At 43.3% G+C, this 72089-nt stretch overlaps 1 protein-coding gene across 9 annotated transcripts; it reads right to left on the bottom strand.

The window, feature by feature from the left end:
* Positions 1–19822: 19822 nt before the first annotated feature.
* Positions 19823–71744, bottom strand: akap7 (A-kinase anchoring protein 7). Of its 9 annotated transcripts, none has more exons than XR_014392704.1 (10): positions 70595–71322; positions 69463–69603; positions 68863–69008; positions 65877–66013; positions 65058–65218; positions 64338–64450; positions 63173–63320; positions 20861–21730; positions 20516–20742; positions 19823–19990 (listed from the first exon to the last, which is right to left on the bottom strand). XR_014392704.1 is itself a non-coding variant. In XM_014205097.3 (10 exons), exons 3-10 carry the CDS (start codon positions 70755–70757, stop codon positions 21519–21521), a joined length of 1221 nt encoding a protein of 406 aa, XP_014060572.1. In that variant the 5' UTR covers positions 70758–70777; positions 71008–71068; positions 71614–71744; the 3' UTR covers positions 19823–21518. The 9 variants fall into 9 exon arrangements, 6 of the variants coding, with proteins under 6 accessions (XP_014060572.1, XP_014060571.1, XP_014060569.1 ...); XM_014205097.3 differs by adding an exon at positions 71614–71744 and having other exon boundaries at positions 19823–21730; positions 70595–70777; positions 71008–71068; XM_014205096.3 differs by having other exon boundaries at positions 19823–21730; positions 70595–70777; positions 71008–71068; positions 71188–71322.
* Between the last annotated feature and the right edge of the window lie 345 nt (positions 71745–72089).

The raw sequence follows: 72089 nt of genomic DNA, 5'->3' as shown, positions 1-72089 counted from the left end.
TTAAAGACAAACAAAATATCACTAAATATACTTACATTTTAAATCAACCAGAGCTTGAAACCCTATTCTTATTGTATTGTCTATTTTTTCTGTTCTGGGTTGAATTGAAACAATAGCTGTTGATGACTTTGCAAATGCTATATAGGCCTAAATAGCATCATTGATGTTACTGTATATGAGTGATAAAGTATGGTCACTTTTCATTTTCTCTGTTAAACCTACTCTTTGGAATGAGTCCGACTGCAAGTAAATCGATTTATTTTGTTTTTAGGTGGTTTTGTCAACAATCATTCTCACGATAGCTATTTTCTGATAGTGTATATACTGTAATGTTGAAGATCTGACGTTTGCTTTAATGGTACAAATTCAACATATTTTATACAAGGTTTTTCTATGTTGAAATTAGGTTACCATGATGACATAATCCTGTGGTTGAAATTTCACCCTTAAAACAACAGTTTACATCAATTACTTTTTTCAATTCCAATATATTTTCTACGTAGATTCCACATCGCAATACGTTGACAAATTACGCTGAAACAACATTGATTCAACCAGTTTGTGCTCAGTGCGGCAGTTTAATTCAATTCAATAGATCTTTATTGTTCCCGAAAGACAATTCTTGATATTTCTTCCCATTGTAATTAAAGGTTAAATAAAATAATTGTCATTTTTTCACAATTGAATAGACATCGGGTAATTAGGTGGGCCAGCCACTCGGGCAGGTCTGGAGGGTTTGTAAGGGAATTAAATTGAGGTTGAGAGGAGTTTTGGGGGAGCGTTCGAGATGACAAACCCTCATTTCGGTCATCACACTTGATGAATAGAGCCCAGTCTACCCACCCACATCTAATCAAGACAGAGAGGCAGCGAAGGCAAGGCTGTTGGAAAGGCACTTGCATCTCTCATGGACAAAACAGAACAGTCCTGGACAAAACAGAACAGTCCTGGGGAAATAGGTGGATCCGGGATCCGTGTGCTTGATTCCAACTACAACTGAAGGTTGCTTTTTTTTACATTGAAAGTGATGCTTTTCCAGATGAATATACATCCATGCAACAGTATATGGTGCTAAGCTTTCTGTTCATTGCAATCCCTCAGATTGGGTTTGGCATTGCCTCGGGGGGAAGCTGAAAACTTGGCCCTGTCTCCCACAGTAGCCAAGTCAAGACATTCTCTGCAGATGAAGACATTTTGTTCTGCCATCCTGGTTGTTGGGGAGAAAGTAAACTCTGCTACTTGGAGGCCAGAGCAAATCGAGACCAAGTCAAGCCCAAGACTGCGAGGGGGGCGTGGGGTCCAAGACCGAGACCAAAAAAATCCACTTCAAGACCATGATTGTAATTGTGTCAAATCGTCACCATAATAAGAGTTCAAAATATATGGATTGGTTAGATCAGGGATATATGGATTGTTTAGATCAGGGATGGGCAACATTGATGGGGGGGCACAAAACATCTGAACTCATCATGGGGTGCCACAGTGGCTTGCGGGTCTGCGTACCCACATCCTTAACCACACATGCAGTCAGAGCCAACCCTAGCCTGTTGGCGGCCATAAGCTCAATTTTGTTGATGTTACGATTAAAGTAGGAAGCCCAGGTTTCAATTTTATTTTATTTATTTATTTAACCTTTATTTAACTAGGCAAGTCAGTTAAGAATAAATTCTTATGTACAATGATGGCCTACCCCGGCCAAACCCTAACCAGGACGACGCTTGGCCAATTGTGCGCTGCCCTATGGGACTCCCAATCACGGCCGGTTGTGATACAGCCTGGAATCGAACCAGGGTCTGTAGTGACACCTCTAGCACTGAGATGCAGTGCCTTAGACTGCTGCCCCACTCTCAATAGGCAATAAGATATTTATGTGTCATGAAAGGAGTGTAGATATTTGGCCTGGCGAAGCGGTTTTATACACTGACTGAATAGAAGGTGACAATTATGAGTTGTTTTACTCTGCTGCTCTTGGGAAGAAATGATGAGTCCTCACTGTCCGAGACCAAGTCAAGACCGAGTACAAATGTATCCGACACAGAGACAAGTCCAAGACAATATGTGGTCAAGACTGGACTCGAGTACTACAACAATGCTTTATGTAATTATTTATTAGACAAGTAACCCCATCTTTATATCGATAAAGTCTAACGATAAATTATATTTTCATGAGCTTGATTAATCATGAACAAAAATTGTATTTTATTTGTAAACCTACAGTGTCTTCACTAGCGGTTCTGGGGGGTGGGGGGCAAGTGCCCCTGTGACAACAATTTTGGACCCCCTTGTGACCCCCCTAAATGTGGAGTATGAAATAATTTTTACATAACAAATTTTTGCTATCGTTCTTTTTTTACATCCGTTATTAGACAGTGGCAATGATGATGATTATGAACATGGTATTTTGCCTGCTAATGCCTGCAATGCAGTGAAGAAAACAATATGACAACAATAACGTCTAATGTAACTGGCCCCTCTAACAGTACAACTGGCCCCAGCTTGGCCCCCCCAGTTGAAATGGTCTAGAACCGCCACTGAGTGTCTTGCGAAAGTATTCACCCCCCTTGGCATTTTTCCTATTTTGTTGCCTTACAACCTGGAATTAAAATAGATTTTTTGGGGGGGTTTGTTTCATTTCATTTACACAACATGCCTACCACTTTGAAAATGCTAAATATTATTGACACAAACACAAAAAAACAGAAAACTTGAGTGTGCATAACTATTCACCCTCCCCAAAGTCAATACTTTGTAGAGCCACCTTTTGCAGCAATCACAGCTGCAAGTCTCTTGGGGTATGTCTCTATAAGCTTGGCACATCTAGCCACTGGGATTTTTCCCCATTCTTCAAGGAAAAACTGCTCCAGCTCCTTCAAGTTGGATGGGTTTCGCTGGTGTACAGCAATCTGTACATCATACCACAGATTCTCAATTGGATTGAGGTCTGAGCTTTGACTAGGCCATTCCAAGACATTTACATTTTTCCCTTTAAACCACTCGAGTGTTGCTTTAGCAGTATGCTTAGGGTCCTGCTGGAAGGTGAACTTCCGTCCCGGTCTCAAATCTCTTGAAGACTGAAACAGGTTTCCCTCAAGAATTTCCCTGTATTTAGCGCCATCCATCATTCCTTCAATTCTGACCAGTTTCCCAGTCCCTGCTGATGAAAAACATACCCACAGCGTGATGCTGCCACTACCATGCTTCACTGTGGGGATGGTATTCTCGGAGTGATGAGAGGTGCTGGGTTTGCACCAGACATAGTACTTTCCTTGATGGCCTCAATTTTAGTCTCATCTAATCAGAGTACCTTCTTCCATATCTTTGGGGAGTCTCCCACATGCCTTTTGGCGAACACCAAACGTGTTTGCTTATTTTCTTCTTTAAGCAATGGCTTTTTTTCTGGCCACTCTTCCATAAAGCCCAGCTCTGTGGAGTGTACTGCTTAAAGTGGTCCTATGGACAGATACTCCAATCTCCACTGTGGAGCTTTGCAGCTCCTTCAGGGTTATCTTTGGTCTCTTTGTTGCCTCTCTGATTAATGCTCTCCTTGCCTGGTCCGTGAGTTTTGGTGAGCGGCCCTCTCTTGGCAGGTTTGTTGTGGTGCCATATTCTTTCCATTTTTTTTATAATGGATTTAATGGTGCTCTGTGGGATGTTCAAAGTTTCAGATATCTTTTTATAACCCAACCCTGATCTGTACTTCTCCACAACTTTGTCCCTGACCTGTTTGGAGAGCTCCATGGTCTTCATATTGCCGCTTGCTTGGTGGTGCCCAGACTCAGTGTGCCCAGACTGCCCAGACTCAGACTCAGCCCAGTGTTGCAGACTCTGAGGCCTTTCAGAACAGGTGTATACAGTGGGGGAAAAAAGTATTTGATCCCCTGCTGATTTTGTACGTTTGCCCACTTACAAAGAAATGATCAGTCTATAATTTTAATGGTAGGTTTATATGAACAGTGAGAGACAGAATAACAACAAAAAAATCCAGTAATACGCATGTCAAAAATGTTATAAAATGATTTGCATTTTAATGAGGGAAATAAGTATTTGACCCCCTCTGCAAAACATGACTTAGTACTTGGTGGCAAAAGCCTTGTTGGCAATCACAGAGGTCAGACGTTTCTTGTAGTTGGCCACCAGGTTTGCACACATCTCAGGAGGGATTTTGTCCCACTCCTCTTTGCAGATCTTCTCCAAGTCATTAAGGTTTCAAGGCTGACGTTTGGCAACTTGAACCTTCAGCTCCCTCCACAGATTTTCTATGGGATTGAGGTCTGGAGACTGGCTAGGCCACTCCAGGATCTTAATGTGCTTCTTCTTGAGCCACTCCTTTGTTGCCTTGGCTGTGTGTTTTGGGTCATTGTCATGCTGGAATACCCATCCACGACCCATTTTCAATGCCCTGGCTGAGGGAAGGAGGTTCTCACCCAAGATTTGACAGTGCATGGCCCCGTCAAATGATGCGGTGAAGTTGTCCTGTCCCCTTAGCAGAAAAACACCCCCAAAGCATGTTTCCACCTCCATGTTTGATGGTGGAGATGGTGTTCTTGGGGTCATAGGCAGCATTCCTCTTCCTCCAAACACGTCGAGTTGAATTGATGCCAAAGAGCTCCATTTTGGTCTCATCTGACCCCAACAATTTCACCAGTTGTCCTCTGAAGCATTCAGATGTTCATTGGCAAACTTCAGACGGGCATGTATATGTATTCTTGAGCAGGGGGACCTTGCGGGCGCTGCAAGATTTCAGTCCTTCTCAGCGTAGTGTGTTACCAATTGTTTTCTTGGTGACTATGGTCCCAGCTGCCTTGAGATCATTGATAAGATCCTCCCGTGTAGTTCTGGGCTGATTCCTCACCGTTCTCATGATCATTGCAACTCCACAAGGTGAGATCTTGCATGGAGCCCCAGGCCGAGGGATATTGACAGTTCTTTTGTGTTTCTTCCATTTGCGAATAATCGCACCAAATGTTGTCACCTTCTCACCAAGCTGCTTGGCGATGGTCTTGTAGCCCATTCCAGCCTTGTGTAGGTCTACAATCTTGTCCCTGACATCCTTGGAGAGCTCTTTGGTCTTGGCCATGGTGGAGAGTTTGGAATCTGATTGATTGATTGCTTCTGTGGACAGGTGTCTTTTATACAGGTAACAAGCTGCGGTTAGGAGCACTCCCTTTAAGAGTGTGCTCCTAATCTCAGCTCATTACCTGTATAAAAGACACCTGGGAGCCAGAAATCTTTCTGATTGAGAGGGGGTCAAATACTTATTTCCCTCATTAAAATGCAAATCAATTTCTAACATTTTTAACATGCGTTTTTCTCAATATTTTTGTTGTTATTCTGTCTCTCACTGTTCAAATAAACCTAACATTAAAATTATAGACTGATAATTTTTTTGTCAGTGGGCAAACATACAAAATCAGCAGGGGATCAAATACTTTTTTCCCCCACTGTATATACTGAGATCATGTGACAGATCATGTGACACTTAGATTGCACACAGGTGCACTTCATTTATAACTAATTATCTAACTTCTGAAGGTAATTGGTTGCACCAGATCTTATTTAGGGGCTTCATAGCAAAGGGGGTGAATACATATGCACCCACCACTTTTCCTTTTTAATATTTTTTTTTTAAAGAAGTTATTATTTTTGTGTTTCACTTCACCAATTTGGACTATTTTGTGTAGGTCCATTACATGAAATCCAATAAAAATCTATTTAAATTACAGGTTGTAATGCAACAAAATAGGAAAAATGCCAAGGGGGTGAGTACTTTTGGAAGGCACTGTATGTGTCATCATGATGGCTTTGTGTCTCCTCACAGCTTTAAGGATAAGTGTCTGAGCTGTAATTTGGGAGGCAATGTCACGTGGATATCACAGCTCCTGCAGGAGTAGCACAATCCCACAGGAACAGCACTGACTCAAATTATAATGGCATAGGTTATAGGGTGCACTGAGCTACTGAATAGATACCGCTCCCACATTCACACCTACACACACAGTGAAACACCACACTATGCTCATCTGCAGCACACCATGCCTGGTAGATATCTGGCTGCCTGTGTTGTGTCACCCTGTTGGAGCGATGCTATGCTGTGGGATGATATAAGACTCATCTCTAGGCAGTTTGACGAGGCATATGAGACTAGTGCATGTATTACTTGAGCCTGCGGTGTGTCGGAGCAACAGTGGAGGGAGGCAAGCTTGCTAGAGTCGTGTGGGCCTCAAATGCTCTCCTCAACATCATTATTCTAAAGAGAAATAGAACAGTCTCCCTCCTCCCTCTCTCACAACATCCCTCCTTTCATTATAATGTGGACAGCTGGACTCCCAGCTAACAATTCTAGGGAGAGAGAAAGTTTTTGTAATGTTATCCGTAATGTTCCCCAGATGTTTGAGTGTCCAGTTTTCCGTTAGTTTGGGGAACTTTCTATGTATGTTAGCAAAAACCTCCTGAGAACCTATTAAGCATGTTTTGTCATTAGAGTTTGGGGAACATTCCCTAAATGTCAAACAGAACTTACCCAGAACGTGGTTGCCATGTTCTCATACTATCTAATATTAATGTTTGAGACACGCTTCATGGGAATGTTGCAAGAACATTCCTGTGTCCAGTTTTCTGAAGGTTAGGAGAATATTCCATCAATGTCCCACCAAACACACACACACACAGAACATGGTTGACATGTTCTCAGAATACAAGATATTAATGTTCTAGACACTATTCATGGGAACATTACAGGAACATTTCTGTATATCTGTTGTCAGGATGTCACCTGATGGTCCCAAAGAAACATTCCCCCCTCCCCCATAAATATTTTCCCTTACACATCACGCCTTATTACTGAGCCCATCAAGGCCCTGATTGGTGAACCACTAATCCATTCACAGCTCTTTGTCTGTTGGCAAGGTTAGGGACACACACACAGTCCATTTAACATAGTGTTTTCAATTGACATATTTGACATACTTTGACATGATAATGTTGTGCATGTTCAATTAAACAGTAATTATTTTTCATCATGTCCTCACCTGGAATTTGAACTCATAACCTCTTGGTTTATGGCATTCCGATCTTACTGCTACGCCAACATGTCTGTGTCAGTCATCAATTAATCTGACTTTTCTCTCATCATTGATTTGATTTACTAATTTCAGCAATTTTAGGGCGTTCTGTATAGTGATCTAATGTTGGTGGGGCATTTTACCCTGTTTTAATGTTACTCCTGAATCACTATATAAAATAGTTTTTCTTGATTGTACTTTTAACAGAGCTGAGATTTACTTCGAAGTGCATTCACCCTATTGCTTACACCTATACAGTTGGTTCAGATTTACACAAGTGCATAGGGGGAAGAGGTTAGGGTTTGCTTCTGGACAGGGCCTAACTATGCTGGCCCTGTCCTGTGGTGGATGAGTGACTCAGGCATCCACCGTCAGAAAGAGCAGGCGGTTCACCACCGCAGTGAGGCTCCCATGTTCCATCCTGGTGATTGCGTCTGGCTCTCCACCAGGAACCTCCGCTCCGCCTGCCCTGGAAGAAGCTGAGTCCCCGGTTTGTGGGGCCGTTCAAGGTCCTCCAGAGGGTCAACGACAATTCCCCACTAACTACCGGATCTCACCATCTTTCATGTTTCTCTCCTCAGGCCGGTGGTTCCTGGTCCCCTGGCTGATGCAGTCCCACACGACACCCCTCCGCCTCCCTTGGGCATTGAGGGGAGCCCCGCCTATGCCGTTAGATCTCTCCTGGACTCCCGACGTTGTGGGGGTCAACTCCAGTACCTGGTGGTACGGTCCAGAGGAGGAGGAGCGGTGCTGGGTTCCGTTGGACGACATTCTAGATCCCAACATCATCTGATAATTCCCCCTTTGCCGTCCGGACCGACCCGCTCCTCACCCTCGGGGCCATCCTCCTGGCCGGCGTCGTGCTCCTGGCCGGTGTCGTCCTGCGGCTGGAGCCCCGCGTCAGGAAGGGGGACTGTCACATCTACTCTCGCTCCCCCTCTCTACAGTGCTCAACAACGCCAGTCTATTAACCACCGGTCCTGGCAACCCTCATTACGCACACCTGCGCCCCATCATGAAGCTCACCTGGACTCCATCACTACCCTGATTACTCCCCCTTTATCTAGCATCACTCTTCAGGCAATATTGGTTATGTTTCCTTGTCAGACGTTTCTCTTGTTTTGTATTGCTCTACGTTCATTATTATTAAACTCACGAACTGCACCTGCTTCCTGACTCCCGGCGTCGACGTTACAGACGTTGATGGAATATTCTCCTAACCCTCAGAAAACTGGGCACATCAATATTCTTGCAACATTCCCATGAAACTTGTCTAGAACGTTAATATCATATTCTGAGAACATGGCAAGTATGTTCTATATTTGTTTGGTGTGACCTGGATGGAATATTGCCCTACCCTTAGAAACTGGACACGGGAATGTTCTTGCAACGTTCCCATGAAATGTGTCTAGAACAGTAATATTCAATATTCTGAGAACATAGTAACCATGTTCTGGGTAAGTTCTGACATTAAGGGAATGGTCTCTTGGAAACAGTCATTGCACGTCACTGGGGCATTCCTATGAAAACTTTAGGTAAGGACCTAATGAGACTCTTCAGGAAACGTTCTCTAAAGTTGTGGGAACGTTTGTTGTTAACGGGAGACAAAGGGCTGTGAGACATGGGTTTGACTCTGGACACATGAAAGGTGGGATGTATACGAAGGGTACGGGGCAACAGAAGATGAAGAGCAAAGGGGTTAATGATCTTGGAGATGGGGAACGGGCCGATAAACCAGGGGGAGAGTTTACGGAGGGGCAGACCCGGAGGGGCAGATCCTGGGTGGATAGCCATACCTTCTGCCCAAGACAATACCAGGGAGCTGGGGCCCGATGGCGATCCGCTTGTCGTCGATACCTGGAGATGTTCTTGAAGAGGGCCGACCGGGCTCTCCTCCAGGTACAACGATAGCGGCGGACAAACATCTAGGCAGAAGGTATGCCGACCTCCTCTTCCTGCTCAGGGAAGAGCGGGGGCTGATACCCCAGAGAACACTCAAACGGTGATAGGCACGTGGCAGAGCAGGGAAGGGTGTTGCGGGTGTATTCCACCCACACCAGCTGCTGGCTCCAGGTGGTGGGGTTGGCGGAGACCAGGCAGCGCTGGGTGGTCTCAAGGTCCTGGTTGGCTCGCTCCGACTGGCTGTTAACTGGGGCTGGAAACCGGAGGACAGGCTGGCCGACGACCCAATGAGGGTGCAGAATCCCTTCCAGAACCGGAACAAGAACTGAGGGCCGTGGTCGGAGACCATGTCCACGGGCAGTCCATGGATCCGGAAGATATGCTGCACCATGAGCTGGGCCGTCTCCTTGGCAGAGGGTAACTTGGGGAGTAAAATGAAGTGGGCGGCCTTGGAAAAGCGATCCGCCATGGTCAGGATGGTGGTGTTGCCATCAGACGAGGGGAGAACCGTGACAAAGTCCAGGGAGATGTGAGACCAGGGGCGATGAGGGACGGGCAGAGGTTGGAGGCGGCCAAAGGGCATGACGAGATATTCTTAGTGGCTGCTGACCGTGTTGAAGGCGGTCTTCCACTCGTCCCCCTCTTGTATCCGCACCAGGTGGTAGACATTACATAGATCCAGCTTGGAGAACACAGTGACCCCCTGGAGCGGCTCGAAGGCTGAGGAAATGAGTGGTAGCGGATAACGGTTCTTTACAGTGATGTCATTGAGTCCCCGGTAGTCAATGCACGGGCCAGCGGGAGAGGAAGAGGGACGGATAAATACAGTAGCTACAGTGAGGGAAAAAAGTATTTGATCCTCTGCTGATTTTGTACGTTTGCCCACTGACAAAGAAATTATCAGTCTATAATTTTAATGGTAGGTTTATTTGAACAGTGAGAGACAGAATAACAACAAAAAAATCCAGAAAAACCCATGTCAAAAATATTATAATATGTAAGTATTTGACCCCTCTGCAAAACATGACTTAGTACTTGGTGGCAAAACCCTTGTTGGCAATCACAGAGGTCAGACGTTTCTTGTAGTTGGCCACCAGGTTTGCACACATCTCAGGAGGGATTTTGTCCCACTCCTCTTTGCAGATCTTTTCCAAGTCATTAAGGTTTCGAGGCTGACGTTTGGCAACTCGAACCTTCAGCTCCCTCCACAGATTTTCTCTGGGATTAAGGTCTGGAGACTGGCTAGGCCACTCCAGGACCTTAATGTGCTTCTTTCTTGAGCCACTCCTTTGTTTCCTTGGCCATGTGTTTTGGGTCATTGTCATGCTGGAATACCCATCCACGACCCATTTTCAATGCCCTGGCTGAGGGAAGGAGGTTCTCACCCAAGATTTGACGGTACATGGCCCCGTCCATTGTCCCTTTGATGCGGTGAAGTTGTCCTGTCCCCTTAGCAGAAAAACACCCCCAAAGCATAATGTTTCCACCTCCATGTTTGATGGTGGGGGTGGTGTTCTTGGAGTCATAGGCAGCATTCCTCCTCCTCCAAACACGGCGAGTTGAGTTGATGCCAAAGAGCTCCATTTTGGTCTCATCTGCCCACAGTACTTTCACCCAGTTGTCCTCTGAATCATTCAGATGTTCATTGGCAAACTTCAGACGGGCATGTATATGTGCTTTCTTGAGCAGGGGGACCTTGCAGGCGCTGCAGGATTTCAGTCCTTTACGGCGTAGTGTGTTACCAATTGTTTTCTTGGTGACTATGGTCCCAGCTGCCTTGAGATCATTGGCAAGATCCTCCCGAGTAGTTCTGGGCTGATTCCTCACCATTCTCATGATCGTTGCAATTCCACGAGGTGAGATCTTGCATGGAGCCCCAGGCCGAGGGAGATTGACAGTTCTTTTGTGTTTCTTCCATTTGCGAATAATCACACCAAATGTTGTCACCTTCTCACCAAGCTGCTTGGCGATGGTCTTGTAGCCCATTGCAGCCTTGTGTAGGTCTACAATCTTGTCCCTGACATCCTTGGAGAGCTCTTTGGTCTTGGCCATGGTGGAGAGTTTGGAATCTGATTGATTGATTGCTTCTGTGGACAGGTGTCTTTTATACAGGTAACAAGCTGAGGTTAGGAGCACTCCCTTTAAGAGTGTGCTCCTAATCTCAGCTCGTTACCTGTATAAAAGACACCTGGGAGCCAGAAATCTTTCTGATTGAGAGGGGGTCAAATACTTATTTCCCTCATTAAAATGCAAATCAATTTATAACATTTTTGACATGCGTTTTTCTGGATATTTTTATTGTTATTCTGTCTCTCCTCAGTGTTCAAATAAACCTACCATTAAAATTATAGACTGATAATTTCTTTGTCAGTGGGCAAACGTACAAAATCAGCAGCGGATCAAATACTTTTTTCTCTCACTGTAGGGAGTCCCCAATGTAGTCCTCCATAGCCTTGGTTTCAGGTCCCAACAGTGAGTACAGACGCACCCGGGCCGGTTTTGACCTTGGGAGAAGGTCAATCTTGCAGTCATAGGGGCGGTGAGGCGGAAGGGAAGTGGCCCTGGACTTGCTGAACACCTCCTGAAGATCCTGGTACTCCACGGGAATGGCGGAGAGATCCGGAACCACCTCAGAGTACCCAGGAAGACGTCCCAGGGCAGGTTGCGCCGACTTCAGACAATGGACGTGGCAGAATGGATTCCAGCCCATGATGGCACCCGTAGACCAGTTGATAAGGGTTGTGTCGCTGGAGCCAGGAGAATCCCAAAACCACGGGGATCTGGGGGGACTTGATGAGCAAGAACTGAATGGTCTCGCTGTGATTCCCTGACACATGTAGGTTGATGGGAGTGGTGTTATGGGTGACCCGACCTATAGAGCTCCCGTCCAACGCTCTAACATCTATGGGAATGGAGAGGGGCTGAGTGGGGATGTTCAGCTCGGAAGCCAGTGTGGCGTCCAAAAAGCTCTCATCAGCCCCAGAGTCAATGAGGACCCGGAGAGATTTGGACTGGTTTCCCCACAGCAGAATGACATGAAAAGGGGTGCGAGTAAGGGAAGCAGAAAAGTTCCCCATATGGCCCACCAGAGTACTCGGTCCTACCAGTGAGCCTGGTCTTTTACCGGGCACGAGGACACAAAATGACCAAAATACCTGCAATACAGACAGCTCCTTGTTAAGATCCGGTGTTGCCGGTCCACTGGCGACAGCACAGCCCTGCCTAGTTGCATGGGCTCGGGAAACAGTGCCTCGGCCTCTCGTCAGTGACTCTCGAGGAAGGTTGGGAAATCTCGGGTGCTCTCGGCCACGGGACTGTCGGGGACTTCCGGGATGACTCGGAGGCGAGATGGAATCCCTGGACGTGCGAGTGAAATTGAATTTCCTCTCCATCCATCATTCCCGCAATCGCCCATCGATGCGGATGGCCAAAGCAATGAGGGAGTCAAAATCTGTGGGTAACTCCCGAGCCGCAAGCTCGTCCTTAACCTCCTCCGAGATGGTGTACAGGAACATGTCGAACAGTGCTTCAGGTTTCCAAGCACTCTCCGCTGCCAACGTACGGAAATCCACCGCATAGTTGGCCACAGTGTGGGCATAGATTAGCTTCCGGGCAGCTTCTCTCCCAGAGAACGGGGTATCAAAGACCTTCCTCACCTCTCCCACGAACCCCTCCAGGCTCGCGCATATGGCCAGCTGCTGCTCTCATACGGCGGTAGCCCAGGTGAGAGCCCTTCCAGACATCAGCTGATGAGGTAGGCTATTTTGGAGTAATCCGAGGGGAAGGAGGAGGGCTGAAGCTCGAAAATGAGGGCACACTGAGCTAGATACACCTGACAGGTGCTCGGCTCTCCATTAAAGCGTTCCGGAGGGCTCCGGGAAGGTGGAGTGGCAGGTGAGTGGCGCTGCTAACCGCCAAGTTGCTGAGGAGCGGTGGGGTTACCACCATTACAGGCTGCCCCTCAGACAACCTGCTGAATTGCTCCAGCAGCACGACCAAGGCCCGGTCATGGTAGTCAGCCAACGTTTGGACCCCCTCCATCAACCCACGAAGCAATTCCTCGTGCCTACCAATGGAGGCTCCTTGGGAGGAGATGGCATTGCGCAGTTGGTCCGGGTCTGCTGGGTCATTCATGGCCAGTTCGTACTATCAGGTATAAAGGTAAGACCCAGATGCAGACCATGTCAAATAAACAATAGTTTAATATTCCAACAAGGGCAGGCAATAGACAGGTCAAGGCAGGCAGGGGTCAGTAAACCAGAGGTGGGGCAACGGTTCCAGGCGCAGGCAGGCTCCGGGTCAGGGTAAGGCAGAGGTCGGAAAATCCAGAGGGGGGCAAAGGTGCAGTTAGGCAAGCAGGCTCAGGATCAGGGACAGGCAGAGTGGTCAGGCAGGCGGGCTCGGAGTCAGGACAGGCAAAGGTCAAAACCAGGAGGGAGAGAAAAGACAGACTGGAAAAAGCAGGAGCTGAGACACAAAATGCTGGTTAACTTGAACAAACAAGACGAACTGTCAACAGACAAACAGAGAACACAGGTATAAATACACAGGGGATGATGGGGAAGATGGGCGACACCTGGAGGGGGGTGGAGACAATCACAAAGACAGGTGAAACAGAACAGGGTGTGACACTATCATAATTCTGACACTCTGACTAGGGGTCAATGTTCCCTCAAATTCTTTCGCGCTGAGCAAATTTCAGGTCCACTAAGTGCAAACTAGAACATTACTGTGAACACTGAAGCTGTACCCGCTTGAAGTTACAGTTAAAAAAAAAAAAAATTAACATTTATTTAACTAGGCAAGTCAGTTAAGAACAAATTCTTATTTACAATGATGGCCTACCCCGGCCAAACCCTAACCCGGATGATGCTGGGCCAATTGTGCGCCTGTCACACCCTGATCTGTTTCACCTGTCCTTGTTATTGTCTCCACCCCCTCCAGGTGTCACTTGTTTTCCCCAGTGTATTTATCCCTGTGTTTCCTGTCTCTCTGTGCCAGTTTGTCTTGTATGTCCAAGTCAACCAGCGTTTTTTCCTGTTCTCCTGCTTTTGCTATTTCTCCTTTTTCTAGTCGTCCCAGTTTTGACCCTTGCCTGTTTCTGGACTCTGTACCCACCTGCCTGACCATTCTGCCTGCCTTGACCTCAAGCCTGCCTGCCACTCTGTACCCTGATCTGGTTTTGACCTTTTGCCTGCCCACGACCATTCTCTTGCCTACTCCTTTTTGGATTATTAAACATGTAAGACTCCAACCTTGCCTCCTGTGTCTGCATCTAGGTCTCGCCTTGAGTTATGATAGCGCCGCCCTATGGGACTCCCAATCACTGTCGGTTGTGATACAGCCTGGAATCGAACCAGGGTCTGTAGTGACGCCTCTAGCACTGAGATGAGGTGCCTTAGACCGCTTCGCCACTCGGGAGCCCACTGACAGTGGCCATGTAGGCTACTATGGGTATTTGATCATAATGTAAGCCTACCAATGGAGAAAATGCATCCCATAATATTTTAACATGGAAATAGCTGTTCTATCATTCAGACTACAGTAGCAGCCAATGTGTGGTGTTCAATGTAGGCCTACATTTCATGATACTTTTGAAAAAAACATGCAGGGCTTGACATTAACCTGTTTATGCACTTGTCCTTCAGACAAGGAAGTGACGGAAAATGTTGTTGTGTTGTTTGATGCAAGAAACCACTTTACAAAATAAAATGCATTATTATTCCCATACCATTATTACAGAGAATCAGACAAATTATGCTATCTTCTGCGTATTGGCTACTTAGCTTATTCAAGCATGTCTAAAAATACAATACTGCCCCTTTAAGACAAAAAAAGCTTTTTACCTGACACACTTTTCAAAGATCCCTAGAAATGTACACGTTTTGAGCTCTTGTTGGAAGCAACCACTCCCCTATTGCTAACTACAAATGATCTATAACTGGGATAATTACTCACAAACTAGAAAAGGATATGAACAAAATGTGCACATGTGGCTACATGCATCTCTTGCTTTAATCTCAAAACAAGAGAATCTACTCATGACCGCTCATGTTGTAAACACAGTCCAGTTCAAAGTAAACGGCACAGATCCATATATGGCAATGGTCTATTTGCATTATAGACCTACTGCAGCACTGATTGGTTATGACGCACTGGTCTGTGTAGAGAACGGGCTGAGTAGTGTGTGCGTCAATATAATAGAACCTACAATAAAATCTCTTGCATAGTTTTTTTGTTTCAGTATGTTGCATTGAAAGTGGCTAATATTGCGTTGATTCAATCAAAATTGCCACAGTAAACGGAAACGTTGATAGTGTTAACAGGGAAAACTCTAGAACAGTGGTCACCAACCTTTTCTGAGTCAAGACCACTTTCTGAGTCAAAATGCAAGCGCTCAGTTTTTTTTTAACATGACTTAAAAAAACGTAAGCTTATGCAACATTAACCAATTAAAAACAGTACTGTAGCAATGAGATTTGTGCAGTAAGCTATAGGCCCAATACATTATCACAGCATATTGGCTTTGCTTGAATTCCCCTGCCAATGCATTGTTGTTCGGGCCATTTCTTCGCAATTATATAAAACAATTTGAAGTAGGCTACATGATCACACTGGTAATAGATTCATTCTATTACTTGTGAGGCACAGCTGAGTGAGTATACATTTAAATAATTTGCTTTTTATTTTACTGGGCTGATGATGCCTGCATCTGATGGTCAGTCTTAGCGGAGGGAGAGAGAAGCAGAGTGAGGGTCCGCTTATCAACATCCCTCCGCTCTCCCTTTCCTCCGCTGACACTGACCAAAAAGGGACATGGTCTTCCAGCTGATGGGGAAACTCGAGTCACAATGCATTATTTTTGCCTCATGGGCAAATTCATGTTGTTACTCCTATGAACAGAGAAAGTGAAATATTCCTCGATATAAAAAAAAAATACACAAGCCGCTAATACAGGCACGGCGCTACACTGGGGCTGGGGGGGCTATAGCCACGTCACAAATCTGCGTAGCCCCAGTTAAGTCCCCTCAAGCATTTTAGTATTTTTAAATAAATAAAAATGTAAAAGTTAATAACCAGTCATTCTGTTCCCAATCCGATCCCTGGCTGCGTGCTCGTGCCGCGTGTGTACACAATGAGGTGTGTGTGTGTGTGGTGGGGGTGACCTCGTGTCCCAGAGCAAGGCTGAAGGCCTGGGCATTCAATTGCAACTGACTAGGTATCCCCTTTCCCTATCTCCTGTGAGTCTCCATCATGTCTGTTCAGATCTCAGTGGGAATGGGCCCATGTCCTGTACCCCCCGGAGATAAACAGATGCATAAGGTGATGTTTGAATAAATTAATTCCGATGAGGCACTCTCTTAATCATGTTATCGGGTTGCCGTGGAAACAGGAGCCATACCAACTGCTAGCTTAGATCACAGGGATATGTCAGTCTGCTGTGGCATGGCTGCTGCCTCTATCCCTCCTCATTACTGGACTGGGTAGAGATAAGAGGGAGCGGGAGGGTTCAGTGTTGCTCTATCTTCTCAGGGTCGTCAGGCTGTGGAGGCAGTGGCTGGTGACACAAGGCTAATGGCCATGTTGGAGCAGTGGTAACGTGGGAAAACAGTGGCTTTTCTTTTCTTTCTCATCCACCACTACAGCCAAAGGACATACGCCACAGGTCAGAATCGATGGGTGGAACAGTGAAGTGTTCCCAGAGATGTGAGAGGTCAGGATCAAACAGGGGGTGCATGTATTTATCCTGATTCACACTATACGTGTGTGGTGTGAAATGGAAAATGTTTTTTTTTGCATATCTCACTCCCCCTGAGACACCCTCGGAGAGTGGAGTCACAGCCAGGGATCAGCCATTATTGATGGCAACCCTGGAGTAATTTGGTGCCTTGCTTAAGGGTAGATCAACAGATTTTTCACCTAGTCGGTTATTGGCCCAACACTTTCACCGCTTGGCTACTTGCCGGGGGCTTTCATTGTGTATTAGCCTAATTTTGGGGTTCCCATGAGAGCTTTGTGAGAGAGAGGGAGAGGGTGTACTACGATGCCTGCGAGAGTAATGTAGCATATATCAGACCTCTTCAAGTGTTGAAGGGGAAGAATTCACACATACATGAAATTAAACATTTTTTATAATTTCGCTACCATCAGGCATGGTGTTTCAAGGCCATCATACAGAACACTATTTCATGGACCTAGGCACTTCAACACAACATTGTTTGAGCCATTATTCAGCCTGATGTGTGCAAGCTGCAACTAACTGACAATAATCCTTCTCTCTGTGGTCAGAAAGCATCAACAAAAGGACAGACAAAAATGTGAGGAATGTGGGGAATAAAAAGAAAGGCAGAAAACTTGCTGTTCATGATACATTTATTTCTGAGGATTGGGTGGTGTGTGTGTGTGTGTGTGTGTGTGTGTGTGTGTGTGTGTGTGTGTGTTTCTCGAGTCCTGAGGTTGACACATGGCATTGAGGCAGATGTATGCACAGCCTGGCGGGGATATGACTGGAACAGGGAAAAATACACAAACACAATGCTAACAAGAGACCACAAGCTTTTATCTTTCTAATGAAAGAGAAGAAAAAGTTGAAAACATACGGATAGAAAATGTGATAGTTGTACTTCATGTATTGGCAAAATCATTAGTAGTAATAGGAAATTGATGGAGGTAGAAAAATAACAGCTCTGCCCTCATTTAATACAATTCAAACAGCCTCATGCAGGGTTATTATTCAACGTCTATATTTATGTTCTGTTTTCTTGAGAGAAAATTAACTCTGCACAATCAATTTATCAATTTTGTCGTTGTTGTGAAAACAGCAGTATTAAAAAAAATGTACAGCTGGGAAGTGGAAATGCCTTCATTATCTATGGGGGACGGGAGAGTTTCCCAGTGCCACTATGGCTTCCTTATCCATGCCATGGAAAGACAAACACTACATTACTTTATGCACACCTAATGAGGCATGATGATTCTGGGGCTATCGGTCGACCATCACAGAAAAACCAAAAGCTCTAACTCTAATCTCTTCCTCATTTAGGTCCATTAGTCCAGAATAGATTTGACATCATTCCTTGGTTTAATAATTAACTGTTTATGAAATGTTATGACATTGGTGATCTATGAGCCAAAGTTTAATAATGCTCCAAATAGCAGAAAAGATTCACATTGCAGTACCTCACCTACCTCCCAGTGAAAACAATAGTAAAATATTAAAGCTGCTTTCTGTTAGGAGAGTGAACCTGCATGCTGTGATTGTCTATGAATACATGTCAGGATTTGTCATGAACAATTAAAATCATTCAAGGGATTTATGGTGACATGGTCATGGAAACACAAGTAAATATGGGATACAAAGTACCGTACATTGAAAACAGGTGATTCCACACAGGTGTGGATCCAGAGTTAATTAAGAAATTAACATCCCATCATGCTTAGGGTAAAACGTATAAAAACGCCCAGTTGCTCATTATTTTGGCCACCATGGTTAGAAGAAGAGATCTCAGTGACTTTGAAAGAGGGGTCTCAAAGGAGCATAGGGGGGTTTAAAGGGTGTGTGTATGTGTCTCAGTCACCAGATCTCAACCCAATTGAACACTTATGGGAGATTCTAGAGCCGCGCAGCGTTGTCCACCACCATCAACAAAACACCAAACGATGGAACTTCTCGTGGAAGAATCGTGTGGCATCCCTCCAACAGAGTTCCAGACACTTGTAAAATCTATGCCAAGGCACATTGAAGCTGTTCTGGTGGTATCGTGGTGGCCTAATGCTCTATTAACACACTTTACACGGGTGTTTCCTTTATTAGGGCAGTTACCTATATATCTTTAATTATGTTGTCACTCACATCTGCATTTGACATTACACATTAATTTCCTGCAAACCACATTGACTTTCATCAGTAGTTTCAGAGTCTGATAACTATAGAGATATGATAGAGGTGAGGGATAGAGGTGATTTTCCAAGCATGGAAATGAAGGAGTTTTTGGACACATGATTGACAGTTCACATGGCACACAGGTGTAGACGCACATGGTCTCTTCCACACAGCCAGCTAGTGCGTCATACAACACAATCTTGGAGAGGCGAGGTCGAGAGTAAAGAGCAAAGGTCTGCTATATCATTTATATGACCCCAGTATCGACTTCTCCAAGCAGACAGTGGAATTTAGTCACCGGATGATGAACAATGAAATACGCAACTCTGACATCAGTCAACCATTGATTACGAATATACTGAAAGAGATTGCTCTGGGACTGATATCATGACACATTTAACCTTTGTGTGACTGTTATGCCTTCACTATGACAGATGGTGGCTTCAATGCAGTGGTCATATACAGAGAGCCATTGAGTAGATGGGAGTTATTAGTCTGTCTATACTATAGCAGATTATGTTACAGACTGGTGTGAAGAGAAGACTGGTGGCTCCGGCAGGGAGCGCGTATCGATCGGAGCAGGCAGCTCCGTGATAAGTATAGTTTCAGCCCACGACCGCCAATCCTGCTTCGATCTCTGGGCAGCGTCCACTCCCCCTTTCTCTTTGTTTCCCCCCCCCTCTGCTTGGCCAGATGGTGCCAGGGCTCAGGCGAACGGGAGCTTTTGAGGGCCAAGATCCAAAAATAGATGAGAAAACATGGAGAAGTATATGAGTAAAACAACTGCTTGAGGCAGATGCTTTTAAAATACAGGAACTACCCACTGACCCATCTGTTGTGAGGAAATTCCAATGAGGGTGCATCACAAAAAGCTCTAGATCTTTGCCTTGAACCATCCCCCAAGATAGACACCATAGATCATCCCAAAACACCCTCAAGGCATCAGTCAACCTGACAGGAAACAAAGTCTGTTCGATCGATTTTCATATCCTTATTTTTTTATTTTTTTTTATTGTTCATTGTGGCTAGACATGACACACAAAACTGTCGTTGACATCTAGCAGACCTGGTACATAGAACAACCTTTAGACTGTGGAGACCATAAGCAAGGCAGCAGACAACGCTGTGGCATCCCACGATACATCTGTGACACAAAGCATATGTTAAGGTTCTGGTGAATTTATGCAAAAGCTGAACACAGACATAAACAAAACACAAGCCTCCAAGAGCAAGGTAATAATAAATCAAGGTTTACTTCAATTCAGTCATTATTAAGGCCAGCTCGGATGTGGTAATTTAAGCATCTCCTTCGCTAACAGCATGTAAAATAAAAAACTGAAATTCATCAGTTGTCCTTTTTTCAGCCAACAATTTTTTTTCTACTCATTTCAAAATTACAAACATCTTTTTTTTTTAATGTAAATAATATTACCATACAGAAAACCTTCCACTATGACAACTGGATGCACTTTCTGTTGTGTTTGTACTGTGGTGTCTCTCTCCTGTGTGGTACAGTAACCTACTCTTACAGTACGTGTTACAGTAACCTACTCTTACAGTACGTGTTACAGTAACCTACTCTTACAGTACGTGTTACAGTAACCTACTCTTACAGTACGTGTTACAGTAACCTACTCTTACAGTACGTGTTACAGTAACCTACTCTTACAGTATGTGACGTTCCTTGGTGCTGTCTCCGCCCTGGAGGCGGGCACTGGTAGTGTTCAGTCAGTCAGATGCAGATGGACTCTGTCCGCCAGAGATCTTCCGGCGGATGCTAGCCTGGACAGCTGGCTGGGATAAAAGCTCCTTTATGTCCTGTAGTTTCTGAGACGGACACTGGTTCTGTGTGTGAAGGTGCTTCCCAACCAGGCCTGCTGCATCAACCAGCCTCTTCTACAGGGGACAAACAAAACACACAAACAAACTAACAGACACCCAATGTGATCCTCATCGTCGGTAGGTCAACCTTTTTGGCTGTGTTTTCATTAGATTTTAAAAAGCAGATTTTTACCATAGGTAGGACATGGGACCCACTCTTCATTTACCCTTCACGTTTTAACCACATACAGCACAGATGAGACAGGATCACGTAAACATAGTTCCCAGCATATTTTCTAACTGCATAGTCCAGCTCAATTCCCTTGGTCTCAAGTTTTTGAGTTGCAGTTAATTTTGTAGTGATGTTTTAGCTTTAGTAGAAAGACGGTGATTGTCTTTGCACTGACCGCACCTTGCAGAGGGCCGAGGTTTAGCCCAACCTAACCTCAGGTCCCAGATCAGTCTGTAGTGTGTGTCGTGACACGTCAGCTCCACTCTGAATGTTGGGGCGACCTTTGGCAGCCAATAAATCAGAACAGCAATTTCCTTCAAAAGGGAAACACTTTACAGGAGGAAAGAATGAAGGTCCAAACTAGTCAGACAGTTGGACAGACAGACACGACAGGGGCTTGTGTGGAGGGAGACTGCTGAGAGTAGTGGGTGACAGAGTTAAAGATACACAAAAAGCTGCATAGGGATTCCACAATCAATTCAGTGTCCTGCTCCAAAAAAACTCCTTCCTTGTCTAGTAAAACCACTCAACTGCCTATTGGCTCCTGGGCTGGTTGACTGCCTGAGTTCCTGCCTGGGCTGGTTAGTGTCCAGTGCTGGCTGGGGGAAATTGTCTGTGGTCACTTGCTGCTGGCGCTGGTGTCAGTGGTGGTAGTGTTGACAGTGTTACTGTTGAGGTTGTCTGAGGGCCGCGCCAGGTCAGATGACGCGGCCCCGTTGTGCTGAGTCTCATCCATGAACTGCTGCACGGCCCGCAGCACGGCGTCCTCCACCAGCCTCTTACTCAGACTCACCAGCTCCTCATCGTCAGGCTCCGGACCCCTCTTCACACCTACACAACCAACGACACCACAACAGCTAGCATCACTACTACACCCTGTCACCACTCACACCATGCAGCCTAGCAACTCTGAGCTACATGACCTTTACCCTATTCCAGCTCAGTGTCATGTTCTGTCAACACAACAAGAGCCCCTTGGTTAAAGGCTCTTCAAGGCTCAAAGTTCAGTGATGGTAAGCTCATACAGTGTCAATTAAGCACATTCCCAGAGGAGTACAATTCACATTTTGAGCACTTAAGTGATTAAGGTAAGCTATGAATTTACTGTGGCTATAGTTTTAGGAGAAATATGCTGTGCCTGCAGTACAGTTCTCTTGTTAGCTACTGTATCAGTGACAGTCTGCCAGTATTAAAGTATGTTCGAGTTGGAGGGTGCATTAGAGTGACAGGGGATTTGGCATTGACAGTGAGAACACTGAGAAGCGGAGGCTAAAACAGGACAAACACTGGTGTCATCCTTCCACGCTCTCGCTCCAGTATGGTTTAGAGTCAAACCGTCTGCTAGTTACACAAGAACATGTCAAAAGGAGGAAGTCCGGGAGAGTACAGTGCTTTTAAATGAAATGGTGCTTTGGGACTCAGAGAGCCCACTGAGAGACAGAGACACACGTACTTGTCCGAGCAGCCCGAGGCCCACTCTGAAAAAGATCTGCAAGACAAACAATAGCCGTTTAGCAATAGAACAGTACTTCAACACAAATCAGACTCCATTTCCCACAATCAGGGGAGGTTGTGTGGCGATTAGCCTATTCTTTATTTTGATTGGCCATACACATTTTGATTGATTGAGAGCATACCTTGAATGCAGTACTGAATGATAGGTTTGGTGAATTTCAACACTCAGTGATTTAGGAATCTCACACATTTGATTTCTGTGGTGTTTTATGGTCTTGTACTCAGAGGACCACTGTGTTACAGAATCAAGTAATCTGATTAAGAAAGGTTCATAAGTGTATTTCTCTCAGAGATGAGTCTGTCTCCAAAGACATTTAATGAATACTTACAGCAGAGGGGGAGAAATAAATAGCTTTCTTTACATGGCAAAGTAATGCCCTTTATTCTACCTTACAGTATGTAGATTAGAATAAAGCGTGGGCTGCTTTACGAGTAACACACGGAGAAGTGGATTTCAAAAGTGTGATGAAAAACATAACTCAATCAAGGCAGGAGTGCACTTTGTACCACGGAAGTCCACAGAACACAATGTGAGAGAGTATGCAGTACATAGAAGGGCGTGCATACATCCACAGAACTAGATACTAGCAATTCTATGTCTGCATTTGCCACGTGAAGAGGGGGGAAACTCACAGAAAAGACAGACGCCTTATGGGTTGACAGACACCAAACCTGAACATCGTAGACTAGAGAGACTCTCTCGCTCTCCCACTCCAACGACAACAGTGAGCAGCGTGAAGGTAAACTCTATTCCATTAGTTAGTGCTGTGGCTCAGAGAGAACTTTACGAGAGCACTAAACGCTACATCCACACCTATAATAATACAGGAGAGATCAGGCTGACAGATTAAGAGCTGGCCAGCAGGGTGTACCTGAGAGACAACGCGAAGTGGTTCACCTTTTGTATTGGACTGAGAAAAAAGGGAAGCCAAAACCCAGACTAGCATGGGTAGTAGTCATGGTGATAGCATTAGAATGATTTTGAGAGTATTAAACTATGCAAGTATCGAACAGCAGTCTCTCTCTCTCTCCGTGTCTACTCCACTCGTGGCCAGACATTTCATCAGACGTGTTATCAAACGGGGCGGTAGGTAGCTGGTTCTAATCCCCGAGCCGACCAGGGGGAAAAAACTATGTCGATGTGCCCTTGAGCAAGGCACTTAAACCTAATTGCTCCTGTAAGTCGCTCTGGATAAGAGCGTCTGCTAAGTGACTAAAATGTAAACGTGGGTGGTTTTCCTCCATCCCTGGAAGGGGGAGTGGTGCGGTGGAGTCTGCTTGGAGGTATTTCCTGAGGAAACGGCAGCTCCATTAGGGAGATCCTGAGAGAACTCCTAAACCACCAGGTCATCTGAGGGAAATGAGGCGAGGGAGGATCTTTTTTAGCTCTGCTCGCTCTCTGCTGTGCGCACACACACACACACACACACACACACACACACACACACACACACACACACACACACACACACACACACACACACACACACACACACACACACACACACACACACACACACACAGCACCTCGTCAACCAGCACACTAGACTGAATCTCATGGATAATGGATAAGCCACATTCCAAAACAAAAATGAGTATTCACAACACAGCAACTAGGATATCCTCCAACAAGATAAAGTGATGCATCAAATGAGCCCATACAGTGTGTGTGTGTGTGTGTGTGTGTGTGAGTGTGAGTGAGTGAAAGTCATTGCATGCTGAGCCTAGCGCTTCTGGACCTTCTGCAGTCCTACATCACAGGGCGCGTGTCTCTCCGTCACCATAGGGACCTGGTGCTGGTGGCATGACAAGGTTGCCATTGGGTCCCAGCTCCAATCTGTCCTTGGACGGGGTTAGAATAGGCCGTGCGTATGTGTTTTTCCATGACTGCGTGTGTGTGTGTGTGTCTGTGTGCATGCACATGTGGCTGCATAAAAGCAGACCGACAGGAGTGCAGACAGGCAGCAACAACACAGCACGCTCTGCCAGTCATGCATCTTACTCATCAGACACACAAGCAGGAATGTGCTGCACACCTCAGGCTGACATGATGCCATAGCAAGAGAACAATCAAGTGTTCTCTTCCAATTGTGGATACAGATCACAATGAAGCCTCTGCTTGAATCACTAAAACTAACTAGCACTGTATGTGTCTGAGTGTGTTCTGAGGCCCTCGTCCTGTCTTTTATAACGACACTGGGAATACCAGGCAGACAGATCAGCTTTAGCTGGTTACAACTACCAGCCCTCCCCTCCCCCCTCCACCCCACCATGCTGCCTTTTAAAATTACAAAGCTATTATTTAGCACTGTTGGGGTTGTCAGATGCTCAGGGCTCACAGTTTGTGCCCGTGGAAGAACAGACGGTCTCCCTTTTCCGTGGAAAACACAGACACCCTTTCACAGTATTCACACAGCCAGCCAGCAGCCAAACAAGGACACGCTCCTCGCGCCCAGCTGTGCTCACGAGGCGTGGTGACAACACAATCACATCGCCCAACAAGCATCTGACCTCTCATGACAAACCTCTTCACCCTTCTCTCTTTCTTCCCCTCCCTCCCTATCCCTCTAGTTTCCCTCTCACTCCTACTCGCTCTCTCTCTCCCCCCACCTAGCTAGAATTAAAAGTAGGGCAAACATGCTCTCAGAAAAAGGCAGCTCTCTGATTGCAGTGTTTCAACAGAGAAAAGGCCCCCATCGAGTTGGAGACAGAGAAACAATGCAGAGAGAAAATCCTGCCAAATTAAAAAAGACTAGCTCTGCCAGACTGGCAAGAGCTTTGGACGGATTTATAATAGAGAAATGAAAAATAAATTTTTTGGCAGCATGGGAGCTTCCAGTGCTGAGTGTGCTGCATTGCCAATTGTTGGAGAGGCTGTTGGCACATAGCAGCTCCAGAAAAAGACACGGGCACTTTGACAGACAGCCCCAAGTTCAGATATCAGTACACTGGTGACAGAGACAGGAGCACGCACGTTTATGGCATGTGCACGTCGTTTATAGTGGACTATAAACTCTTCCGCAATGCTAAGATAAGACCCAAGGTGCAAATACAAGTACACACACAAAAGCACATACTTACCCACACACACACGATACAAACACAATAATGGACACTCGGATACAAACACACATTCTCACAGAGACATACACTAAAATGATGAGCCCCTTTATCCCATAGATCTGAGTCCCAGCCACAAGCAAACCAGAAGACAGAAAGACCACCCACACCCAAAGACTTACGGATCTTCTCCTCTGCTCGGGAGAAGGGAAAGCAACACAACTGCCCCATAGCCGCACCGCTCCTCTGCCCCCCGTCTCTCTCTGTCTTTACCCCCTCTCTCTATCGCTCTCTGCTCTACCCCGCTGCAAACAGATGAGTAGTAAAATCCAGCACGGCTTCCACACTGCCTGAGACGGAGTGAGTGAACGAGGGAGTCAACTGAGAGGGTGAAGGCTGCGTTCACTCTGTGACAAAAAGGGGAGGGGTGTGTGAGTGTGTGGAAAGGGAGGGGGTTACTCAAGCTCCCCCCTCTTCCCTTTCGCTGCCTTGGATAACTGCTTTGGAATGGCCGGCAGCTGACTGCCACAGCTGTGTGTGTGTATGTATATGTGCGTGGTCTCCGAAAGAGGTGCCAGTTTTGACTATAGGTACAACTGTCCCAGCTCCCCGGTTAGACAACGTAGGATGACCAGCGGGAGACAGATTTTCATCTTAATACCACGCTCAAGACAGACAGCATTGAAACAGGAAGTAATGGTGGAAGTGGTTGTATCGTCAGCGATGCGCTATCACACAGTTGGGAAGTCCAGGTTGGAGGATTGTCCTTGTAGGAAGGCTCCTCCAGTGGTGAGTTGTGTTGAAGTGGTGCAAAGTTCTTCTGACCGGTTGTCTCTCTGCATCTCCTTGTTCAACTAAAGCACTGACTGTGTTGGGGGTTTGAGATCCTCACCAAGTACAGCCTGTGATTGGGATGACCAGGTCAGATGACTCTAGCCAGGGAAGAGTGTTCTGGAAGGACCCATGGCAACCCCCTAGCTATGGAGTAGCCCGGACCAGAGGTGTCCAAAAGTTTGTGTCTAACTCCCAGGACCAGAGAGAGGGTTTTCTACAAGACCATGGTTATTCATCTTGCCAGCTACTCGACATTCCACACAAAGATGAGCGATCATAAGGAACTAAATGAGAGGCTAATAATACAAAGCTGTGCAAGCTCTATGACTTTCCCTCACAGCTGGCAACTACTGTTACCATTTAATGAGTTAACCTACAGGTCAAAAAGATACATTAAAAAGCAATCAGATCTGAGATCAAAATGTCAACGTGCAACAGAATGCAGTAAGTGAAAATCCAATCATCCTTTTCTACAATTCAATATTTGAACAATTGTAATTGCTTTTAGAGAGTAGCTTTCTACTAAGAATAGAAAAAAATGATGTCAGGCAGAGAGCCAGCGCATACAGGGCCATTGGATTTCTTCACATTTTATTGTATTACAAAGTGACATTAAAAAGGATTTGTCATTTTTTTGTCAACGAACCACACAAAATAGTATGTCATATCAAAGTGGAAGAAAAGTTATTATTTTTTTAAAGATAAATGAAAAATAAAACACTTTAGATAAGTATTCACCTCCCTGAGTTAATATATGTTGGAAACAACTTTGGCAGCGATTACAACTGTGAGTCTTTTTGGGTAAGTCTCATAAGACCGTTGCACACCTGTATTGGGCAATATTTTCCCAGTCACAACTGGTACTTGGTCACTCAGGAACATTCACTGTCTTCTTGCTAAGAAACTCCAGTGTAGATTTGGCTTTGTGTTGTAGGTCATTGTCCTGCTGAAAAGGTGAATTCCTCTTCCAGAGTCCGGTGTAAAGCAGGCTGAAGCAGGTTTTCCTCTAGGATTTTGCCTGTGCTTAGCTCCATCCCCTTTCTTCTCATCATGAAAAACTCCCCAGTCTTTGCCAATGTCAAGCATACCCATACCATGATGCAGCCACCACCATGCCTGAAAATAAGGAGGCAGTTATTTCAGTGATGTGTTGTGTTTGGATTTGTACCAAACATAAGGCTTTGCATTTAGGCCAAAAAGTGTCTTCCTTTGCCATGTTTTTTTTCTTCAGTATTACTTTAGTGCCTTGTTGCATACATATGCATGTTATGGAATATTCTGCATATTTGTATTCTTCTTTTCACAATTCGGTCATTATTGTAGAGTCACTACAATGTTGATCCATCCTCAGTTCTCTCCAATCACAGCCATTGAACTCTAAAGCTGTTTTAAAATCACCGATGGCCTCATGGTGACATCCCTGAGCAGTTTCCTTCCTGTCCTGCAGCTCAGTTCAGAAGGACGACTGCATCTTTGATGTGTCTAGGTGGTTTAATACATCATCCACAGCATAATTATTAACTTGACCATGCTTGAAGATATTCAATGTCTGATTTGTTATTGTTACCCATCTACCAAACACATACCTTCTTTATGAGGCTTTCAAAAAGCTCCTAGGTCTTTGTAGTTGAATCTGTCCTTGAAATTCAATATTTGACTGAGGGACCTTACAGATGTTGTATGTATGGGGGACAGAGGAAGGGGTAGTCATTCAAAATTAATGTCAACCCCTATTATTTCACACAGAGTGAGTCCATAAAACTTGTGATTTGTTAAACCAAGTTTTACTTCTGAACTAATTTAGGCTTGCCTAAACAAAATGGGGTGAATACTTAAAGCACTGTATAGGCCTAGCTAGAGTTAATGATATGAATAAACACCATCTCCGATGACCACTTCACTATTAAGTAGTGGAAAAATGTGTAGAGTGAGTCAACGCAGTCTAAAAGCCGAACTGCCAGAGAAACTCCGACTACTAGTGATGCGCGGGTTGACTTATAACCCCACAGCCCCCACAGTTATATCCACGGGGCGGGCGGGTTTAGGGTCATGACATATTGAGTGGATGAAGGGTGGGTGGGCGGATTAAATAAAGAGAAAACAATACATTTTTAAAAAATCCATAAGTGTATCATTCTTGTGCAATTTATATCTATAGGCTACATTGAGGTTTTTCCTTTCATTATTTTTAGGCTATCTGCCATGAGTGCGTAAGCCTAAGCTTTAGGGCCTAACTGTACGTGCGCCAAATAGCCGACATGCCAATCGCCAAATGCTTTTGTGGACAATGTCGGAGTTTAATTCAATAAGAGAAAAGCTGTGAAAAGCAGAGTTGAAAATAAAAGGGAAGATCCAGAAAAGCCATGTTTGGGAAAGATTTGGTGAAGTGGTAAAAGAGGATGATAGCAGTGCGATGATTGTGAGGCACTATAGAAATTCAACAGGCGCAAGACAGGGAGGGGACGTCAAATAGGCTGTAGCCTACTGTTAACATGGGTTAAATGGAAACTCTGGACACTGACTGTAGGTCTATAACCTCTCAAGTAGCCTTAATATTAACTCCTGCAGAATGAATCATTTCTTGCAGTAAAATGATACACCAAATATACATTTTGACCAGGGAACAGGGGGAGAAATATGATTTTAAATAAAAAGAATATGTTATTGGTCACATGCGCCGAATACAACTGGTGTAGACTTCACCATGAAATGCTTACTTACGAGCCCATTCCCAACAATGCAGAGTTCAAAAGTAAGAACAATATTTTCTAAATAAAAAAAGAAAATAGTAACACAATAAAATAACAATGAGGCTGTATACAAAGAGAACCAGTAACGAGTCAACGTGCAGGGGTACCAGGTGAGGTAATGCAGTATGTACATGTTAGAAGTGACTAGGCAATCAGGATATACTGTATACTTGTCTGTCTGTGTGTGTGTGTGTGTGTGTGTGTGTGTGTGTGTGTGTGTGTGTGTGTGTGTGTGTGTGTGTGTGTGTGGCATCAATATGCATGTGTGTGAGCATGTATGTAGGAGTGTGTGTGTGTGTGGGAGTGCCAGTGTAGTATGTGTGAGTTTGCATAGAGTTTCTTTCTTTGAGAGGATCTTGAGAGAATGAGAATGTGCAATTAGGTGCTATATTTATCAGCATCTTTAAAGCTGATTTTATTTCAACCACATAAAATATGCATTCAAGCCAAACTGAAATCTTAACATTTTGGGTCGTTTTTACAGCTTTCTATTTTCTTACAACTGGCCAAACTGATGTCATTTAGAACATTTTTACAGAAAATGTTTCCTGTTTAAAAAAACAAAACAATTATTACATTTTCTCAATGGTCCCTAAATGTCTTTGCTCCGCGAAAGAAGCAGAGATGACAGAGAAAAATGTACCGATGTCAACTACAGTAGATAGAAGCATTCATTCTATCGATTTATGACATTCTGGTGAGAAAGGGTTTTATTTAGCCTCCTAATGACAAAAGAGAAGCTGAATGTATCTAATTATAGAAAAGTTGACTAACAAATAGCTGATGAAAATGTTGGATATTCTAGGCAGAAACCGATCTAAATCAGGACCCTTGTAGCAGTCCACTCGTAAGGACAAAGATTCAGCAGGAGGCAGGTAGGTCGAGCTGTAAATGGTGGTTGAATTTATTTACACAGTGATGAATTTACAAATACAATATTCACATCCCTATTAAAATTTAGTCAATAAGTATTCATCCACTTTTTTTATGGCAAGCCTTAATAAGTTGCATGGATTCATTCTGTGTTCAATAGCGGTTAACATTATTTTTTTAATGATTACCCCATCTCTGTACCCCCACACATATGATCTGTAAGGTCCCTCAATCGAGTAGTGAATATCAAGCACAAATTCACCACAAAGACCAGGGAGGTTTTTCAATGCCTCGCAAATGTTCTAAATTATACATTTAACCTTTATTTAACTGGGCAAGTCAGTTAAGAACAAATTCTTATTTACAATGATGGCCTACACCGGCCAAACCCGAACGACGCTAGGGCCAATTGTACGCCGCCCTATGGGACTCCCAATCACGGCTGGTTGTGATACTGGCTGGAATAAAACCAGGGTGTCTGTAGTGACGCCTCTAGCACTGAGATGCAGTGCCTTAGACCACTGCACCACTCGGGAGCCCCAAAGGGCACTGATTGGTATTTAAAAAGCATACGCTGAATATCCCTTTGAGCATGGTGAAGTTATTAACTAGGCTTTGGATGGTGTATCAATACACCCAGTCACTAAAGAGCTATTGACGTCCTTCCTAACGCAGTTGCCAGAGAGGAAGGAAACTGCTCAGGGATTTCATCATGAGGCCAAGACAGTTACAGAGTTTAATGGATGTGATAGGAGAAAAATTAGGATGGATCACCTTTGCCGAGTCATGTGAAATCCATAGATTAGGGACTAATTTATTTATTTCAACAGGCTTCAAATCTATGGCAAGATCTGAAAATGGCTTTCTAGCAATGATCAACAACCAACTTCACAGAACTTGAAGAATTAAAAAAATAATACAAATTTGCAAATATTGTACAATCCAGGTGTGCAAAGCTATATAATCAAGATACACAGAGTGTACAAAACATTAAGAACTCATGCTCTTTCCATGACAGACTGGACAGATGAATTCAGGTGAAAGCTATGATCCCTTATTAATGTCACTTGTTAAATCCACCTCAATCAGTGTAGATGAAGGGGAGGAAACAGGTTAAAGAAGGATTTTTACCTTGAGACATGGATTGTGTGTGTGCCATTCAGAGGGTGAATTGGCAAGACAAAAGATTTAAGTGCCTTTGAATTAAGTATGGTAGTAGGTTCAGGTGCACCGGGTTGTCAAGAACTGCAATGTTGCTGGGTTTTTCACTCAACAGTTTCCCGTGTGCATCAAGAATGGTCCACCACCTAAAGAACATCCAGCCAACTTCACACAACTGTGGGAAGCATTGAAGTCAATGTGGGCCAGCATCCCAGTGGAACGCTTTCGACACCTTGTAGAGTCATACCTCCGAAGAATTGAGACTGTTCTGAGGGGGGGGGGGGGGGGGGTTGCAACTCAATATTAGGAAGGTGTTCTTAATGTTTTGTACACTCTGTGTATATTTAGACAGGGAATTGATCCAGAATGACAAACAACGAGCAAACAATTAATAGCCTGTGCAAAGTGTTCCGTTACAGCCATATTCTAAAATGGATTAAATAGTTTTTTTCCCCGATCACTCTACACACAATACCCCATAATTTCAAAGCAAAAATAGGTATAATATTTTTGTAAATTAATATCCTGTTTCAATTGATCATTCTTGAGATGTTTCTACAACTTGATTGGAGTCCACCTGAGGTAAATTCAATTGATTGGACTTGATTTGGAATGGCACACACACCTATCTATATAAAGGTCCCACAGTTGACAGTGCATGTCAGAGCAAAAACCAAGCCATGAGGTCAAAGGAATTGTCCGTAGAGCTCTGAAACAGGATTGTGTCGAGGCACAGATCTGGGGAAGGGTACCAAAAAATGTCTACAGCATTGAAGTTCTCCAAGACACAGTGGCCTCCACCATTCTTGAATGTAAGACGTTTGGAACCACAAAGACTCTTGGTCAGGGAGGTAACCAAGAATCCGATGGTCACTCTGACAGAGTTCCTCTGTGGAGACGGGAGAACCTTCCAGAAGGCCAACCATCTCTTCAGCACTCTACCAATCAGCCCTTTATGGTGGAGTGGCCAGATGGAAGCAAATCCTCAGTAAAAGGCACATGACAGCTCGCTTGGAGTTTGCCAAAAGGCACTTAAAGGACTCTCAGACCATGAGAAACAAGATTCTCTGGTCTGATGAAACAAAGATTGAACTCTGGCCTGAATGCCAAGCATCACGTCTGGAGGAAACATGGCACCATCCCTAAGGTGAAGCATGGTGGTGGCAGCATCATGCTGTGGGGATGTTTTTCAGCGGCAGGGACTGGGAGACTAGTCAGGATCGAGGGAAAGATGAACGCAGCAAAGTACAGAGAGATCCTTGAGGAACACCTGCTCCAGAGCGCTCAGAACCTCAGACTGGGGCGAAGGTTCACCATCAGGACAACGACCCAATGCACACAGCCAAAACAACGCAGGAGTGGCTTTCGGGACAAGTCTCTGAATGTCCTTGGGTGGCCGAGCCAGAGCCTGGACTTGAACCCGATCAAACATCTCTGGAAGGACCAGCTGTGAAGCTAAACTCCCCATCCAACCTGAAAGAGCTTGAGAGGATCTGCAGAGAAGAATGGGAGAAACTCCCCCAAATACAGGTGTTTCATGCTTGTAACGTCATACCCAAGAAGACTTGAGGCTGTCATCGCTGCCAAAGGTGCTTCCACAAAAAGTATTGACTAAAGGGTCTGAATACTTATGTAAATGTGATATCAGTTTAAAAAAAATGTGTTTTGGCTTTGTCATTATGGGGTATTGTCTGTAGATTGATGAGGATTTTTTAAAATTAAATCAACTTTAGAATAAATCGCTGTAACGTAAAAAGTCAAGGGGTCTTAATACTTTCCGAATGCACTGTGTGTCTGTCTGTCTATATATATAATTTTTATTTTATTTATTTATTTTTTCATGGACCCCTGCAGTACCTCCGTGGACCACTTGGTGAAATCCCCTGGGTTAGCTACAGTAGAAGTAATAGCATGACTACATTTTGTAAACAATCTCATCAACGATGACCACTCATTATTAGTTTGGCTGCTACGCAAAAAAATGTGACGACAACATTAAAAATGCTCAATAAAGAAGTGAAATATGGAGCCAAACTGCCAGAGAACTGACTACATCTCCATGTTAAAGCAGTAGAGTGTAAAGACAGCCAGGAGCATTCAGATGAAGTAAGGGTTGACAGAGCATGTTTATGTTATGACCCAGTTGGCACACACTGCTCTGCTCTGACCCCACTGGCCCAGGTCCTCCTCTCACCCACCATCCAAGGCACACCAGACAGCAGCGCTTGTGAAATACTATGTCAGGGTGACTACCGTCCTCTCCTCGCTTCTACTTAACCCTCGAAATACGAGATTCAATTAGCAGCTAACTCTGGGCTGATGCTATTCAAAGCTGCTGTGGCAGTCTTTGGCCAGACTGGATGGATTGGTAGAGCATGAACGTACGCATGCACACATCTCGGTGTGCAGAAAGACTATGAACTAGATGTACCAGGCAACATTCCTGTTGCTCTCCTAGCCTTGGCCATGACAGCGTGACGCCTGCTTAGATCTCAATGACATAGAACTGCTCTCTGGACGTCAGCACTGTTAGATGTCAGAAAGACAGACCGACATAACGTTATCCGTCTGTCTGTCTATGGACCTTGTCTAGATGACTGTGCTGATATCAGACACAGCTCTGTTATTGTTTTTCAGGTAATAAACATTGATAACATCAGAGCTATTTTAGAGCTCTGTCAGCGTGACCATCGGGTTCTTGGTCAACTCCCTGACCAAGGCCCTTCTCCCCCGACTGCTCAGTTTGGATGGTCGGCCAGCTCTAGGAAGAGCCTTGGTGATTCCAAACTTCTTCCATTTAAGAATGATGGAGGCCACTGTGTTCTTTGGGACCTTCAATGCTGCAGACATTTTTTGGTACCCTTCCCCAGATCTGTGCCTAAACACAATCCTGTCTCGAAGCTCTACAGACAATTCCTTCAACCTCAGTTTTTGCTCTGACATGCACTGTCAACTGTGGGACCTTATATAGACACAGGTGTGTGCGCCTTTCTGAATCATGTCCAATCAATTGCATTTATCATAGGTGGACTCAATCAAGTTGTAGAAACATCAAGTATGATCATTGGAAACAGGATGCATCCGAGTCTCAATTTCAGGTCTCACAGCAAAGGGTCTGAATACTTAAATAAGGTGTTTTTTATTTTTAATAAATAGATACAATTTCGAAAAACCTGTTTTCACTTTGTCATTATGGGGTATTGTGTGTTTTTTTTATTTAACATTTTAAAATAAGGCTGTAATGTAACAAAATGTGGGAAAAAGGAAGGGGCCTGTATACTTTCCGAATGCACTGTATGTTTTTACAGTTGAAGCCGGAAGTTTACATACACTTAGGTTGGAGTAATTAAAACTCGTTTTTCAATCACTCCACAAATTTCTTGTTAACAAACTATAGTTTTGGCAAGTTGGTTAGGACATCTACTTTGTGCATGACAAGTAATTTTTCCAACAATTGTTTACCGACAGATTTTTTCAGATTATTTCACTTATCTCACTGTATCACAATTCCAGTGGGTCACAAGTTTACATACAACGCCTGAAGGTACCACGTTCATCTGTACAAACAATAGTACGCAACACCATGGGACCACGCAGCCGTCATACCGCTCAGGAAGAAGACGCGTTCTGTCTCCTAGAGATTAATGCACTTTGGTGCAAAAAGTGCAAATCAATCCCAGAACAACAGCAAAGGACCTTGTGAAGATGCTGGAGGAAACAGGTACAAAAGTATCTATATCCACAGTAAAACGAGTCCTATATCAACATAACCTGAAAAGCTGCTCAGCAAGGAAGAAGCCACGGCTCGAAAACCGCCATAAAAAAGCCAGACTACGGTTTGCAACTGCACATGGGGACAAAGATCGTACTTTTTGGAGAAATGTCCTCTGGTCTGATGAAACAAAAATAGAACTGTTTGGCCATAATGACCATCGTTATGTTTGGAGGAAAAAGGGGGAGGCTTGCAAGCCAAAGAACAGCATCCCAACCGTGAAGCACGGGGGTGGCAGCATCATGTTGTGGGGTTGCTTTTCTGCAGGAGGGACTGGTGCAATTCACAAAATAGATGGCATCATGAGGTAGGAAAATTATGTGGATATATTGAAGCAACATCTCAAGACATCAGTCAGGTAGTTAAAGCTTGGTCGCAAATGGGTCTTCCAAATGGACAATGACCCCAAGCATACTTCCAAAATTGTGGCAAAATGGCATAAGAACAACAAAGTCAAGGTATTGGAGTGGCCATCACAAAACCCTGACCTCAATCCTATTTGTGGGCAGAACTGAAAAAGCGTGTGCGAGCGAGGAGGCCTACAAACCTGACTCAGTTACACCAGCTCTGTCAGGAGGAATGGGCCAAAATTCACCCAATTTATCGTGGGAAGCTTGTGGAAGGCTACCCGAAACGTTTGACCAAAGTTAAACAATTTAAAGGCAATGCTACCAAATACTAATTGAGTGTATGTAAAGTTCTGACCCACTGTGAATGTGATGATAGAAATAAAAGCTGATTTGAATCCTTCTCTCTACTATTATTCTGACATTTCACATTCTTAAAATAAAGTGGTGATCCTAACTGACCTAAGACTGGGAATTTTACTAGGATTAAATGTCAGGAATTGTGAAAAATGGAGTTTAAATGTATTTGGCTAGGGTGCATGTAAACTTCCGACTTCAACTGTATCTCTCTCTATACAGTATATTATATCTACCTATATTCACACTACCGGTGAAAAGTTTTAAACCCTTCAATGAGTATTCTTTCTTTATTTTTACTATTTTCTAAGTATGAAACTATGAAATAACACATAGAATCGTGTAGTTTTTTTATTTGTAATAAATGTGCCAAAAAAAAACAACAAAACTGTTTTGCTTTGTCATTAAGTGGTATTGTGTGTAGATTGTTGAGATCTTATTATTTTGTTTACATACATTTTAGAATAAGGCTGTAACATAACAAAATGTGGAAAAAGTCAAGGGGTCTGAATACTTTCCGAAGGCACTGTATACCAAAGCATGTGGACACCCCTTCACATCCGTTGCTGACAGGTGTATGAAAATCGAGCACCGCCATGCAATCTCCATAGACAAACACCAACAGTAGAATACCCTTACTGGAGAGCTCAGTGACTTTCAACATGGCACAGTCATAGGATGCCACCTTTCCAACAAGTCAGTTTGTGAAATTTCTGTCCTGCTAGAGCTGCTGTTTCCATGGCCGAGCAGCCACACACAAGCCTAAGATCACCATGCGCAATGCCAAGTGCCGGTGGAGTGGTGTAAAGCTTGCTGCCATTGGACTCTGGAGCATTGGAAACGCATTCTCTGAAGTGATGAATCACGCTTTACCATCTGGTAGTTCGACACTCAAATCTGGGTTTGGCGGATGCCAGGAGAACCCTACCTGCCCCAATGCATAGTGCCACCTGTAAAGTTTGGTGGAGGAGTAATAATGGTCTGGGGCTATTTTTCATGGTTCGGGCTAGGCCTCAGTTCCAGTGAAGGGAAATCTTAACGTTAAAGCATACAATGACATTCTAGATGATTCTCTGCTTCCAACTTTGTGGCAACAGTTTGGGGAAGGCCCTTTCCTGTTTTAGCATGACAATGCCCCTGTGCACAAAGCGAGGCCCATACAGAAATGTTTTGTCGAGATTGGTGTGGAAGAACTTGACTGGCCTGCACAGAGTCCTGACCTCAACCCCATTGAAAACCTTTGGGATGATTTGGAACGCAGTCTGCGAGCCAGGCCTACTTGGCCAACATCAGTTCCCGACCTCACTAATGCTCATGGCTGAATGGAAGCAAGTCCCCGCAGCAATGTTCCAACATCTAAAGCCTCCCAGAAGAGTAGATTCTGTTTTAGCAGTAAAGAGGGGACCAACTCCATACTAATGCCTATGATTTTGGAATGAGATGTTCGATGAGCAGGTGTCCACATACTTTTGGTCATGTAGCGTATCTATTGGCGTGTCTTGAAATCCAAACGCACCTGGGCGGGCATTACTTTTGATTTTAGACAGCTTGAATATAACAGATACTAAATTCATAAAGAGAGACTTGTTGTTGTGCAAGAAACAAATACATTTATTAATTCTGACTGTGCAGACTACTGAGACTTAGATCAGAAATGTGTCTGCTTGCATTAAATAACAATTAATTATATTAGCTACATATTTCATATCGATTTAGCCTAAAACAGAATGAATTCCATTACCATTAAACCCTCTCGAACCCTTTAGCCTCAATGAAGCCTTTAGCTTAGCCACTGAAGAGCACTCTATTGGATCGTTATCTAAACACTGTATGTTATATCCAAGAGGATAGCCCATCACCATCAGATTAAAAAGCAAGAGCAAATGACTACAGCCTGATTTACTACAGATTCCCTCCTTGTGTGTGAGAAGAGCATCAAGGCCATTAAAGGTGTCTGAACAGCAGCTGGCGACATCCACAGAATTAATAATCCAACAACAAACAGCATCAAATCAATAGAACAGCATGTTTGTTATCTACAGTCTCAGAGAACAGGCAGGGTGAGGCTATTGAGTGACACTCCATAGCAGGGGGGGAGTTATGGTGACCATTGTGGAGCCGACTCGCCTGCAATCCCATCTTTCATCCACTACTTACTAGGGATGCACAATATATCGGTAAGCATATCGGAGTCGGCCAATATTAGCTAAAAAGCCCAACATGGGTATCGGCCCGATGTCTAGTTTAACGCCGATGTGCAAAACCCATGTCAAAGCTGACGTGCATACCTATATAACGTAGGTAGATGCTTTAAAGACGTCACAAAAAATATATAGTGCTAAACATGCAACACAGCATTTCTAACCTAGCCCACAATGTCTGCTGTGTGGATCAAACAGTCAACAAGTCGAGCAGTCATTTGAAAGAGTAATACAATTTCAGTGAGACAACACAAAGACCAAATCCATTAACGGCAAGATAATGGGATTCATTGCCCTTGACAATCAACCGTTCTGTCGTGGATGATGTTGGCTTTCGCCGACTGGTCGAGCACCGGTACACACTACCAAGTGGGCGCTATTTTTCAGATGTTGCCCTTAGCTTCAAGACTGACATTTGGACCAGCGATGAAAGACCTGTGAACATTGAGTCTGACAGCACAGTGGGTCGACGAGGATTTCCTACTGCGGAAAGCCGAATTGCATGCTCAAGAATGTGCAGGTTCTCATACCGCTACTGCCATTTCAATGGCATTTGAGAAAATGTTTGAAACTTAGAACAATGAACACTCCTAGCTCAATTCGAACAACTGACTCGAGAAATAAGCTCAACTGCGTCTGCAGCAGACGTGATACCCTGTCATGGCATTGAAACGCCTGCTCAACAAAAATGCCAACAGACCGTCTGGTCAACTTGGAAAAGTACTCTACTAGAGGCTGTGAACAAGCGATTCGGTGGCATTCTCTCTGAGCCTCTACTGTGTCGCCACCATGCTCGATGCTAGGTACAAGGACTGTTACTTCGACGCAGACAAGAAACAGGGTAGGGTTTACGTGAAATGTTACACAGCTGGAAACGGACACAGTGACAGTGCACACCGAGGAAGAGAGGCCACGGACAGACAGAGCTGAAACTTCCCTGCTTGACATGTATGATGAAATCCTGGTTGAGACTGAATAAACAAACAACGAAACAGCACAGCAAGTCAGTGAAAGGTTTTGATTATGTTTTACTGGTAATGGGGACATAAGTAAATGCCAACAAAATAACGTTTTGGTCAGTGTGTGTGTATGTGCGCGCGCACGCGTTTCAACTAAACTCAGCAAAAAAAGAAACATCCTCTCACTGTCAACTGCCTTTATTTTCAGCAAACTTAACATGTGTAAACATTTGTATGAACATAACAAGATTCAACAACTGAGACAAACGGACATGTGACTAACAGAAATTGAATAATGTTGAACAGGGGGGGGGGGGGTCAAAATCAAAAGTAACAGTCAGTATCTGGTGTGGCCACCAGCTGCATTAAGTACTGCAGTGAATCTCCTCCTCATGGACTGCACCAGATTTGCCAGTTCTTGCTGTGAGATGTTACCCCACTCTTCCACCAAGGCACCTGCAAGTTCCCGGACATTTCAGGGGGGGGGGGGGGGGGGAATGGTCCTAGCCCTCACCCTCCGATCAAACAGGTCGCAGATGTTCTCAATGGGATTGAGATCCGGGCTTTTCGCTGGCCATGGCAGAACACTGACATTCCTGTCTTGCAGGAAATCACACACACAGAACGAGCTGTATGGCTGGTGGCATTGTCATGCTGGAGGGTCATGTCAGGATGAGCCTGCAGGAAGGTTACCACATGAGGGAGAATGTCTTCCATGTAACGCACAGCGTTGAGATTGCCTGCAATGACAACAAGCTCAATCCGATGATGCTGTGACACACTGCCCCAGACCATGACGGACCCTCCACCTCCAAATCGATCCCGCTCCAGAGTACAGGCCTTGGTGTAACGCTCATTCCTTCGACGATAAACGCGAATCCGACCATCACTCCTGGTGAGACAAAACCACGACTCGTCAGTGAATAGCACTTTTTGCCAGTCCTGTCTGGTCCAGCGACGGTGGGTTTGTGCCCATAGGCGGCGTTGTTGCCGGTGATGTCTGGTGAGGACCTGCCTTACAACAAGCCTACAAGCCCTCAGTCCAGCCTCTCTCGGCCTATTGCGGACAGTCTGAGCACTGATGGCGGGATTGTGCGTTCCTGGTGTAACTCGGGCAGTTGTTGTTGCCATCCTGTACCTGTCCCGCAGGTGTGATGTTCAGATGTACCGATCCTGTGCAGGTGTTGTTACACGTGGTCTGCCACTGCGAGGACAATCAGCTGTCCGTCCTGTCTCCCTGTAGTGCCGTCTTAGGCGTCTCATAGTACGGACATTGCAATTTATTGCCCTAGCCACATCTGCAGTCCTCATGCCTCCTTGCAGCATGCCTAAGGCAAGTTCACGCAGATGAGCAGGGACCCTGGGCATCTTTCTTTTGGTGTTCTTCAGAGTCCGTAGAAAGGCCTCTTTAGTGTCCTAAGTTTTCATAACTGTGACAGTGTCTTAACGACCGTTCCACAGGTGCATGTTCATTAATTGTTTATGGTTCAGCATGGGAAAAAGTGTTTAAACCCTTTACAATGAAGATCTGTGAAGTTATTTGGATTTTTACGACTTATTCTTGAAAGACAGGGTCCTGAAAAATGACATTTCTTTTTTTGCTGAGTTAATTTAACTGTACTAGAATGCTTAAAAAGGCCGCAAAATGTTTAAATATCGGTATCGGCCAAAAATGTCATATCGGTGCATCCCTACTGCTTACCAATACGGGCCCCTACTACTACAACATCACAGCATTACTATTGACTGTCCTGCCACATCCAGACCAGTGGTGGAAAAAGTACCCAATTGTCATACTTGAGTAAAAGTAAAAATATCTTAATAGAAAATGACTCAAGTAAAAAAGTCACCTAGTAAAATCCTACTTCAGTAAAAGTCTAAAAGTATCTGGTTTTAAATATACTTAAGTATCAAAAGTAAATGAAATTGCTAAAATATAATTGAGTATCAAAAATAAAAGTATACAGTACCAGTCAAAAGTTCACACACCTACTCATTACAGGTTTTTCTTTATTTTTACTATTTTCTACATTGTAGAATAATAGCGAAGACGTCAAAACTACGAAAAAACACATATGGAATCATGTAGTAACCAAAAAAGTCTTAAACAAATCAAAAGATTCTTCAAAGTAGCCACCCTTTGCCTTGATGACAGCTTTGCACACTCTTGGCATTCTGTCAACCAGCTTCATGAGGTAGTCACCTGGAATAAATTTCAATTAACAGGTGTGCCTTGTTAAAAGTCCATTTTTGGAATTTCTTTCATAATGCGTTTTAGGGATTCAGTTGTGTTGTAACAAGGTAAGGTTGGTATACAGAAGATAATCCTATTTAGTAAAAGACCAAGTCGCTATTATGGCAAGAACAGCTCAAATAAGCAAAGAGAAACAACAGTCCATCATTACTTTAAGACATGAAGGTCAGTCAATCTGTAAATGTTGCAAAAACCATCAAGCGCTATGATGAAACTGGCTCTCATGAGGACCGCCTGGAGGAAACCTGGCACCATCCCTACAGTGAAGCATGGTGGTGGCAGCATCATGCTGTTGGGATATTTTTCAGCGGCAGGGACTGGGAGACTAGTCAGGATAGAGGGAAAGATGAACGGAGCAAAGCACAGAAAGATCCTTGATGAATACCTGCTCCAGAGAGCTCAGGACCTCAGACTGGGGAAAAGGTTCACCTTCCAACAGGACAATGACCCTAAGACAACACAGGAGTGGCTTTGGGACAAGTCCCTGAATGTCCTTGAGTGGCCCAGCCAGAGCTCGGACTTGAACCCGATCGAACATCTCTGGAGAGACCTAAAAAAAGCTGTTCAGCGACACTCCCCATCCAACCTGACAGAACTTGAGAGGATCTGCAGAGAAGAATGGGAGAAACTCCTCAAATACAGGTGTGCCAAGCTTGTAGCGTCATACCCAAGAAGACTCGAGGCTGTAATCACTGCCAAAGTTGCTTCAACAAAAGTACTGAGTAAAGGGTCTGAATACTTATGTAAATGTGATTTCAGTTATTTGTAATTTTTTTATATATTTTCCAAAATGTCGAAAAACCTGTTTATGCTTTGTCATTATGGGGTATTGTGTGTAGATTGATGAGGAACAAAAACAATTTCATCCATTTTAGAATAAGGCTGTAACGTAGCAAAATGTGGAAAAAGAAAGTGAATACTTTCAGAATGCAAGCATTTGCACGCATATATAGATTACTTGTTAGATATTACTGCATGGTTGGAACTAGAAGCACAAGCATTTCGCTACAATCGCATTAACATCTGCTAACCATGTGTATGTGACAAATACAATTTGATAGATAGATCTCGTGAATCGCCCATAAGTTAGGAAAAATAGAGATATGACTTTTAGGCCATATCGCCCAGCCCTAGTTGGAAAGGAACTTTTTCTGGAAGCTGTGCTGCGCCATTTCCCCCCCACATCGCTAGCACCCTAGCAATTCACGTTGTAGACAATGAGCTTCAGCCCCTCGCCATTTGATTGACAGCTAGCAAGATTCACACACAGCAGTGTGATAGAGAGAGCAATGACGTGGTGCACATATCTGCGACGTAGTACACCATTTTCAGGGAACACTTTTGGCTCGTGAGCGCTAATTATATAACTACTGGCTAAAAAGTACACAAAAGTACTGAAGAATAAAAAATAAATAAAATGATACTTGGCATCACAGTATCAATATAAAATAGGAAAACATTATATTGCAATACACTACTGTATGATTTTTCCCCCATCCACATTTCTTTTTGGTTTTGAAGATGAAAGTACCAATACTATCCCTCCCCTAGCTCATCATGAACATCCAATCATGTGTTTTTGTACTCTGTAATTTTTGTCAATTTCCATTGGAGGCACGGCAATTGGCACGTTCTAGCACCAAAAATTGGGATTGGGAGGATTATAGCAGCAGTCAGTTTAACAGTGTGAACATTGGGGTCTGTGTCCACAAGTGTGTGTGTGTGTGTGTGTGTGTGTGTGTGTGTGTGTGTGTGTGTGTGTGCCTATCTGTGCCTGCACGTGTGTGTTTTTTAGAGTAGCAGCTGTGTGAGTACCACTGCTAATGGGGGCTGGAGACTGTTGGCCCTCTTACACAGCTTAGGACAAATGTTGCTGTGTGTGGTCCTTCAATGGCCTGTTACAATGCCATCACACATCCCTAACGGCCTGAATGGGGTTTCATACAGCCTTAGAAGGATAGGTCACAACTCATCACAATTTTGAGCCAATCAGTTGTGTTGTGACAAGATAGTGGGGGTATACAGAAGATAGCCCTATTTGGTAAAAGACCATGTCCATATTATGGCAATGAAGGTCAGTCAATACGAAAAATTTCAAGAACTCTGAATGTTTCTTCAAGTGCAGTCGCTAAAACCATCAAGTGCTATGATGAAACTGGCTCTCATGAGGACCGCCACAGAAATGGAAGACCCAGAGATACCTCTGCTGCAGAGGATAAGTTCATTAGAGTTACCAGCCTCAGAAATTTTAGCCCAAATAAATGCTTCATAGAGTTCAAGAAACAGACACATCTCAACATCAACTGATCAGAGGAGACTGTGTGAATCAGGCCTTAAAATGGTCAAATTGCTGCAAAGAAACCACAACTAAAGGACACCAATAAGATAAAGAGACTTGCTTGGGCCAAGAAACACGAGCAATGGACATTGGACCGGTGGAAATCTGTCCTTTGGTCTGATGAGTCCAAATTTGAGATTTTTGGTTCCAACCGCCTTGTCTTTGTGAGACGCGGTATGGGTGAACGGATGATCTCCGTATGTGTATTTCCCACTGTAAAGCATGGAGAAAGAGGTTATGGTGTGGGGGTGCTTTGCTGGTGACACCATCTGTGATTTATTTAGAATTAAAAGGCAAATTTAACCAGCATGGCTACTACAGCATTCTGCAGCGATACGCCATCCCATCTGGTTTGGGCTTAGTGGGACTATCATTTGTTTTTCCAACAGGACAATGACCCAACACACCTCCAGGCTGTGTAAGGGCTATTTAACCAAGAAGGAGAGTGATGGAGTGCTGCATCAGATGACCTGGCCTCCACAATCACCCGACCTCAACCCAATTGAGATGGTTTTGGATGAGTCAGACCGCAGAGTGAAGGAAAAGCAGCCAACAAGTGCACAGCATATGTGGGAACTCCTTCAAGACTGTTGGAAAAGCATTCCATGTGAAGCTGGTTGAGAGAATGCAAAGAGTATGCACATTTTTTTTGTTGCCAGAACCATGCATATCCACTAATAATGAACAAACTTCTGGTAGCAGGCATTATAGAACATTAACACAGGTCTTATAAACAATCTTTCAAGCACAAGCCCACGTGTCAGTGAGTAGCTAGGTAACCTTTATATTTGAAGTCTAGCCAACTTGGATCTATTTGCTCACTTGCTTGCTAACAAGGTAGAAAGAACCGTTGAACTGTTATGAAACATCCGTCTCCAACTGCTTGAACAACATAGCCTATTCACTTTGTTTAGATATTGAAACCAAGTGGCCTACCTGGATAATTATTTCTCAGAATGAGAACGGCTTGCCAATTCGTAATATAAATGCGTATTTTTATGCTCATTGCACATTTATAAAACACAGACTTGACAGCTAGCACATGGTGGTCTGTGGCTAAAATGCTGCAAGCGGTACGGCAATGCTGCGTGCGACATAAACTGATCATTATTTTTCAATCATGTTCATTGATACTCTTGTTTTAGTAGGGTCTGCTCTGTTCAAACTTTTGGGAGCTGAGACATAAAAAGGTTATCATTAGAAAAGGCTAAGCTCTAGTCTATTACAGTAAAATAATGTCTCTAAGCGTTTGTGTCCATATTACAGATTATGTTGGACCAAACCTCAAATTGAGGTAAGACAGTAATTCTGCTCATAGACTATGGATGTACGAACTACACATTGACACGTCTAGCCCCATGCGGGAGGTTTAAAAAAAAATACATAGTAATCGCCAAAGTTCCGGGAACATGTCTTTAAGAGTGAGGCAGCTGCAAGACATGAACAGTGGCATCGCTCAAAAATAAGATTGCTCAGCCATGTTGAGAGTTGTCTTAAATAGAGTTGCAAAATTCCAGGATTGGAGGATTCCAGATATCCTGCTTATTCCCTCCTGATTCCGTGAATCCTCCAACCGGGATTTTGGGAAAACCAGGGAATTGATTGAAAGTTGAAGAAATTTTGCGACCATATTTTTTTTTAAATATCGGATTGCCTCCGATCGATACCGCTGCCTCCACGGTCCACACCAGCAACACACAATCTGAGTAAACTTAAAAAGGAACAAAAAGGTCAATATTGGTTTTCAGACTCTTTTGATGAACACAGACTGAGCCTCTAGTGACTCAGACAGCGGGCCCTACGCAGTACCTTGGACTTGGGGATTACTTTATATTTGTATGAAGGTCAGCTTTGCTCACCATGAAGCAGTAAAAGTGGTCACGAAGGCAGGTCAGCACACAGATAAGCAGCTGCACACTAAAGATAACAAGGCCTTTCCCCATCACCCTTCTGGATATGACTGGTGTTAATGATCGCTGCCATCACTCACTACACAAGATGTATGTTTCCAGTTGCTACCCAAGACGTAAATCATCCAAAAGGTAAAATATCAGCAGGCCAAGCCTAGCAGATATACCACACAAACTGTTGTTACACCCTCTCAAAGTCAAGGCCATTATCATTTCAACACACTTTGGAATATATAAACCTCACCGTGTATAACAAAATCTGTTTGAAATGCCAGGCATAGGATTTAGGTAGCACAATTCATAATATTACGACAATATATCAATACACACAGTGAGTGCTAATTTGTACAAAGACAATGTAATGATGCCTCCAACTTCATGAGTAAGAGGACTGTCCAATAGGCCTAAGGTAAGTGGTGAAATTGTTCTGTATCTCCTAGACATAGTTCAGCAGGACAGCTCAAATGCTTTTCCCTCTCTTTTGATAAATGAGGCCTGAACGAATTCAGCACGTGTAAACCCAACTGTTGATCCTCTTACATACACAAAAAAACAACAACACTGGGTTTCTCTACAACACCAACGTGCTCCAGAAATGTCCAGCTCACAAATTCCTTGTAAATGTGTTCTGCAGCTGCAGGTAGAGGAGACAGAACATCTTTAGAACCCACCAGTAGAATGCCCCTATCTCCACGCTCAACCACACTACCTACCTCCCTACTGCTAGTCTGCTGACAGAACAGAGAAGTAGACTAGCTACCGCATGTCCATTTTCCATTAGCTCAACCCAACATGGCATGCTGAGATTAAATCTAAAGAGAAAAACATACCCTGCTGCACATTCTTATGGCAAAGGCCATCTATAATATGACCCATAGAGGAAAACAAAAAAAAAAACATTTGAGGATTATCCCAAGTTCCCAACTCTATATTTGAGCAGTGATGTCAGCCAGGATAATGTAAAACGGTCTCCTCCAGGATTAAATGTCAACTTTTTTATCCAGTTGGGGAAGAAAAATAGGTCCAGAAATAGGTCCCTTCTGAGTGTGACTGTGACCTAGTTTTAACGGTGATGTGGCGAGTTACAGGGACACTAGTCGGTCTGAGAGCATTGTCACCATTTTAAACACGCCAAAGCTCGATAAAAAAAGGACACGTAAGATTATTATTAATCTACTGCTACACTGTTGAACAAATAAAATAATCAAACATTTGTCAGAGTGACCTTTGGCTGAGGGTAGCATTGAGAAAGTGAAAATCCATTGAGGATTACGTGACGTTACTTGCTTATCCTGCTCTTCCCAGCTGCCACAGAGGAGTTGGTGAATTACGATCAGCACCACGGTGGATTACTAAACAATTCACAGATTCTACATTCCTGTATGGAATGCTGAGGAATAGGAGGATTATGTAAATATATGTATTTAAAAACAATCTGATATGGAACAGAGGAATAGGAGGAGGAATCTGTAAATCCGTTTTGTTTTATTTTTTATAAAACAGAAATACCAGGATGCATCATTCCAAAGCAGAAACACTGAAAATAATGTAGGCCTAGCTAGCCTATATCTAAAGGCAAATGCATTACTAATAGAGTCATGGCTGAAAATGACATGTTTCTTCTTAACCTGGCAGTGAACTCCCCTGGAGCAGCCTCTCATTCCATAGATAACATAGTAATGAAATCAGTGCAGCCATCACAGACCAATGAGCAACACAGATGACATGGAACACATGGTGGCACCGCCATCTCAGGCTGGGAAAGTTCCATAATAGGGCTGAAGAGGATTTACAAACATCATATTTCTGAACTGACATTTTGCTCAGCATAAATTTACAACGGCATTAGTCAAACATGACTCTCTACACTTCTCAGAGACTCTAGAGAGGCATAATTCCCATGGGAATTTACAAGTGCAGTACATTTCATAAGTGTAAAGGAAGAATCTACCCTAGTTCTTTCCCCTCTTTATAACTACAGTCAGGTAAGCGTCCCTATTAAGTCTACGTACCCATTAAGCCCACTTCCATCTTTGGATTCAAAGTTTTAAAAAATCTACAAAGTAAAAATTTCTGCTGTTTAATGTTTCAACCAATCCAGAACAGTTTTTATTCTAAGCCAATCAGATGTTTTATTATTATTGACAGTTGTTTAAGTTCCCACTTGTGGCCAATTTCAAAGCTGCAAAAAAATGTTGGTATTGAGGCAACCCAGATACACATTTTTCAGATATTTTTAGTACTTTCCCAGATAAAAGATCATACTTAATTTTACATAAAGATATTAATGTACTGATAAATGCACATGACAGCATATTTCATGGGCATTCATTTATATTTCTTGCCAATTGAAAATTAGTTTTTCATGTTAGCAGTTGCTCCTGCATGTCACAGTCACACAGCAGCAACATAACTTGGTGAACTACAACAAGATCGATTTCAGGCATTCTCAACAAATTTTTAAATGCATTTTGTCTTCTTTTCCTGTTAAATGAACCTTGCATTGTTATACATAAATGTCAAATTGACAATAACGTAACCTATCTCAGGTTAAAGGGTACAGTAGTACAAAAAGCACTCCCTCTATAAAGAATTTATATTACAATAAAGCAATATTGTTCAATATGATCAATACTAACATTCCATAATAATGTAGTTTATAGTGTATATTTATACCCCAAACCAATGGTTTCCAAATATTTTAAGAGTAGACTGCTATTCTGTCTTTTTCACCATAAATCACTGTTGTTCCTATTAAGCCCAGTACGCTCCCATTAAGCCCAGTACGCTCCCATTAAGCCCAGTACGCTGCCATTAAGCCCAGTACGCTGCCATTAAGCCCAGTACGCTGCCATTAAGCCCAGTACGCTCCCATTAAGCCCAGTACGCTCCCATTAAGCCCAGTACGCTCCCATTAAGCCCAGTACGCTCCCATTAAGCCCAGTACGCTCCCAGTACGCTCCCATTAAGCCCAGTACGCTCCCATTTAGCCCAGTACGCTCCCATTTAGCCCAGTACGCTCCCATTTAGCCCAGTACGCTCCCATTTAGCCCAGTACGCTCCCATTTAGCCCAGTACGCTCCCATTTAGCCCAGTACGCTCCCATTAAGCCCAGTACGCTCCTATTAAGCCCAGTACGCTCCTATTAAGCCCAGTACGCTCCTATTAACCTGTTTGGGATAGGGGTAAGTATTTTCATGGCCGGAAAAAAACGTGCCCGATTTAATCTGGTTACTACTCCTGCCCAGAAACTAGAATATGCATATAATTAGTAGATTTGGATAGAAAACACTCTAAAGTTTCTAAAACTGTTTGAATGGTGTCTGTGAGTATAACAGAACTCATATGGCAAGCCAAAACCTGAGAAGATTCTATACACGAAGTGCCTTGTCTGACAATTTGTTCTCCTTCTAGGGCATCTCTATCAAAAATGTCTCTAACGTGACATTTTCTAAAGGCTTCCATTGGCTCAAGGAAGGCGCCAGAAAGTGGAATGAGAGCTCTCCAGTCTCTGGGCAAAAAACAGCAGGGGTTTTTGTGAGTGGTCCTTCTGAGAACAATGACACTGAGGCGCGCGTGCACGAGACGACTCCATTTTTTTCTTTCAGTGTTTGAATGAACACAACGTCGCCCGGTTGGAATATTATCGCTATTTTACAAGAAAAATAGCATAAACATTTATTTTAAACAGCGTTTGACATGCTTCGAAGTACGGTAATGCAATATTTAGAGATTTTTTTTTGTCACGAAATGCACCGGCCCTTCGGATAGTGACTTGAACGCACGAACAAAACGGAGCTATTTGGATATAACTATGGATTATTTCGAACCAAAACAGCATTGGTTGTTGAAGTAGAAGTCCTGGGAGTGCATTCTGACGAAGAACAGCAAAGGTAATCAAATTTTTCTTATAGTAAATCTGAGTTTGGTGAGTGCCAAACTTGGTGGGTGTCAAATTAGCTAGCCGTGATATCTACTCAGAATATTGCAAAATGTGCTTTCACTGAAAAGCTATTTTAAAAATCGGACACCGCGATTGCATAAAGGAGTTCTGTATCTATAATTCTTAAAATAATTGTTGTGTTTTTTGTGAACGTTTATCGTGAGTAATTTAGTAAATTCACCGGAAGTTTGTGGTGGGTATGCTAGTTCTGAACATCACATGCTAATGTAAAAAGCTGGTTTTTGATATAAATATGAACTTGATTGAACAAAACATGCATGTATTGTATAACATAATGTCCTAGGAGTGTCATCTGATGAAGATCAAAGGTTAGTGCTGCATTTAGCTGTGGTTTTGGTTTTTGTGACATATAGGTTTGCTTTGAAAATGGCTGTGTGATTATTTTTGTGAGGGTACTCTCCTGACATAATCTAATGTTTTGCTTTCGTTGTAAAGCCTTTTTGAAATTGGACAATGTGATTAGATAAACGAGAGTCTTGTCTTTAAAATGGTGTAAAATAGTCATATGTTTGGGAAATTGAAGGTTTTGCATTTGAGGTATTTGTAATTCGCGCCACTCTATACCATTGCATATTGGTGAGGCGTTCCGCTAGCGGAACATCTGCCCCTAACAGGTTTTAAGCCCAGTATGCTCCTATTAAGCCCAGTATGCTCCTATTAAGCCCAGTATGCTCCTATTAAGCCCAGTATGCTCCTATTTTGCCTAGTTTGCTCCTATTAATTCCAGTTTGCATTGAAACACATGGGGATGTGTTGATATCACTAATATTCAATGAACATGAGCATAAATGTTATTTTGTTCAGATTTAAGTTGATTAAAAACACACAAAAACTACATTTATGTATATTCTGCATCTCGCCATGGTGCCTTTACGCAGATTAGAAACCATTAGGAACAATTAGAAACCTCTGTAGTCTCTCCAAGATGTTTGGAGTGGACAGGTAGTAGTTGATTCAGAGCGAGAAGAAGAAAACCAGGGTTGAGGGATATCCGAGATAGAAGACCAACAAGTGGTTGATTAAAATGCAAACAAATGAGGGACAAGAAGATGACTATTGGGCGACTGACTCCTTATGAACTTTTGGGTGGGGGCATAGTCATATTGTTGTCTTTCATTCATAGGTGATTCCGTTTTTTGGTCCACCACCTGTACCTTTTTAATACAGAGTAGAGTAGAGCAGGAGATTTGAAACTGTCTTCAGAGGGAGATTTGAAACTGTCTTCAGACAGGCTTTAGGAAGACAAGTTGAACTAATTAACAACAATAGCAGTACAGCAAATGTGATAATTCATTGAAAGTTGTGTGTGTTATGGTCCTTGTTTCATGGCTTCTTATCCACAGAGGGCCAGTGTGGGTGCAGGGTTGTGTTCTAACCAAGCAGTAACACACCTGATTCAACTAATCATGTCTTGATTGAAGTCTATGATTAGTTGAAATCAAGTGTGTACTGGTTGACAAGAACAAACGCCTAAGTCCACATTGATCTCTGTGGATACGATTGGACAGCCCTCTGTTATGAGTGCTACTTTCATGATGAATAGTAATGATCAGTTTATTGTAATAACTTTAGGGGAGATTTCTATAAGCTAATTTTACATAACAAATGTCAGTTTGTAAGTTTTGCACATTTGGAAATTAATTAAAATGGATCATTTAAGATGTGGGCTTACTTAGAGCACATTCTGTACTCATTAAGCCCAGTGTGGATTTCACATATTTTATCAAATATTTTTGTCTTATTAAATTTCTTTGTAAATAAAGGCATAAAACTTCACTTAAGAGATTCATCTTTCATTTTCTCTACACTTTTCTTACAGAAATTAGGGCAGTATATGTTAGAAATGGCTAAACTTAGATTTGGGTGGACTTAATTGGTAAACTTAACCAATTCATAAAAGATTCAGCGACTTGTTGGTCGGACAGCTCTGACAGTCAAGCATAAAAATGCAATATATTCAACCCAGGACTCCCACTGTTAGAGGACCTCAGATAGAAACACATGCAGTAGACCTAAAGTAATGTACTGCTGGGCTAGATCAAACTCGCATGGAAAAGGAGCAGACATTACAGAAGCAACACCAGGCAGGACAAGAGGCCCCCTGAGATGATTCTGCATCGACGATGAGGGTGACAACATGACAAGGTCACAAACACTAAGCCCAGACAGAGAGAGGCAGGGGGAAAAAGAGCAAAAGAGAGAGAGAGAAAGAGCGATAGAGGAAGGGAGGGAGATGGTAAAGGAGGAGAAAGAGAGCAAGTGAGAAATCCATAGACTCATCATTCATGCATTCAACTTTATTTTCTGTAAAAACATCATGACATTTAGATATCCTAAAATCTATTTCCTAATGAATACAGAACATTCTCCCCCAGACAGAAATAACTCAATTATTAAAAAGCAGAGTGATTCTATCATCTATAATATGAAAGGAACCAGCCTAAAGCATCCTTGGCAGTTGGCACAAAACAGATTCACAACCCAGTCACACTATCAAATCTAAGTCACACACACCAGCTTTCCCAGAGTTGACACATGGGTTAACCTCTTGCCCAACCTTAGAGGGCGAGTATGGCAACAGTGTTTTTGATATCGAGCCGTGGTGTCAGCTCCTTGTCATGGGCTTCACAGCTGGCTGCTTGTGTGAGGTGAGAGGGACCCCTCAGTGTGCTGTGTCCCGTTTGTGACACCCCAGTGTGACTCAGTCAGGAGCCATCCCACCACAGGGCCAGCTCAGTGACTCATGGTCCCCACAGGACCGGGCCTGACACAATCTTCCTCCTGTCCCCCTACGACCTCATCCTCCCCATCCCACTCCTCCTCCCTCTTTATCCCCCTCCTCAGTTACACCTTCCTCATGGAAGACTGCTTTATTTTTTCAATAAGTCTCACATTTCATGCATAAGTGTCAGACGGCGGTATGCAAGTGCTTTGAAATGTGTATGCGAGACCTTAGAAGGCTTTCGTTTTTTTTTTTAAATACATGCAACATTTATGTCTAAATGTTAACCACCGATATGAGTCAGATATGACAAGAATCTTCAATGTATTTCCTGCCATATGTTTTACTTACAAGTACCAGGTAGAGCAGAAGAATCTAGTTAAATTAAATTCCATATGGGAGCAGAGATCAGAGGGCTGGGGAGAGACCCCTGGCCTGCCTGCTCCCAATGCCAACTACACACATCTAGTGGATGAGTCCAGGAGAGCTTGCCCAGCTCGCCTGGCACTGCTGCCCAGCCATAGCTTCATCATGAGCCCAGTGGCAGCTGGCAGAGAAGAATATAGATGGACTAGTGAACTCACACCAACGTTTATGTGCACTACAACCCAAATTCTATCTTTATCATAATATCACTGAGAGGCACTATCATTTTCATTGTGTGTGTGTGTGTTTATGGATTTAAAAAAAAAAGAGAAATTGGCCATGGAGCCGAGCATTGGGTGGGATCTATTTCTGTCATGTATAACCAACACATACTCCTTTCACATCCTCCTGAATCAACACCCTTCTTCCACTCTGTCGCCTGCTTGCTGACAGTTTCCTGATCCAGTTGGAGTCATTCCAGACCAACCCTGAGCACCAGGCTAATTAACATCACATTTCTATTGGAACCATGTTGCCCTCAACCTGATGCCTTAGACCTGTACCAAAAGCTCTGTGGACCAACACATTACAGAGGATGAAAAAGATCTTGGCTAAAGCCCTACCACTTTCTTCTCATGTTTCGTGGTCATCCATATATACAGTGGGGCTGGGAATTATTGGATCCCTTGATAAAGATAAGCAAAAAATACTTTCTAAAATGAAGAAGCAAAACAGCCCCATAACATCAATGATCCACCACCAACAAGTCTATTCACAGTACCACCAATTTCACAGGCTGTTTGACAGCAATCTGAAGCAAGATGTCCGTTTGTTCAGTATGCGAGGGAAGCTTTCAGACAAACAAACACCACACACGTCGTCACGACAAACCAAGCCAGAGGAGAGCACTGTGGAGACGGTCAGTGCACATGAATTAGGCTGCCCCGTTCCCTGTTCCCACAACGCTTTATCCCCCCTCTTCTCACCACTTCAGCTCTCAGTGTGTGGGCTAATCATTTCCCAGCATACGGGTGAGCTCACGCGGACAACCCATCTCCCTCACTGTGGGTGCATTAGACTTTTGCCAAGCTTGTTTGTCAGGCCTTCATCACTAAGCTACAGCAGACAGAGCTATCTCCTCTCTCCCAATGATTCATACAATTAAATTAGCAGACCTGCTTGCATGGAATGCTTCCATGGAACGAGCCTTTTATGTTATGGCTGCAGTGTTCATCACGACCACAAGGTGTCTACTGGGCAGCACAGAACCAGATAATACAGGCACAGGCTGGTTACAGTGCATTTTGTAAATCTATTCTGGATTACTGGCTTTAGTAGAACATAATCAAAAATTCCAGAAATTGATGGAGGCCAAAAGTAATATTCATGGACTTTCAAACAATTAGGCTAATTAGAAAAAGGTCTGTTCTGCTGTTTACTCAGTTAAGAGGCTGTGAGAACAGAACAACATGAAAGTGAACAGTTGCCAAGGACACATCCTGAAGTGATTTATTCATCCAGAAAATAAAACAAGCTGGGAATCAGAGCAAACAAAACAGGCACTAAAAGCCATTCAGACAGGAAGAAAGAGATGACAGCAATTAGGAGTGTCTATTGATTGTCAGAACAAACCTCTGGGGAATATCAAGGCACATCTGAACAACAAGAATCTTAAAACTGCCTAATGTTAGTCCCTGGGTCAAGAGTTGACCAGATAACTTGGAGGAAATGCATTGCTTTCACAGACAATTACCTTCTAAAAAAAAAGATTTAACTCCCTCTGCTGGTAAAATATGAACACAGCAACGTGCTATAATTCCATTCAGTAATATCCAAGGCCGTTTGCAAATAAAATCTAAGCTAATAAACAATTACATTCCTTGCTACATTACATTAACTGGTTATGGGAGTTTGAGAGAAATAGACTAATTAATAGCAGTAAGAAAATTTCCACTTTACAATAACTATTATATTATTATCTTGTTAACAGCGGTGTAAAGTACAAAAAAACAAAAAAAAAACTTTAAAGTACTATTTAAGTAGTATCTGTAATTTACTACTTCTACTTTTGCCAACTTTTACTTCACTACATTCCTAAATAAAATCATGTACTACTTGCACCATACATTTTCACTGACGCCCAAAAGTACTCGTTACATTTTGACAGGAAAATTGTCCAATTAACACACTTACCAAGAGAACATCCCTGGTCATCCCTACTGCCTCTGATCTGGCAGACTCATTAAACACAAATGCTTTGTTTGTAAATTATGTCGGAGTGTTGGAGTGTGCCCCTGGCTATCCGTACAAAAATAAAATAATTGTGCCGCCTGGTTTGCTTAATATAAGGAATTTGAAATGATTTATACTTTTAGGTTTACTTTTTATACTTAAGTATATTTGAGCAATTCCATTTACTTTTGATACTTAATTATATTTAAAACCAAATAACTTAACTTTTACTCAAGTAGTATTTTACAGGGTGATATTCACTTTTACTTGAATCATTTTCTATTAAGGTATCTTTACTTTCACTCAAGTATGACAATTGAGTACTTTTTCCACCACTACTTGTTAAGACTATCCTGTATCTTGTTAAACTTTCCCTCAGGTTCAGTTTTCCTCTCAAGTTCTGGAGTAAATCAAGTTATGTGCATAATTCATATGATATTGAAGTTGTACAGTAGATCTGATGAGAAAAACGTTTTTTTTTTCTCGCTCCTTGAATTCTACAGTAAATGATGTTGTAATACATATTACTATTTTCGGCAAGTATTGAGCATTGTATGGTGCAGTACCAGTATGGCCACTAGAGGCCGCCACTCACTAGTTCTAATGTTGTGGTTGCTTCTTCTATGGTGGGCTCGCACTATGTGGCAGTTGAGAGATGTTTGCCAAGTGAGCCAACAACATAAATACATTTCTTATCTTCATTTTGAAGGTCTTGGATCCCTTTCTTCAACTCCACCACACTATATGTGTAACATTTTTGCGAGCTAGCCAGGAGAAGATTCTACAAGCAAGTAAAAAGGTAGAACCACCTCTCAAGAGACAAACCTAGGATCAACTTAACATTAGAGAAAGCGCCAAAACAACATCAATACAAAAGAGGGTCAAATTTAGAACATAAATGAAGTGAGTGCCTTCCTACACCAACTGGAACAGCCTCAACTCATTGTAGTGTGCAACTATTTGAAATGTGTTGGTCCTGCTGAAGGAGGTTTGTCAAATAAAACCAGACAGTCTTATTTCGGGTGATTGAAAGGGCATTAAATGACATTGAGGACAAGGAGGACAGGGAATGTGAGTACCTGAGAGACGTCCTCTAATCCATGCAAGAAATGAGAGGAGTAGAGAGAAACAGGTAGAATAGTCCCTGATCACAGCCGCCTCGCTGACCTTGAGACACATTATGTCCTATTACAGAGAGTCCAGGAGGAAAAGTGCAGAGCCTTGGAGGAAGAGATCAGATGCCTCCGTGAGATGGCCACACACCCCAGGCATGGAAGAGAAGTACAGACCACACTACACCTCAGCACCACTGGTAACACCACATCATACCCCAGTACCTGAGGTCACTCTACGAATAGATGGGAATTTAGGAGAAGGGGGACAGAGACGACCTGTCATACACCAGTGGGTTGATGCTGTTTGTACTAAAAACCATCCTAAAGGGGAATTATAAAAGAAGAGAGCTTATCTGACATATCACAAACTAATGAATGTGTCACAGAGTCAGCCCAGACCTTCCTCTTCCGAGTCATCGAGCTGAAGGAGAAGCTACTGTGGAAGTCCACAGACAGGGATGAGGAGGACTACAGCCACGACCCGATCCAGCGAAAGTTCCTCCGTGCCATCGAAACTGGACTTCTAAGTGATGACAAGGATGAGTGAGCCACCACCACATTCATAGAGAGGTTACATCCAGGGTCCACATACCACATCTGAAACCCACCAGCTCATAGAAGACATGAGGTCCGACGTCTAGGAGATGAGGAAGTTGTTCCTGGCAGCAATAGAGGCCACCACTCATCCATCACAGGGAGGAAGGTGCACTACTAAGCCATCACCAGGGGAAAGATACACCTCTCATTCAGCCCAGAGAGGAAGATCTACCACACAGACCAGCCAGAGACCACAGGGATGTGCGGCGTGTCAAGAGGCACACACAGGTGAGCAGTGCTACCACTTTCTGCTGCGGTGAGGAATGGGATGCTGAGAAAGGATCAACAGTAGCTCCAGATCACGTGTCCCACCTAGAGCCAGACTCCTCAACCACAAGAGACACACAGCACCAGCACAAAAACAGCAACGACAACAGCAACCAGGTAGACTAAACATACCACTCACCACTAAAAGCCACAACAACAGCTCCAATCCCGAGTCAATGTGAACTATGTGGTGACACGGCACAAAACACAGCTCATCAATCTGATTGGAAGGCAATGTCTAGTCAGCTGCAAGCTTGTTGACATCACAGTAGAGGCCCTGTGGTACACCGGAGCTCAAGCCAGCATCATCAACGAAGCCTGGAGGAAGAAACACCTCCCCCACACCACCCTCCGATCCATTGAAGAGCTGTTGGGGCCCGGAACACTGACGGGACTAGCAGCCTATCAGACTGAAATCCCCTTCACTGGCTAGATGGAGGTACAGTTCAAACTGAGCCCCAGTGAGTCCAGAACAGCAGAGAGCGAGAAACAGCAACAAAGTGGAAAGCAACAGACCAAATTGGGACCTTCCAGTCAATGTGGACCACCTGGAAGAGGAAGAGCGAGAGAGATGTTGCATAAAGCCTTAGCATATGATGTTGACATCGGTTGTATCCCATCTCTGGACATGCACGTCACCCTGAAAAACCCTACACCAGTGCAGAAGACTTACATCTCCAAGCCACTCCATGCTGAGGTAAAAGAGTATCTCCAGGACCTGCTCCCCAGTGGTGTGTGTGAGGAAGAAGGATGGAAGCCTGAGGGTCTGCTGTGACTACAGGGAGCTCAACAACAAATCTGTTCCTGATTAACACTCAATCCCCAGAATCCAAGACATGCTCGACTCACTGAGTGGCAGCTCATGGTTCTCCGTCCTCGACCAGGGGAAGGCCTACCATCAACGGTTCCTAGATCCTGAAAGCCATCCACTGACAGCTTTCATCACCCCTTGGGGCCTTCTTCAGTGGGTCAGGATACCTTTTGGCCTCAGCTCAGCTCCTGCAGAGTTCCAGAGAAGCATGGAAGAATGTCTATCCGGCCTCAGACACACCATCTGCCAGCCCTACTTGGATGACAACCTGGTACAAGATGGTGAGTGGAGATGGATACACTATGGACCCCAAAGACAACTCCCCAGTAAAACCCTAAAAGAGAGGAAATCACACAGTGGGAGAACTGAGAAAAATACTGGACTTCCTCTGCTACTACAGGCCATACATTCCTGACTTCTCCAAAGTAGCCAAGCCACTGTATGCCCTACTAGCCACCCCAGACACTCCACAGAAAAGAAACCCATTCTAGCCTCAGGAAAAGGAGCACAAAGAACAACATCCAAAAGCCTTCACGTACTCCCATCAACTGGAACTCTGACCATCAGGAAATCCTAAACAAGCTGATAGGTGGTGCAGAGGTGCAATCTATCCTAGGTCATCCAGACATGACACAACCCTTCATACAGCTGCTTCACAAGATGGCCTGGGAGCTGTCCTCTATCAGCAACAAGGGGAAAGGATGGATGTTGTACGGCTCACGGACACCACCAGATAAGTTCTTAGCTCTTTCAGGGACTACTTCTACCATGCCCCTTCCTTCATAGTCCACACAGACAACAACCCACTTATGTCCTCACCACAGCAAAGCTGAACGCAGCTGGGTTGCAGAAAATAATTTGAGAACCAGCTGCTCACAAGGTTAAATGAACTGAGTGGAGTATGTGGATCCCACACCACCCCTTATCACCCTGAAGGGAACGGTCAGGTCCTGAGGTTCAACAAGACACTGCTCAGAATGTTGAGAACCCTGACTGAAGAGACAAATACGGACTGGAAAACCTCACTTCACAAGGTCGTGCATGCCTACAATTGCACACGCTCAGACGTAACAGGGTACTATCCTTTCTATCTTCTGTTTGGAAGATCCCCAAGGCTGCAATTCGACCTCGAAGTCAATGGCGGAAAAGGAATCTATCAGGACTACGTCACAAACTAGCAGGAGAGCATGAAAGAGGCATACAACATCGCTGAAAAGGAAGCCACGAAAGGGTCTGAGAGAAAAGTCATTACGACAAGAAGGTCCATGGTCAGGAGCTACAACCCGGAGACAGTCCTTGTGAAAAATCTGTCTGAAAGTGGAGGGCCAGGCAAACTAAGGTTGTACTGGGAGGATAAAGTCCATATAGTCCTTCAAAAGGAAACACCCTGAGAGTCCGGTGTAGGAGGTGAAACGAGATAATGGACAAGGAGGAAAAAGAGTGCTCCACGGAAAACTCCTGCCCTGTGACCGCCTTCCTTTGGATAAGACTGAGGTGACCACATGCCCAGGTACAAACACAAAGACAAGACCCAAAACAAACAGGCAGAGCAGAACTCTGACAGTGACTCCGATGACTATGAACTGAGATATGCCCTGCCCAGTCGCCACAGATCCAACTTTGGAGTGGAGAACACCGCTATGGATCCAGAAGCTGAAAGTCGCTGGTTCCCCTGCCCCAGTTGCCCCCTACACGCCACATGTCCCCTGCACATCACATTCCCCCTGCAATGCACCACATTCTCCCCGACACATGGAGAGGTCTGTGTGAAGGAATCTGGTGAGGAGTGTGGGGCCAGAGGGTAAGGACAGTGTGTGAGCAGGTGCCAAGCCTTAGTAGCCCTGAAGACTTACCACCTTCATCGCACAAAGAGACTGACATCAGCCCAGAATGCTGACATAAAGTGCTTTAGGTGAACCGTCAGTGATTGACAGACATTAATATGGTGGACGTTCAGATTATGCCCCAGCGTTCATTCTCTAAAGCACTCCCAACACTCTGGAGACCCTGGTAATATGGTTATTGTATGTGTTTGATATGAACTTTGAACTCTGACAAGAACTGCCAGTATACTCTTAAGCTCCACTGAAGAAGAACATGAGAGTCTGACGTGTGTAGCCTATGTAAACGGAATGTGATTTTGTTGTCCGAAAAAATCTTGGTTTAGTAAGGGAGATGAGGTATGGTTACCTTAAACATCTGAATTTGTATTTGTATTTATTATGGATCCCCATGAGCTCTTCCTGGGGTCCAGCAAAATTAAGGCAGTATATCATTTTTTTTTTAAACATCACATTCACAAATCTCACAACACACGGTGTGCCCTCAGGCCCCTACTCCACCACTACAGTAGTACAAAATCCATGTTATCATGTGTGTATGCATGTGTCTGTTTAAAAAACATTAATTTTACTGCTTGCATCAGTTACTTGATGTGGAATAGAGTTCCAGGTAGTCATGGCTCTATGTAGTACTGTGCACCTCCCATAGTCTGTTCTGGACTTGAGGAATGTGAAGAGACCTCATGGCATGTTTTGTGGGGTATGCATGGTTGTCCGAGCTGTGCGCCAGTAGTTCAAAACAGACAGCTCGGTGAATTCAACATGTTAATACCTCTCATAAATACAAGTAGTGATGAAGTCAATCTGTCCTACACTTTGAGCCAGGAGAGATTGGCATTCATATTATTAATATTAGCTATTTTGTACATCAAAGGGCCAGACGTGCTGCCCTGTTCTGAGCCAATTGCAATTTTCCTAAGTCCCTTTTTCTGGCACCTGACCACACAACTGAATAGTAGTCCAGGTATGACAAAACTAGGGCCTGTAGGACCTGCCTTGTTGATAGTGCTGTTAAGAAGGTAGAGCAGTGCTTTATTATAGACAGACTTCTCACAATCGTAGCTACTGTTGTATCAATATGTTTTGACCATGACAGTTTACAATCCAGGGTTACTCCAAGCAGTTTAGTCACCTCAACTTGCTCAATTTCCACATTATTTATTGCAAGATTTAGTGAATGATTTGAACCAAATACAATGCTTTTAGTTTTAGAAAGATTTAGGACTAACTTATTCCTTGCAACCCACTCTGAAGCTAACTGCAGCTCTTTGTTAGGTGTTACAGTCATTTCAGTAGCGGACATGTATAGTGTTGAGTCATCCACATACATAGCCACACTGGCTTTACTTAAAGTGGCATGGCATGTCATCAGTAAATACTTTTTTTTAAAGTAAGGGGCATAGACAGCTGCCCTGGGGAATTCTAGATTCTACCTGGCTTTTGTTGGAGGCTTCCATTAAAGAACACCCTCTGTGTTCTGTTAGACAAGTAACTCTTTATCCACAATATAGCAGGGGGTGTAAAGCCATAACACATATGTTTTTCCAGCAGCAGACTATGATCGATGTCAAAAGCCACACTGAAGTCTAACAAAACATTTCTCACAATCTTGAAAAAAAGTGCTGTGCTTGTTAAATGTCCTTCCCTATAAGCATGCTGAAAAGTTTGTCAATTTGTTTACTGTAAAATAGCATTGTATCTGGACAAACACCATTTTTTCCACAAGGTTACTAAGGTTGGCTTACAGGCTGATTGGTAGGCTAATTTGAGCCAGTAAAAGGAGCTTTACTATTCTTAGGTAGAGGAATTACTTTTGCTTCCCTTCAAGAGCTTGGGGCTACACACTTTCTAGTAGGCTTAAATTGAAAATATGTCAAATAGGAGTGGCAATATCGTCCACTATTATCCTCAGTAATTTTCCATCCAAGTTGTCAGACCCCGGAGGCTTGTCATTGTTGATAGACAATCATTTTTTCACCTCTTCCCCACTCACTTTACAGAATTCAAAATTACAATGCTTGTCTTTTATAATTTGGTTAGATATACTGGGATGTGTAATGTCAGCAGTAATTTTATAAATTTGTCAATTGGAGCGTCTGTTTGATCCTCATTACACAATAACAGATATTCTTTACATCAACAACATAGTATGACCTCTTATACACTATATTAGTCCCAGCCTTTGGAACTTTGGTTTTCCTAGATATGGCTACTATATTGTGATCACTACATCCGATGGATCTGGATACTGCTTTCAAACACATTGTTGATGATGTTGATGATGTTGATGATGATTTCATTCCTGTGCTGTTTGTAACTACCCTGGTAGGTTGACTGATAACCTGAACCAGGTTGCAGGCACTGGTTACAATTTTAAGCTTTTTCTTGAGTGGGCAGCTAAATGGAAATATGCACAAGTCTTTTGGATAATGTGCCAAGTATGTGGGTCCATTCCCTTTCAAGTGTTTAATTATATTCCAGGAGATACAGACCTAGGTTTTAGTGTTGAATATCTGGAGACATTTTACATTTTTAAGTAGGGGAGGGTGAAATTTATATGACTAATTATCCATTTTGGCATGTATTGAGCAATTATTGTGCAGTACCAGTATGGCCACTCTTGTTTTAATGTTGTGGTTGCTTCTTCTATGGTGGGCTCGCACTGTGGCAAGACAGAGGCACCAACAGAAAATACATTAATTTCCTTTATTTTGAAGGTAAGCGAGTGGCAAAGCCACTATTCAAAATAGTAATGTTTCCGTAGTGTTTGTTATATTGTTATGAAGTGTTTATGTTTTTATGAACTTGTGAAAGTCTGCTAGATAATTTAGCCATAGCAACACTAGCTTTCCTAGCAAATCAAATGTAACTAGAGAACACATTTGACTAATTATATTGTCATGTTGATGACTCTATAATTATATTGTATTTTGATACATACTGAACAAAAATATAAACACAACATGTAAAGTGTTGGTCCCATGTTTCATGAGCTGAAATAAAAGATCCCAGAAATGTTCCATATGCACAAAAAGCTTTTCGCTCAAATATTTTGCACAAATGTGCTTACATCCCAGTAAGTAAGCATTTTTCCTTTGCCAAGATAATCCATCCATCTGACAGGTGTGGCATATCAAGAAGCTGATTAAACAGCATTATCATTACACAGGTGCACTTTGTGCTGGGGACAATAAAAAGGCTACTCTAAAATGTGCAGTTTTGTCACACAACAGAATGCCACAGATGTCTCAAGTTGAGGGAGCGTGCAATTGCCATGCTGACTGCAGGAATATGCCCGGCCCCATGTCACAAGGATCTGTACACAATTCCTGGAAGCTGAAAATGTCCCAGTTCTTCCATGGCCTGCATACTCACCAGACATGTCACCCATTGAGCATGTTTGGGATGCTCTGGATCAACGTGTATGACGGCGTGTTCCAGTTCCCGCCAATATCCAGCGACTTCGCACAGACATTGAAGAGGAGTGGGACAACATTCCACAATCAACAGCCTGATCATCTCTATGTGAAGGAAATGTGTTGCGCTGCACGAGGCAAATAGTGGTCACACCAGATACTGATTGGTTTTCTGATCCACGCCCCTACCTTTTTTTTAAGGTATCTGTGACCAACAGATGGGTATCTGTATTTCCAGTCATGTGAAATCCATAGATAAGGGTCTATGGAATTTATTTAAATTGTTGGAATTCCTTATATGAACTGTAACTCTGTAAAATCTTTGAAATTGTTGCATGTGGAGTTTATATTTTTGTTCAGTGTATATTCTGAATTTATATTTGTACTGTTATTACTTTTTCAATGAAATGGCAGTTGAGAGACGTTTGCCAAGTGAGTCAACAACAAGATGGAGGCACCAACATAAATATATTTCTTATCTTTATTTTGAAGGTCTTGGCTCCCTTTCTTCAACTCCACCACACTATATGTGTAACAAGGTCAATAATGCTGAGAGCAGATGAGAATTTCAGTCATAAGATTTTTTTTTAAGCCTCACGGTGTCTACTCACCAAATGTAACGGAGGCCTCTTGGTGGTAGTATCCATCTGGGGTCTTTTTCTTCAACATTGAGCAGAGGTCCAGCCTGATCACCCTCTCATCTCCAAAATGATGCTGAGCGTAGTCAGAGTACAGCTCAGGGTCCAGCTTCTTCACACCCTGGGAGACAACACAGACAGACACACAGAGACATGGGGATGTGCTTGCTGTCATGTATGACCAGATATGGATGTTATTGAACACACCCATCCACCCTGACCCCACACAGGAACACGTGCACGCACAGGAGGAACACGCAAGAAATGTGTCATCCACCACCAACAAACAGATTAAGTCGGCAGCTCCCATTTTCCCCTCCAACCCCCAGGTCAAATCCTCATCCCTCCTGCCAGACCATCTACTAATATCTATCTACTGCCATAACCATCGGTCACTTAGCCACGATGGAACACATAACCATCAGTCACTTGGCCACGATGGCAAACATAACCATCAGTCACTTAGCCACGATGGCAAACATAACCATCAGTCACTTAGCCACGATGGCAAACATAACCATCAGTCACTTAGCCACGATGGTAAAACATGTCAAAGAGTGGACCGCTGTTACAAATTTACATTCTCTCAAAATGAACATCATTGTTAACAATTTTTTAACGGGCCTGCTTCCTTCCACGTGACAGTGACGTAGACTAAAGATATTGTACGCCATTTACAAGCTCAACAGTATCACAGGAATAACTTTTCCTCATTTTGTATCACTGTATTATAATAGGGTATGATAATTCATACGCTCCACAACTACTGATTTTCATTCCCAAGTCAAGAATGATCATGCAGAGACTGTTATTTCATAATACACATTATTATAATCAATGACATTAAGACTCCAGAAAGCTATTAACATTCATTTAAATTGATTTAAGTCGATCAAGATTATACGAGCCAGAATACAAATGTACACCTAGCGGTGAATGACTCAGCGTCACCACCCTCCACAAATTTCATAGTCTTACCTACGCACCTACATAAGGTATCCCTCAAAGGCAGAGAAGGTTGCCAGTCTGAAAGGAGAGTGAAGCTGCCCTAGACCTAAACACAGCGGTGTTGTTTCAGTCTGTCTGAGTCTGTGTTGTTCTCTATGCATGCCATTCCAGCCAGAGTGATGAGGCTCACCTGACTGCGTAGCTTAGGAGCTTTGGACAGTTTCATGAAGGTAAGGTGGGGCTTGAACGCTTTGCCGTCGCCGGACGAGAGGCCTTTCTCCTCAAATGTTTTCCTCACAACCCCTGGAGCGAATGACCACAGAGACAGAGAGAGAGGTTGATGGGAAAAACAGCAGCAGATCCATTTGCAATGCAGGACCGTGAGGGAGAGAGCAACTTTAGCCCAGGATGGTGTAAGATAAAGAGATAATCAATAGGAGGAGAGAAGAGGAGAGGGCGGGTGTATAGCGGTTAGTGGAAGTACAGGAATGGGCAGGACAGCTGCTGATAACATAATCCGTTAGTGTCTGTATTTAGGAAAGCTTGCTCCATCAAAAAAAAAAAAACACAGTTTCATTGGAAACAGTAAGTAATACCTAGAAAGAAAAAAAAAATAATACCAATATATCCGATTTTGCTAAAGAGAGAGAAAAAGCTAAATATTAAATATTATTTTATGAAAATTGGGTAAACAAAACTGTGCCGAGGGCTGACCCTTGGAAATCCTCATACATAACAGATTTATCCTGAATTGGCATCCCAGCTCACATCTATATACGACTAACATATAGCTAGCAAGGCATGGTGAATGACGTCAAAGATCACGCACACGGGAGAGAAGCAGGGGGAGGAGGAGGGAAAAAAGGCAGAGTGGGTGGGGCAGCAGTAGTCGACTAGCAGTAGCACCCACCTGTGATCTGGGCCAGCGTGGCGAGGTGTTCTCCCTGAGCCAGCTCTACAAACGCCACCTCATTCCTGAAGTGTCCGATGCCGTGGAAGGGCAGGATGAGCTCCCGCCCCCGCAGCAGGTCCCGCAGCGCTGCCTTCATTTGGGCCACTGCACACGCCGCCCTGCAGTCAGCACAGCACAACAGCCAGATCAATCCCATGGCATTAATCCCCTCTACAGCCTCTCTCCATCCTCTTGCTCTTCCCACCACACCATGCTCACACACTAGCCGTTCAGGCTAATACATCATTCATCTCTGCAGTATTTAGTGATGCAAAGATAAATTGCCTGGGATGTGTACACAGTCAGATCTGTAACCATTTGTTTATCAGAGGGAGATACTAGGCCTATATATTCAGTGGTTATAGAGGTAAAAAAAAAAAAAAAGAGGACATTGTTACCAGCATTGTGTTTTACTGTATGTTTTCAGATTTTTATTATTACTTTAACCTGTTGACAAATTATAGATGAATCGATATTGTCGCTACAACATGTTTATTTATTAAGGATCCTCATTGGCTCTTCCTGGGGTCCAAACAAATGAAGGCAAAAATGGTGAAACACATTACACATTTACAATACAACATTTATAAATACCACCATACATATGTGTGTGTATGTGTCTCCTAACATTTCGCGTTGTTCCAAAAGGTGTCGTTTTATCAGTTTTGTTAATAAAATGTGTAGGACATGGAAACAGACAGAATTATTCTACTACAATCCTGATCAAACATGGTGGCTATCTGGTTGAAATAGTTGAGATCAGCTGCAGACACTCACAAGTTGACTTCCTCTTGACTGGCCAAGTGGGTCACCAGCAGCGTGATGTGAAGACTGCCCACAGGCACCAGAGCCCGTGTGAGTCTGGAGTCTCTCTGCATCACCAGGGCCTGCACCACCCCCACACCTTCACTGATCTGCACAAGTAGAACATGCCATTCACCCTCCTGCCATCCAGCATTTATATAAAACAACCAGAGACCCCCCCCCCCCCCCCACATACCAATCAATCAAATGTATTTATAAAGCCATTCTTACATCAGCCGATGTCACAAAGTGCTGTACAGAAACCCAGCCTAAAACCCCAAACAGAAAGCAATGCAGGTGTAGAAGCACAGTGGCTAGGAAAAACTCCTTAGAAAGGCCAGAATCTAGGAAGAAACCTAGAGAGGAACCAGGCTATGAGGGGTGGCCAGTCCTCTTCTGGCTGTACCACCCCTTCCCCATGGGCTTGAAAGCAAAGAAAGTACCAAAGTCTAAATAAATATATATAATTGGTTTGTATGTGTGGGGCTTTAGCTGAGATTGTTCTTTACTTCCAGGGCTTAATTGTTCCTTGCCTAGCACCATTCATTCTCACTGTCGATAATTCTAATGTTATAACTTCTAAATGGTTAATAAGTGGGGTGGTTGCCATCTTAGAGCCAACATTTGTCTGCGCAGCAGTGCTGTCTGCCAGCAGTAATCTTGTCTGATTGATGGAGAGATTCAAGAGGCTATCATCGTTAAGTAACATAATAGATGCAAAGCATTGAATATTTAAATTCATGCTCTTCGAAATGCATTTTAGTCTGAGGTCCTGAGCTCTCTGGAGCAGGTTTTCATCAAGGATCTCTGGTTCTTTGCTCCGTTCATCTTTCCCTCGATCCTGACTAGTCGCCCAGTCCCTACCACTGAAAAACATCCCCACAGCATGATGCTGCCACCACCATGCTTCACCGTAGGGATGGTGCCAGGTTTCCTCCAAACATGACGCTTGGCATTCAGGCCAAAGTGTTCAATCTTGGTTTCATCAGACCAGAGAATCTTGTTTCTCATGGTCCGAGAGTCTTTAGGTGCCTTTTGGCAAACTCCAAGCGGGCTGTCATGTGCCTTTTACTGAAGAGTGGCTTCCATCTGGCCACTCTACCATAAAGACCTGATTGGTGGAGTACTGCAGACATGGTTGTCATTCTGGAAGGTTCTCCCATCTCCACAGAGGAACTCTTGAGCTCTGTCAGAGTGACCATCGGGTTCTTGGTCACCTCCCTGACCAAGGCCCTTCTCCCCCGATTGCGCAGTTTGGCCGTGCGGCCAGCTCCAGGAAGAGTCTTGGTGGTTTCAAACTTCTACCTTTTAAGAATGATGGAGGCCACTGTGTTCTTGGGGACCTTCAATGCTGGAGACATTTTTGGTAGCCGTCCCCAGATCTGTGCCTCGAGAAAATCCTGTCTCGGAGCTCTACGGACAATTCCTTCGACGTCAGGGCTTGGTTTTTGCACTGACATACACTGTCAACTGTGGGACCTTATATAGACAGGTGTGTGCCTTTCCAAATCATGTCCAATCAATTGAATTTACCAATCAAGTTGTATAAAATATTTCAAGGATGATCAGTGGAAACTCAAGCTCAATTTCGAGTCTCATAGTAAAAAGGTCTGAATACTTATGTAAATAAGGTATTTCTGTTTATTTGTAATAAATTTGCAAACATTTCTAAAAACCTGTTTTTGCTTTGTCATTATGTGATATGGTGTGTAGATTGATGAGGGAAAAAATGTATTTAGTCCATTTTAGAATAAGGCTCTAACGTAACAGAATTTGGAAAAAGTCAAGGGGTCTGAATACTCCGAATGCACCGTAAACTTTTGAAACTGCACTATGAATTTAAATCCAATAGCCAGAAGCGGGAGCCATGGGACGCATTGAACTACAGAAATTCAGCCGTGGCAATATATTCATTTTGACAGAGATATTCTGCCGGTTAGAGTAACTGGGATATCATTCCATATACTGAAGTTTCTGGCAATGGTTTTATCCAAGGAAGGAAATATATCCACTCCCAAATATTTAAAGTGAGAAACAATTAGGATTCCATAAGTAGAGATGGAGTCCTCCATCGGGGGCTTGAGAGGCAATAGAGCGGATTCGGTTAGATACATTTTATAGCTTGAGATGAAGCTGAATGTATCTATGATCTTCAATGCATTTTGGAGCAACTGAGAAACAACGTCTAGATATAGTAAAATATTGTCAGCATATAACGAGATCTGTAGATTTTAGGGAAATTGGTGTTATTTCCTTCGATTGATGAATTACCTGGCCAGAAATCCATGGATATAAGAATAGCAAAGGCGAAATTGGATCGCCTTGTCTGCTGCTTTGAGTGATTCTGAATGGAGCAGAGCAGATATTGCCTGTTATAACTATGGCTGGGGGATTGGCATATAGTATTTCAATCATATTAATGAAATTGGAGCCAATTCCCATATGTTCCAAGACAGACCAGAGATATGACCATACTAGAGTATCAAAAGCTTTTTCTGCACCGAGAGATAATACAGCCCAAGGAGCTGTTGTTTCTGATGAAGCATCTAAGATATGTAATAGTCGACAGAGGTTATACGAGGATAAACGCTTTTTAACAAACGCACCAAGTTGCCTAAGTCTCGAGACGGGACGACAACATTTTAAAAAACAGTATAACATTGTGTTTATCAAAGATAAGGCAATAGTATTCATATTTTTATTTAACCTTTACTTAACTAGGCAAGTCAGTTAAGAACAAAATCTTATTTACAATGACGGCCTATCCCAGCCAAACCCTATTGCCTTCTATCTTTGATCAACACAGATGTTAAACTGTTTTCTATGTAGCAGTTGATTTGCGATCACATGCAGTATGTATTCTAAATATAGTGAGTTTATATGGAGACACTATATAGGAGAAATACCCCAAAATAAAATAAAAATGCATTTTCAACAAAAATATATCACTAAATTGTACCTTGGGATTTGTGATGGGTATTGAAACAAAGTAGTTTGGGCGTTGTGTTTCCTTCTTTTTCTTTGTATCTGCATCCTCTTCACTTTCTACCCGACCACTTGCACCTCTCTTTCGTTTATTTTTCAATTTGGCCTCTGGCTTGGTAACTGGGGGAAATGTAACACAATGATATTAGTGTTGTACAAGAGACAAATGTGTGATTCCGTTATTCTGTAGTTGGATTTCACTGCCCTCCTGTAAAACCAACTGCCAGTCAAGTCAACAATGCATTATTCATCGCCAGTAGGCAGCTGGAGAAAATTTGAATGCAAGGGCAGCTGCGGTACAAGGAAGATCCTTGCATCAATTGGCAACTACAAATAACCAGTCATTATAGACTTACAGAGTCGGTGCCGCTAGTCAAATTTCTGCTCTCCTACTCGCCCAGCCAGTTAAAATGGAAAGATACCATCAACTGGTCACACTATGGGAACTACTGAGCACATCCTCTCAATGAAGGTATGTTACAGCTAACTGTGTTATATCCAGACTAATATGTTGATTTAAGTTAGCCTGGATTCAACTGCAAAACAAATAATATGACATAAACAGTTTACTTACAGCCAAGGTCCTTCCATATTGCTGTACTTGCAAATGGAAGTTCTGACATAAGATTGTCAGAACATTCAGATGACTTAGACTTCTGTTTCCTTCCACGTGGCTTTTTGGGTCTCTTCTTGATCCTCTTCACTATTTCATGTTCTGAGGAACAAGGGGGAGATGATGACAGCATGGGAAAGGCTAAGATGGATCCTTCAAATACCTCAGACATACTTTTCAAGAAAAAGGCTCTCCAAGTATCTGGATGAATGTAATTAATGTTTATAGCTAGTGAATATAAGCTATTCCTTGGAAGTAGTTGAGCAACTGCAAAAACTGATCATTGTACAATTTATGGTCAGACTAGACAGATTGTGTGTGTGTGTGTGACTCCACCCCATCCACTGTTCTGCTTCGGGGCAATTCCACGGTAACAGAATTACACGGTAACAGAATTACACTGAGACGCAGAACTTTTACTTAAAAAAATGTAAACCAAACAAAAACTATTGATTTCAAAGTTATAAAATATATAACTCTATGCACAAGGACAATTTTTAACAAGTTCCACAGAAAACTTGACAGAAACACATTTACAGGGATAACACTGCAGATACAAAGTTCTGGTTCCAGAATAAAACTGAGGGAGATTTTACCATAATTCTGTTACAAAAAAAGTTTCCAGTAAAACATGTTTTATTTACTGTGTAATAGTGATTGTGCATATAGTTCTGTGGTCATTGTGCATAGAGTTCAAATGGTTTGTTAAACTTCAAAATCAATGGTTTTTGTTTGGTATACATTTTATAGAAAAATCTGAGTCTCTGTAATTCTGTTAGCATGGAATTGCCTTTTGACAACAACAAGCATGTAAACAGTATGCTAGAAGGTCAGACATCTTGTGATGCACTAGGCCATGACACTGGCCACCACTAAGACGGTACATAATAACAACAACATACTGTACTTGGATGAAAACAATGGGGGTTCTATCTGTTTGCGTAGCATGTCATCCAATAAATTACTGTGGGGTGCACTGTCAAGAAGAGTACTTTCTTACAATTCTCGAATCATTATTTGTGAGTTTTCGATTTCAGTGATGATATATGTAGTGAAAACAAGCACCACAGAGTGTTGGCTAAATATTTCTCACCAGGGGCAATGAGCTCCTTCACATTGCAATGCAAGTGACTCTCCTCAGCAGCAACTGGATCGGTTGATGCATCATGTGCAGGTGACAGCAGGTGGTCGTTGCCATGTTCAGTGCTGTTTGTCTCAAGCTCGACAGCATAATCAGTCCAAGTGACCGGCTGCATTTCAATTAAGTTTACCTGACCTTGAGGTAACACAGAAACGTAGCAACTGTTTTGACGAGCTTTGATCAAATTCAGCGAGGCACCTCGTGCAGTTCGCACATTGGTGTTTTCAGCTACAAGCACTCTTCGAAGCAGACAAATCCCTCTAAATGATTTAAAGAACTGAAGTCCTAGCATGAAAACCTAAACGAGATTCACCAGTTAGCTAGCTACATATTTATAGCATTTGTGCGCAAGACAGCTTACTCACATGTGATCAGGCCATGGGATTCAGTCTTACGTGCTAGCTAACTTTAGCTAGCGCCTGCCACCTGTTGAAATAAGTCAAATTCAAGTTAGCTCGCTAACTAGCTATAACCGCGATAGCATGGCTACGACAGCAGACAGGCTGACTTAAAGGAACATGTGCCTGGACAAACGTGTCACTCACTCATTCGAAAATAGTAAAGTGTTGCTTACGGCTAGCGTAGCTAGCTAACATGGTTCGCTACACATGTAAACACAGGTCTACGGATACTCAAAAGGATCAAATTACATACGCAAACGACAACTAAAGTTACCGTTGTCATATGACATTCTCGTGCTCAACGCTACAGTTTTGGAACATCATGGTAATGTTACCTTTTGTATTTGTTTGTCTGTAAACGACAAAATCAGCTGTTTACTCTTCAGAATATAAAAAATATCATAATACAGATGTAGTGATGTTGATTAGTAACACACTTTGTATTTGACACTGTTACTGAAACAATGTTTCACTTTCTGCTAACTGATACAGTAACGTTAGCTAGTGATAATAGGGTGAGGCCATATTACAATATTGTACAGGTAACGTGTTTACGAAATAATACATTACCTTCAACAGCTAAATTCAGAGCACTCATTTCTCTCACTAAATGCTGAGAGTTGTCCGTCACTTTTGTGCCTGGGAACTGCTACTTTCTTAAAACAAATAGCCAGCAACAGGTGGTGATATAGTATCAGTTAATGCGCTATTGCCTCAGACTAGGCCACAGAGGACCCCCAGGACATGGTTTGTAACGCACACATGCTGTGTAGGTGGCGTGGTGAACAACATACACAAAATAGATCAGAGCTCTTATAACTATCTGAGTACTGTTTATCTCTTCTCTTCATGTATATAATAACTGAGGGGAAAAGACTGATCAAATCAATACACACCTTATTGTATTTGTGTTAGTGACAGTTATCAGCTTTGTAATTTCAGCCATGTGTTGCCTCTTGTAAAATGACACTGAAGTCACATATATTGAGGTGATCCTGAAGGACAGATCTCACAACAAGCCAGTAGTTTGTCATCATAACATTGAG

The sequence above is a fragment of the Salmo salar genome, chromosome 06 (genome assembly GCF_965601325.2).
Source record: "Salmo salar chromosome 06, fSalSal1, whole genome shotgun sequence".
NCBI classification, from domain to species: domain Eukaryota; kingdom Metazoa; phylum Chordata; class Actinopteri; order Salmoniformes; family Salmonidae; genus Salmo; species Salmo salar.
Note: the sequence above shows the minus strand (reverse complement) of the source record. Positions and strands in the feature narration are given on the sequence as shown.

Bases quoted from the DNA above. Each gene is read 5' to 3' on its own strand.
- akap7 (XM_014205094.3), bottom strand. From the start codon at position 70,934: ATGCTAGGACTTCAGTTCTTTAAATCATTTAGAGGGATTTGTCTGCTT. The intron at 69,009-69,462 runs GTAAGTAAACTG...CATTTCCCCCAG, and splicing joins AATATGGAAGGACCTTGGCT to TTACCAAGCCAGAGGCCAAA. The intron at 66,014-68,862 runs GTACAATTTAGT...CTACTTGTGCAG, and splicing joins TACCCATCACAAATCCCAAG to ATCAGTGAAGGTGTGGGGGT.